The sequence below is a fragment of the Meles meles genome, chromosome 16, assembly GCF_922984935.1.
Source record: "Meles meles chromosome 16, mMelMel3.1 paternal haplotype, whole genome shotgun sequence".
Classification (NCBI taxonomy): domain Eukaryota; kingdom Metazoa; phylum Chordata; class Mammalia; order Carnivora; family Mustelidae; genus Meles; species Meles meles.
The window spans coordinates 30,655,983-30,728,071 of NC_060081.1; the positions used below are offsets into that span (position 1 = coordinate 30,655,983).

Here is a 72,089-nt window from a genome sequence, read left to right on the forward strand (position 1 = left end):
TGGATGCGGTGAGCATCTGGGCCATCAGGGTAGAAGGGCAAGGCTGGCTTTTCTACTGCTCTCAGCTGCCCTGTACCTCCCTTTCCCTGGTGTGGACTCCTAGGATATGGGGCCAGATCTCAGCTGCATCCCTTACCAACCATGGAAACCCAACAGGGTTTTTAAAACTGATCTTTCACTGTCCAGCTGCAGACTGTGGAGACAGACACTGGGAAGGACTGAGGCAGAGGTAACATGTAGATGCAATGAGTCAGAACCGAGAGACCATAAATGGGAAAGCTCTGGGTGAGCAGGAGCACTTACTGGAAATGGTACCCTGCCCATTTGGGGCACCACCTATATCGTGATGGAAGCAGTGAGCATATGACTGGACATGTCCCCAAGCTCAGCCCTTCTTCAAAGGGAGCCTTTTATTGCACTCTGCTCCAGTCCTGTTTGAAGGGTTTCTTAATCTGATGAGGGACATAGACTTCTTCCACAACAATGCGTGAGGATAGTGGTGTGGTGACACCCGTCTCCAAGGAACTTCTCACCCTCTATCGTGGTGAGTCACTCTCTGGAGTCAGTTGCCAAGAAGGTTCATATGAATCAAGGACACTGTGATCCTACTCCAAGAGGGAACAGTCTGTAATTGCCATGCTGAGCTGAATTCAGATAAGACAATTGTACCCTTGTTGTGTGTTCCCAGTTCATAGTCATGTAGTTCTGCATGTTCTTCTATGGGAGAGAGGGGAGGGCTGTGCCTGAAGGTGAGCTGGAGAGCTCCCGCACCTCCATGAGTGAGATGGAGACCCTGCCCCTAGTCATCCCACAAGTGAACAAAGGGTTGGACGTCATCCAGGTTCAAACCTCCAGCCACCAGTATTCATGCCACCTTTCTGGAAAACTTGTAGTGAGGCCCTTGTAAAGGATGGAGGGGGCACACCTGTAGTAACTCCTGTGGCAAGTACAGATGTTACCTGCTTGGGGTGAGTCACCTTGAAGAAAAAAAAAGTGTTTGCTACCCTGTCAAGAGTGCTCCGAATTGAATAGAAGGGAATGGGGACTGCAACTGGTGAAAGCATGCTTGAAAAACTCTTTAGGGCTAAAAAGGTAGAATGTCCTGAGAATTGCCTCCTCATGAATAGGCTGTCTCATTTCCTTGCCTGAGGGAAGACAAGAAATCATCCAGTATTTTCCACATTGAAAATCAAGAAAACACAGAGCCTTGGATTGTATTTTATTGTTGTTGTTGTTGCTGTTAAAGTCAGTGAGCCACCATACAGTACCTCATTAGCTTCCGAGGTAGTGCCCAATTATTCATCAGTTGCGTATCACCCCCAGTGCTCATCACATCGTATGCCCTCCTTTATGCTCCTGCCCAAATTGCCCTATAGCCGCACCCACCTCCCCTCCAGCAACCCTCTGCTTATTTCTCAGGTAAGAGCCTCTTATCCTTTTTCTCCCTCTTTGGTGGCTTCCCATTCAGTTTTCCCTCCCTTCCCCTGTGATTATCAAATTGCTTCATGAATAGGTGGAACTTAAGACCCAGGCAGGGGACCACAGTGGGCTTTCTTTCAGTGATGTTATTTTGTATCTTTCCATGTTTGACTGCATTTCCCTTTTCCAGAGAAATGACCCATTCCACTGATGTGTCCTTTGTGTCTGGAGGGACGGGGGTTCTTCACTCTTGCTCAGTGAGTTGGGATCCTGAAGTGGGTGTCAGGAGAACCTCCTCTGTGTTACTGTTCCATTGGTGCCATTGTGGGGCCTCTGTTTCCTTCTTTGTGTTATCCTACCCCCCCCCCTTTTTTCTTAAGAGTCTATTTTGTCTGGATAGAGGTATGCCTACCCTTGTTTTCTTTTGCATCCATTTGCATGACAGATGCTTCCCCTCTGCTCAGTTTACATCTGTGTTTTGTTCTACTGGGTCAGTTCAGACAAGTGATTGAAACATGCATGTGACACGTGGTGGATGTTGGGAGACCAGGGACGTCAGAACCACCTGGACCTAACAGTCCCCTTGGCCAGCAAGGAGAGTGTGGGAATCTTTGGTCAACATATGAACGTTTATCCTGGCAAAAGTGAACCAATCTCTGCTCCATCAGTCCTCAGCCAGGGAGCAGTGGCTACCATGGACCTGACCAAGAGGCTGGGGCATGGAAGGCACTGCTGCCTTATCAAGAACTGTGTAAGAAAATACAGTATGGCTGGACATCCTAGCTCCTAGGTCAGCATAGATGTGAACAGAGCCAGGCCCAGTGGTGGCCCCAAATGTACACCTCACGGTTTCTTATTTTCCCCAGCAGATCCAAAAAGAGCAGGGAAACAGAATCCAGAGATCATAGACAATGATCCCAGGAGGACTGCAATCTTCATAAAGCATGAACCTGGAGAGCTTAAAGGGAAACTGTGTCCAGAATGTTCTGCCTGCCCTTCTTCCATTGACAAAATATCTTCCTTGGGTTTTGTGTCTTTCGCAAGAGGGACTGGATCTCTTTACATGTTTTTCCCCACTTAGTGCTGATGTAATTCCAGAGACTGAAGTCGACAACTGTCAGTTCCAAATACTGGGTCCAAACCAAAACAAACACAAGTATAAACACCGTATCCCAAAGGAAAGAAGACATAGTCCTCCTTGCTTTAGAGTGGAGAAAAACAGCCCCTCTCCTTGGCACCACATATTTCTGGAGAGTGTAAGGCATGCTCATGGACTCTCCAGTTCTGTGTTTGTTGCCTTCCTGGGAAAGGACCTGCAACCTCTCTATCGCAGGGGCTTTAAGGCTGTCTCTGCTGTTGGCTCAGATACCTGACACTGAAATAAACCTGTCCTCTGAGGAAAGTGGATTTGGAGGTGCCACATGTAGCTAGTGAGGAGGGCTGGCACTTCGTCTACCTACCACTTTGAAAAGCTGATGACTCCTTAAGATTTTTGGATTCAGGAAGCAATAAAAGAGTCTCTACAAGTTGCACAGTACTGTAGGAAGTATAAGAACCAAGCACACTCATGGGCTAGAAGAGGAGAAAAATATAAACCTTTTAAATATATTAAATATTGCCGCCCCCACAATAAGTCATTAGTTGAGAGGAAGGGGCATTGTGCAGATGTGGCCCATGCAGCACAAGTACTCCAGCTGCTGAGGGGGAATCCTTGCTCAGTCACTGGCAATGGGGTAAGCTTGATGTTGGCTGTGGCCAGTTGTCCTGGCACTTGTGTTCTGCTGGCAGGACAGGACGTAGCTAGGGACAGAGAGACACCTGTAATCTGAACAGCAGCTTGCATTCAGGAGTCCCTGCCAGGGTTTTTCCACAGCTGGTGTCTGGCTTCTCAGCAAGGAGGCGTGAGGCTGCCCAGGGAGCCCTAGAAGAAGGATCCCAGGCGGGGCCAGCAGAAAGAGTCCACCCCAACCCTCACGCAGCTCCTGAATGGGCCTCACGTCTCATCCTCGCTGAGCCGCTCCACAGACCAGAACCAGGCCGTGAATGGATGCTGGGGCTCTAGGCAGTAATTCTCTGCCACTGCCTGGAGCAACATGATATCAGTGAGGACTCGGTATTCCTGAGCCTGGAGAGAGGCACAGGATTCACACCAAGCCTGGGTGGGGAAGCTACAGGATCAGGTGAAGGCTGAGCAGCAGGACAGGGGACTGGTCCTGGGTCTTGGCACACATGGCCACGCTCCTGCATGCAATTTCCTCTGGTTCCAAACTGTACTCAGAAGCAAATAGAATTAGCCCCTCCCTGGGATGTTCTACTTGACGCCTTTTCTAGATCCCTACTGACTCACTAGATGGGTCTTCCACCTCTTTCTTAGCATCTTATCCCAGGAAATGTGAGATGGATGGAAGGGGATGAAGCAATGGACTATTCTTCCCAAGGGTGTCTCTGATAGGGGCTGCCTCCCCCTCTCTACAGGAAGTGCCATGTATGCTCCCCTTATTCTTTTTGGAGTAGTTGATCTCATTCCCCTGTAAGGAAACAACCATTTCTCCTTAGAAATAGCAGCTGGTTAGGACTAGCACCTTACACACTCCCCTTCTTAGGCTATGTGTTGGCCAGGACACAGGAGGGGGCCGCTGAGACACTAAAAATGAGACTGGGGTCTATGGCAAGCCCTTGGGTCCAGAGAAAGGAAGATTTGTGATCCTTAAAAGGGCTCCAGGTCTGCACCCTGAAGCACAACATTCTGGGATGACATAAGGGAGCTTCAGAAGCCTCAGCAGGCAGGAGTTTACGGGTTTCTGACGTGTTTTTGATGTGCTGGGTCCTAACTTCACTCTCCACCATAGGCAAGCTCTGAGGGAGAGGCTGGGGCGCATTCACACAGAGCGCATGAAGCTTTGCTTTCTGGAAGCTCTGGTGCTTCACCAGTTTTGGGCACTCGTCTAGGTGCAGACTCCCTTCCCTCAGCACTGAGCTGTGCAAGAGACCCCTGTTCACATGGGCGGCTGTGAGGCTGTCGGGAGGAGAGGTTTCCTAAGTACACAGAGCTCAGTGCTCAGTACAATACTGTGCTCCCAGTTCACTCAGTACAATACTGTGCTCCCAGTTCACTGGACTATGGTTTTTCCTCCACGATCCTCAGGCTCACATACCTTCAGGTAGTCCTCCATTGCAGTTTCCAACATAAAGAGGTCAGTGAGGAAAGTGCCAAGGTATGGGACGACACCCTGTGTCATGAGAGGTAGGTTTGGGATGAGTCCCTGCTCTCTGGTGCCCACAGGGGCCCTCCCCTGAAAAGGCTTCAGTGTCCTGGTCCACACCAATTTCCCACATGGAAGGGCCTAGGAACCTTAGTTGCTTCCCCTCGATTCTCTTTCCTCTAACCCTCCCAGAATATCAGACTCCTCTTAATCTCCTCCAGGGCCTGCTTTTTGAAATTCAAAAATAGCAGGGTATGGAGTCCTGGGCCCCTCCCCAGCCACAAATGCATTCTCTACCCAGACTGCTAGACTACCTCATCCTGGTCACCTGGAAAGTGGAAAGAAGATATTGAGGAACTGTGGAGACAGGAGTTGGGAGCTGGAGTCGCACGCCCCACCTCTCCTGATTAGGAGGCTTCCAGCCATCAGGGAGGAGCCCCTCTCCCCTGACCTTGGAGGCCCTGTCCCTCATGCACACTCACCTTCTTCAGCAGTCCCTTCCACGCTCTCTGCAGCTGCCTCACCAGGGTGGCAAGTTTATTCGAGGGCTGCTCCTGGAGGGCCAAGGACAAGATCCTTGAGAGCAGAATAGCCTCAGTCCCCCGGCGCCCATTGTCTTTGACTTCAGACCCTAGACATCCAACATAAGTCGGCTGATACTGATGCTCCATTCTCCTAAAGTATCTCATGAGTCCTTCTAGAACAATCTCAGCTCCCCCATTCAGTCCATGTGGGACCTGGAGCTTGGAGCCTGACCTCCCTAAGATTGTTTTCTCATGGGCAGAAGGGAGAACACCAACTACTTCCTACGGTTTCCTGAGGACTCAGGATCCTATTACGATCATCATTTTTGTGGCCCCAAACCCATCCCCACTCCATCTGTGAGCAGAGGCCTGTCCTCTGGGCTGTCCACGTCCATAAGGGCACCCATGTAGACCATCTCAATGGAAACATTGAGACCTGAAGTCTAGACTAGAGAGTCTGGATGGGCAACACCAGCTTGATCCAGCCCCAGGGGGAATCCTCTACCCAGGCTGTCAGCACATTCATGCCAAAGGCTTCTGCTCCCCGAGGAATGCTTCAGGTCATTCGCTACTTCATCCACACATGATCATGCCTCCTCACACCCATCCTCTCCTTCTAGCCCTGCACTTTCCATGCTACCTTGATGAGTAGTTTCCTGCCCTGGGGTTGTCATCTCTACAGAGCTTTGTGAATGTGTGAGAGCTCTTCCTGAAGAGAGGGAAAGAAGTTAGGCTCAGGGGAGACATAACGTGGCAGGGTAGAGTGCGAGTCCTTTTTCTTGGAGAACCCCCACATGTCCAATGGGCTGGCTGAGGGTTTTCTCTGGGCTCCTCTGAGCACTGAGGTCTTTGTAGGACATGGGAGGGAGTTCTCCTGGGCGTCCTCCTGGGCGTCCCTTCCCCGCTTAATTGAACAGCTCGGTTTGGGTGGGGTTTTGGTTGAACCATGGGCAGAGAGGTCAGTGGCTGCCAAGTCACCGCATGGAAATATGGAATTCAGCTCAGCCCACAGTAGGGCATGGAGGAAATTGGATTTCTCCAGCAGGAGGCAGGGTGGCCTGTTCCCAGGAAGGCTGAGAGAAGCAGCCCCAGGCCCAGGTCCTTTGGTCAGGGTTTGCTGCCTCCCAGGAGGTCCAAGCTGACTGAGGGGGAAAAGGACAGGCCTGTGGGAGATCCCCCCTCCATCCTGGTCCCTCCCTGGAGAGAAGCCTACTCACCTGGAAACGTTGTCCCATGTCCTCTTCAGGTGGTGAATGGAGACACTCTGCAGAGCTGTGAGGATGGCATGCAGGGAGCAGAAGTTCCCCAGAATCTGGCAGGCCAGGGGGAGGGGAGAGGAGGAGCTGTCAGTGGGAGAGCAGGAGCCCTAGATGCTCGAGAGCCTCAGTGCCCCCCTCAGTTTATGGACACCCCCCCCCCCCGGATGAAGCTGATGACCATGGAGCTGCAGAAGGGCACAGGGCAGCCCCAAAGAGGAACACTGCTGGAGAGAGGGAGGATGTTCCTTCACTGCAAAGAAGGAGTCACGTAGGAACTGAGCGTCCCAATGTTGGGCCATGTGAGTGAAGGTCAGCATACCCCTGGGAAGAAGAGCCTAGGGACCACAGGTCTTAGAGCAGGGTCTTTAGCCCTGAGAAGGGAGAAAGACAGAAGAGTAGTTCCCGAGGCTCCGGAGAGTCTCAGGGAGTGGGGCCTCCCATACCATACCTTGGCCACCCGGATCCAGTGGTCCACCACCATGGCCCTGTCCTGGGCTGTCATGCTTGGGTTTCCAAGGCACGTGGTGATGATGCAGCTGGCCACAGCATTAAACTGGGCGATGGTGGCCCAGACTGTCGGTGCCAGGTGCTTGTTGTCAGGCCTGTTCCTCCGGGACCAGATGGAGCCCAGGCACTGATGGGGCACTACCTTCTTGAACAGCTCCTAGGGGACAGGCGGAGGTTTTTTGAGCCACACACATGTTCACACATGCAAGACTCATGTCCTCGGGAGGTGTCCCAGGTCAGAGCGGGAGATCAGGAGGCTGCGAATGTGGCCTGAGACTGCTTAGAGAGCCTGGATTTCATGCCACTCTTTTTCTCTGAGAGAAGTCATTGCCAGTTGCCTAAGGAACCAAGAGAGGCAAGGGAAGAGAGGAAGGCATGTGCATGCTGATAGTTCCATGTCCAGGGGGCCGCTCCAAGAGGAGATCCCAAGGGGGCATCTTCTCATCCACATGCTCATCCGTGCGGTCCCTGTCTCCTTTCAGATGCCCATTCTCACATGGTGAGAACAGGCTATCCCTGTTTAACCTGTCCTTAGGGACACATCAGATGCCTAATCCAGATTGAGGGTGCTCAGGCTCCCAGGCAGATGTTTGGGCGACCCATGGACATGACTGAACACAGGAGCTGCTCCCCTCCCCCTGAGGGACCAGAGCCTTCCCATTTATGGTCTCTCGCTTCTGACTCATTGCATGTATATGGTACCTCTGCCTCAGTCCTTCTCAGTGTCTGTCTCCACAGTCTGCAGCTGGACAGTGATTGCTCAGGTCTAAAAACCCTAATTGGTTTGTTGTTTAGGGCTGCAACTGAGACCTGGCCCCATATCCTGGGAGTCCACGTCAGGGAAAAGCAGGTATAGGGCAGCTGAGAGCAGAAGAAAAGCCGGCCCTTCCCTCCTACCCTGGGGGCCCCGCTGCTCACCGCATCCATGAAGGTGAGTTGCTCTGCCACCAGCTTGGGAGGAAAGTCCAGGAGGTCAGGTTCCTTCTCCTTGAGCTGGTTCTTGGGTTGGCAGGATGCCTCTGCGGCTGGAGTGGGCTCAGCGGCAACTGGGACAGCTGGAGTAAAAACTCCCAGGCAAGCCGATGGCCCAGCTGTCCGTGCCTCAGGACCTGGCAACCATTCATCACATAGGAGCCCCTGTTTCAGAACGTTCTGGAGCAGCCAGTGGAGGGGAGGCTGGCTCGGACCCTGAAGGTGATGGCTGATGCAGAGCCAAGGTTGCCTCTCTCTCCATGGGAGACTCTTTGGCTGACTCAGCTGCTGGAATGAGTCACATAGCCGACACGGGGGTAGCAGAAAGGGAAAGGTTCAGCCACATCACTGACATTCCATGGGCCTTTCCCTCAACGGGACAGATCCCATGGCCTTTCAAGGAGTACCCAGACCATGAGCCCCATCCCGGTTGGCCTTCCCAGCTTGCAATGCCCCTTACTCTCCGCCTCAGTCTCTGCGAACTGCAGAAGTTCCCACTGCCTCAGCAGAATGGAGGCATGGATGTTCATGTCCCAGTCATGCCAGGTGAGGTGCACATAGGCCCCCTTGACCTCCAAATGGGCACCGTGCGGGGATTGCCCTATATCCTGCCACGTCTGCTCAGGCCATGTTCCCAAGATGGGACACAGAGTGCTGGGGAAAGTCATATGTGGAGCAGAGACAGGGACCTGTACTTTCCTTCCCCATGCTACTCCCACAGCAACATTCTTTCTGTGTGGGCCCCACAGAATGGGCCCAGCCCACATCCAACCACTCTGGAGCTGTCTTTGTTGACTGCTGACCAGGTGGGATGAGGGACCTCCCATAGTCTGTCCTTTGGTCCCTCAGTCATACATCCTTCATGCAGACCAGTATCTGTGTTTTGGTTGGAGGCCAATGGGTGAGTGGTCTGGTCTCCACACCTTCTGTTCTTGGCCCCACTTATATTGGTCAGTGGAGGTGGATATGGATAGCAGCAGACAGCACAAGAACGGACCATCCATGGGACAGTTATTGTAGGCACCAACTAAGCCCACAATGGGCTCTGCTTCCCATAGAGCTTGGCATCCCATCCACAGCTCTCTTGGACTCATTGGCTTCTTTAGAGGATGCCACCCCATTAAGCTCTCCCATGGAAGTCAAGAGTTCTGGGAGATCCATCGTTCTGAACGTCCTTCACCAGTAACAACACCTGTCGCCTCCCACCCTGCTCTGTGGAGGCAGCCGGCCCTCCTTTGGCACCCAAAGACCTATCCTGTTCTTCCTTGATCGTAGAGTGCATCCTCATGGTCCCAGTAGAGGTGGATCCATTCATCCCTAGAGTAGGTCACAGAGATACCCCATTTTATGATTGCTAGACATGCATGCTTAGGATGTGGAGAGTGCCTATCTGACCCTAGGATGAGAATTGAGACCCAGACATTGTCTCTACTTTACCCATTCACTGCTCTTGGTGACTAGAGAGTGCCTGCATTCCTAGGTGCTTAAGAACCATGACTGAATGAAATCATCCCAAACAAGACTTTGCAAATCCTGAGTTGCCCTTGGGCTGCTATGTCTGCTCCCAGTGTATCCTTGCCCTGTGCACATAAAAGACCACAGTCAGGACCAGCTAGATGGCATCTCAGAGGTCCTTTGCCAATATGAAAGCTTCCAGCTTTCCATTTCCTTTCCATAGACCCAGAAGGACCAGAGGCCTGTGAGGGTTGAGCCTGAACGTGTCTTCCCTAGAGAGAGAAATGTTAAATGGGAAGATGGCTAGCATATCCAGCAGCCCTTTCTACAGATCTGGTCCCCAGAGAAGCACATGCCATGTTTCCTCCCATGACTTCTTCCAGTCACCCTATGAGGTTAATCTTCTTAGCACCCCCACTTTTCAGGAGAGGAAAGGGAAGGTCAGAGAGGTGCAGTGACATTCCCAAGACTTACAACTTGTAGACGGAAGGCTCCCCCTTGTGCTGGCTATGGGGTTGGCACTCATCTATTGAACTGCTGATCCAGGACCTGCTGGGCTGACCTGAACATCTGATAGATGGAGCACATTGTTGCGATGTTTGGGAAGCTTCTATCCAGGAAGAATAGGAACAGGGATTGTCCTCATTCTGCACTGCGCCTTCTCTGAGCACCAGTATCGTGCAGGCCTCAACAGGGTCGGGGATGATTCCTTTTCCAGCAGGCAGACAAGAGGGTGGAATGGGGGGGGGGGGCAAAGTAGTTAGCTTCAATGCCATCAACCACCAGAAGTAGCAGGGTCTGGATCTCAGACTGCATCCTCCCATCCCTTTGGGAACTTGTGCAAGAAGAGGGACTTGAATGCCCACCCAGAAAAAAGGGTCTAGGCTGAAAACATAAAACCAACTGTTTGTAGGCTTCCAAAGGACCATCTAGGCTTAAATGTACTGGTGACTTCAACACATGCTGTTAGCTGGACAATAATGGCTTGTCTGTCTCTTCACAGCCTGTATGAAGAGCTGTATGTATGCCTTGGAGTCATGAGGAAGGAAACCTACAGTCGAGAGGAGAAAAGAGAGGTTGAGAATCTCCAAGGTTGCTCAAGATCATCAGCGTTGGGCCTGAGAACTGTCCAAAGCATGGACTGCATGGCATTTCACCTATACTGATGAGGCTTGGCCTGTTGCTGTCAGGGGACGAAAGGTTCAGGGGGAAATCACGTTCCTTGGCAGGCCCCAGGGCAGCTAGTTGTGTCTAGTCTGGGTTCTGGCCTTGCGCTAATCATCTCTGGGTCCTGAGACTGGCCATGAACCTGGACCCGTTTTCACTCTAGTCCAGCACTGGATGTTGTTGGCGGCCTGAGTTCCCTGGTGTTTGTCAAGGGAGATGGGGTAGCTGAAGCCTTGCAGCAGCTCATGCCAGATGTCCTGGGTGGAGCTCTGAGAAGACAGAGCCAGCTACCTGGGCCAGGAGGCATCAGAGTCCTTCCACCCAATCTTTAGGTCTAACTTCTGGCAGATGGATCGACCCAAATCATCTGTGAGGACCCTTAAGGTGCCCGTTCCTTGCAGCATTGCTGGAATGGCAACCAAATTGAGTCACGTCAACTTCCAGCAGCCTTGAAAGACTGAGTCACTGTGGCAGACCACCTCCTTTTGGGGGGACTGTGAAGACCTAGAGGGAAACAGCTTGTGAGCTGGTGGACCTCCAAGGATTCTATATGTTCTGAGAGATGATACCTTCCAGAAAGACCTATAGAATGGCTTGATCCCACTGTCCCTTTCCTAGGTTTAATCACCCTATCTGGTATGAGGATTTAGAAGGGCATGGGCCAGTTCTCCAAAGACAGCAGAGCTGGGTTCTCCACAGGTTAGCTGGCATGAGTAGGGAAAAACATAAAACCAGTGCAAAAAGGCAAAGATACTCAGGGCTTCATGAAAAGCAACACAAGGCCAAAGGAAAGAAAACAACTGCCCTCCAAACCATGGAAAAAATTCACTCTCTTCTCTACCAGTCCCATGGAGGTGAAGAGGGTCTTTCTCCCTTACCCCATAGCTGGTGGCAGATATGCGGAGGTTTGGGTTACTTTGGGGTTGAGTCTGTGGGATACTCAAGTGGAAACACTATTGGAAGGACACAGGTTTGTCCCTATATTTGAGTGTGGGCCCTGGTTGTGGAAAACCCTCTTCCCATTCTCACCTCAGAGCAGCACTAATCCTGCTTGGCCTGGGACAACTGACCCTTGTCCAGCAAGTTGGCGTCGTTGAAGTCCCCAGTCAGCTCATTCACAATCTCTGGGGTTCAGCTCTGAAAATGCAGTGCCACACAGATACAAGGCCAAGAGCCATTAGCAGCCTCCTGGGACATTGCCACAAGGGGACACCCCCATTAGACGCCGTGTTCTCTAGTTCAGGCTAAGAGGGATGGCTGAAAAGACATATAGGAAGGATGTAGCCAGAGGACACTCTAAGGCTCATGACTACCATGAGCCTTATCATTGTGTCAGCCCTCACCTTCTCATCCTGCCTGCTATGACCTGGGGTATGAACATGACAGATGGGTCCAACCTCCAACACCAGGCAGCTTGCTTCTGCCCATGAAGGTCATGTCCCTCATCCCCTGTCCCCACTTCTACAAACACACACACAGATGCCCACACAGTAAGGGACAAGTGCAGTGGGCCCTCTAAGGTGGGACCACAATTGTTGCCAGCTCTCCAATGGGCTTCCTAGAGCTGCCTTGTGTTACCTGTTGGTGTCTCCTGCCCCATGAATAGAAGCTTCAGAAAAGAGGGCTGAAATACTGTCTGCAACTGCAACTGTCTCTGGTTCTGGGCTCCCCTGGGCCCAGCACCCCTGGAAGTAGGAAGAAAACAACTGAACATCGTGTTCTGTCAAAGGTCTCCACTCACATGTGCTGGAGAGCAGGTTGCCCTTTGAAATGGGTGCCTGGTTACCAGAGTTCTAAGATCAGTTGGGGCATATCATTAAGGATGTGAGGTCACCCTTTCAGGATTCTAATACCTGGGGCCCTTCGTTCAGTCACACCTCTCCGTAGCCCCTTCAGTTGACTCTTGACCTCTCTTCCCCGGGACTGTACACAATGAGCCCCAAATGCCAGAGGCACCATTCTCTGGAAATGGCCCTCAGGTCCTCCCTTTCAGGAGAAAGAGCTGAAGTCAAACCTTTGTTCTCTTTCCTTTCCCACTTCTGTGTCCTCAATCATTCTGTCTCGCCTAGTGCCCACATTCCCAACCTGCATAGTGGGGACCAGGGAGAATCTACTTCTTTGGGACATCTTGGGGGTGTGTGGAGATCGTATTTGTGGTATGTGTGCAATGGTATCACAGGAATCAGAGGTACACATTGAAGGCCAGAAGAATTGCAAGAAGGGATGGGACTTGGCCTGGATGAATGCTCCCAGGAGTCCTGGGTCCCGGCTTTGTGTCATTTTGGAACCATCCCTTTCCTTCTTGGCGTCATTATACTGGGGCACCATGATGGGGTGGAAATGCTTAGCGAGTGGCTTCTGAGCCTCGGGATATACTCAATGTGATGAAATAGCATGCCTCGTGCGTCTCCAGATGTCATGTAAAGAGTTTCGCACTTCCTAGTTACTTTTCTCATGTTCCACTTCTCCCTTGTTCCTCTTTTCTTCTCTCACCCTGAAGCAAAAATACAGCCCAGGTGGTTGGGGCTGGCATCAATCGAGGCTCACAGTGCCAGGAACGGAGTCAGTGGCAAGGACAACATGCGCCCAGATACTCAGATTCTGAGTCGAATGGCTCCCTGAATGATGGGTGCTAACTTGGGGGAAAATCTTTTGCTAGTCCAGCCTCAGTCACAACCACGGGCTCAGAAGAACTGTGGTCCCTAGGCTCTTCATCCCAGGGGCATGTTGACCTTCACTCGCATGGCCCAACACTGGGACAATCAGTTCCTACGTGACTCCTTCTTTGCAGTGAAGGAACATCCTCCCTCTCACCAGCAGTGTTCCTCTTTAGGGCTGACCTGTGCCCTTCTGCAGCTCCCTGGTCATCAGCTTCATCCAGCGGGGGGGGGGGGTGCTGTAAACTGAGGGGTCACTGAAGCTCCCGAGCATCTAGGGCTCCTGCTCTCCCACTGACAGCTCCTCCTCCTCCCTCCCCCAGGCCTGCCAGATTCTGGCGAACTTCTGCTCCCTGCATGCCATCCTCACAGCTCTGCAGAGTGTCTCCATTCACCGCCTGAAGAGGACATGGGACAACGTTTCCAGGTGAGTAGGCTTCTCTCCAGGAAGGGATCAGGATGGAGGCAGGATCTCCCACAGGCCTGTCCTTTTCCCCCTTGGTCAGCTGGGACTTCCTGGGAGGCAGCAAACCCTGATCAAAGGACTTGGGCCTGGGGCTGCTTCTCTCAGCCTTCCTGGGAACAGGCCACCATGCCTCCTGCTGGAGAAATCCAATTTCCTCCATGCCCTACCGTGGGCTGAGCTGAATTCCATATTTCCACGTGGTGACTTGGCAGCCACTGAACTCTCTGCCCATGGTTCAACTAAAACTGCACCCAATCCAAGCTGTTCAATTAAGCGGGGAAGGGACGCCCAGGAGGACGCCCAGGAGAACTCCCTCCCATGTCCTCCTCAGAGGAGCCCAGAGAAAACCCTCAGCCAGCCCGTTGGACATGTGGGGGTTCTCCAAGAAAAAGGACTCGCACTCTACCCTGCCACGTTATGTCTCCCCTGAGCCTAACTTCTTTCCCTCTCTTCAGGAAGAGCTGTCACACACTCTCAAAGCTCTGCAGAGAAGACAACCCCAGGACAGGAAACTACTCATCAAGGCAGCACAGAAGGTGCAGGGCTAGAAGGAGAGGACGGGTGTGAGGAGGCATGATCATGTGTGGATAAAGTAGGGAATGGCCTGAAGCATTCCTCGGGGAGCAGAAGCCTTTGGCATGAACGTGTTGACAGCCTGGTCTGAAGATTCACCCTGGGGCTGGGGCTGTCTGGCTCTATTCACATCTATGCTGAGTTAGGAACTAGGATGTTCAGCCATCCTGCATTTCCTTACGCAGTTCTTGGCAAGGCAGTGGTGCCCTTCAGGACCCACCCTCTTGGTCAGGTCCATGGTAGCCACTGCTCTCTGTCTGGGGTCCGATGGAACAGAGACTGGTTCTCCCATGCCAGGATAAAGTTTCATACACTTGACCAGAGAATCCTCACACTCTCCTTGCTGGCCAAGGGGACTGTCAGGTCTGGGGGTTCTGAAGTTCCTGGTCTCCAACATCTACCAGGTGACACACCCATGTTCCACTCACTTGTCTGAAATGGGGAACTCACCTGACCCAGTAGACCAAGACACAGATGGAATGGGAGCAGGGGAGAAGCATCTATCATGCAAATGGATGCGAAATGAAGCATGGTAGGAATACTTCTATCCAGACACAACAGATAAAAAAGGGGGAGGTAGGAAGACCCAAAGAAGGACACTACTTCATCATAATGGAGACCATGGAATAAGAGCGAACATCATGAAATATTTAGACACCCAACATAGGGGCACCCAAAGGCATCCAACAGTTCATAACAAACATAAAGGAACCTTGACAGCAATACCATACAGTGGGGGACTCTAACACCCCACATCTATTAATGGAGACGTGATCCAAACTGAGAATCAACAAGGAATCAATGGTTTTGAGGGATGCACTCATTTGAACACATAGATGCAGAACCTTCCACCCTGAAACAGCAGAATCCGTAGTGCTTACAAGTGCACATGGAACATTCTCCAGAATAGATCACACGTTAGGGCACAACCCAAGTCTCAACAAACTCCAAAAGATGGATATCATACCATGCATCATTTCTGAGCATGACACTATGGAACTCCAAATGAACCCCAAGAGCAAATCTGGAGAGACCATGAATCCATGGAGTTTAAATTACATGCACCCAACAAGGACTGGGTCAACCGAGAATCCAAAGAGGAAATCCAAAATTCAATGGAAGCAAAAGGACAAGCCAAGGGTCCCCAAACTTGCAGATACAGTGCAAGGGAATCGAAGAAGACAGGATCCAGCACCACAAGAAAAATCCCCAATACTGTAAGCTGACACAAAAGGACCTAGCAAAAGTACAACACAGAGCTCCTGAGCAGTCGCTCAGTCTGGGCAAGTTGGAGCTCCTGCTGTTGGGTGCATGCTTAGCTTCCATCTCAACTCTAAGTCCCAGAATGGGGGGGGTATTTCCTTACTTCCAGAACCATCCCCACCAGGGCCACTGGGGAATCAACCTTTCAGGGGATTCTTGGCAGAGAGAAATTGCCAAAAAGGCCCAGGAAACAACCACCCCTTCCCTGCTGGTGGATCAAGGTGGCCAATTAGCTTTCCCTCTGTGGAACATTCCACAGTGCTTTTGGGGGGATGATCCTCTCAGGTTCTGATGCCCAGGGTATCATGGCAAAGTGCAGATTCCAATTGAGAAATCCTGGGAGGGACCTGACCCTTTGCATTTCCAGCATGCTCAGAGCTGATGCTTGGGCCACCAGTCCCTGGAGCACATGGAGAAACAACTTGTCAGCGGACCAGTGGACAAAATGTTCTCTCTTTCACCACAAAGAAGAGATTGATCAGCAACAGTCTGGCAGCCACAAAGAGGTGTTTGATTGTCAGGAAGATCAACAGCCAGGCAGGGCTTTGTCCACCCCCACAGGCCTCTCCTTCTGTTCTCCAGGGTATAGGGAGGCAGGATGGGAGGAAAGACAGTTTGTTCAGTGGAAGCTAAATCCTGAGCTTGAGTTCCTTTTGACCTAGTAGACTGGGTACTCCTAGGAGGCTTCCTCTCTGGCCTCTATGGAAGGCCATTCTAAACACCAGTGCTTGCTTCCCAAGTGCTGGGATCCTGGGCAGAAAGCGACGGAACACAAGAGAGTCACAGGGAAGTGACACAGTTTGATCATGAAAGCTTGGAGTTGTGAAAGACCATCTCTTGCCCTATGTTCCCTTGGTCAGAAACCTCTCAGCAACCACTCAGAGGATAGACAGGCAGGTACATAGCAGGGACGGGGATCCCTGGGAGCCACTGTCAACCGAACCTGGTGGTCTCTTCATCACAATTCACACAGACCAAGATACTGAGGTAAGACTTAACATCCGTGAGTGTTACGTTAACATAGGTTTTTGATTCATGGGTGACTTTTCAGAAACAGAAAAGAAGAATAAAGGGAATAAGGAAAGAGAGGCAATTAAAAAAAAACAGACTCAAATATAGAGAACATACTGGTGGGAACCAGGTGGGGGGATGGGTGGAAGAGGGTGGGGGATTAAGAGTACACTTATTGTGCTGAGCACTGAGTCATATACAGAAATCCTGAATCCCTACTGTTCACCTGAAACGATGAAATCCCTGAAGGTCAATTAGACTGTATTTTCAAAAATTTCTTTGAAAGATGGTATTAGGAGATCAAAGATGAGATTATGCTCTGAGAGTTTCATAATCAGGTCTCCTCAGGCTGAACATAAATGTACATTAAAGATCAATGAAAAAGTCCAAAGACAAATGTGAAGTCTGTTGATATGGAAAGGAAAGGGCCCACCTCTTTGTTCACAGAAATGATACCTTCTTATGCTATTGGCTGTTGTAAAAACATTTCACTCATGTCCCCTTGGATCTATGCTCCTCTGGTGTTTCCATTCTACTTGGTTGTGTGTCTTCATGAAGTAGTTGAAGGAATGATCCTATCCCTTGTTTCATGGACTAATCCATAGTTGGCTCTTTCTAGCCCCTGGAAGATTGGAGCTGGAGGGCCTTCTGGAAAACATAGCACAACTGGATCTCTCATCGTTTTCCAGAGAAGGAAAGGGAGGCCCCACAAGGGCACCAACAGAACAGTAACACAGAGGAGGTTCTCCCAACACCCGCTTCAGGATCCCAACTCACTGAGCAGGAGTGAAGAACCCCCGTCCCTCCAGACACAATGGACACATCACTGGAATGGGTCATTTCTTTGGAAAAGTGAAATGTGGACAAACATGAAAAGATACAAAATAACATCACTGAAAGAAAGCCCACTGTGATCCCCTGCCCTGGGTTTTAAGTCCCACCTGTGTGTGAAGCCATTTGATAATCACAGGGGAAGGGAGGGAAAACTGAATGGGAAGTCACCAGAGAGGGAGAAAAACGATGAGAGGCTCTTACCTAAGAAACAAGCAGAGGGTTGCTGGAGGGGAGGTGGGTGCGGCTATGGGGTAATTTGGACAGGAGCATAAAGGAGGGCATGCGATGTGATGAGCACTGGGGGTGATACACAACTGATGAATGATTGAGCACTACCTCGGAAGCTAATGAGGTACTGTATGGTGCCTAACTGACTTTCAACAACAACAACAACAACAACAACAACAACAACAAAATACAATCCAAAGTTCTGTGTTTTCTTGATTTTCAATGTGGAAAATACTGGATGATTTCTTGTCTTCCCTCCGGCAAGGGAATGAGACAGCCTATTCATGAGGAAGCAATTCTCAGGACACTCTACCTTTTTCAGCCCTAAAGAGGTTTTCAATCATGCTTTCACCAGTTGCAGTCCTTATGCCGTTCTAGTCTATTTGGAGCACTCTTGACAGGGGGGCAAGCACTTTTTTTTCTTCAAGGTGACTCACCCCAAGCAGTTAATATCCCTAGTTGCCACAGGAGTTACTACAGGTGTGCCCCCTCCATCCTTTACAAGGGCCTTAGTGCAAGTTTTCCAGAAAAGTGGTATGAACACTTGTGGCTGCAAGTTGGATCCTGGATGACGTCCATCCCTTTGTTCACCTGTGGGACTGGTAGGGGCAGTGTCTCCATCTCAGTCCGGGAGGTGCAAGAGCTCTCCAGCTCACCTTCAGACACGGCCCTCCCCTTTCTCCCATAGAAGAACCTGCAGAACTAAGTGATCATGAACTGGGAACACACAACAAGGGTACAAAGGTCTTACCTAAATTCAGCTCAGCATGGCAATGACAGGCTGGTCCCTCTTGGAGGTTGCTCCCAGTGTCCTTGAGTCATTTGAAACTTCTTGGTGACTGACTCCAGACAGTGGCTCACCATAATAGAGGGATGAGAAGTTCCTCGGAGACAGGTGTTACCACACCACTATCATCACCCTCTGTCGTGGAAGAAGTCTATGTCCCTCATCGGATTAAGAAACCTTTCAAACAGGACTGGAGCAGAGTGCAATAAAAGGCTCCCTTTGAAGAAGGCCTGAGATTGGGGACATGTCCAGTCATACATCTCACTGTTCCCATCACCACACAGGTGGTGTCCAAAATGGGCAGGGTACTATTTCCAGTACACAGCTCCTGCTCATCCACCGTGCCTATTCCTATCATCACGCCATCGCATCTGGTCAGGACCCCAGCTTCTGGCCTGTGCTTCTCCAGTTCATGCTGCTGCCTGCCTCCACCAATGATCCTGTTTCATCTCTGCATTTGGAGCTCCACAGCATTCATCTTCATCAGCTTCACAAAACAGAATGATTTCATGGATATGACATGCAAGGCACAGAATGGAAAAGAAAAAGAAACTCACACACTGGACATTCAGAATACTTAAAATCTTTGTAACTTGAACGACATTATCAACCAAGGGAAAGCATAGTCCAAAAGTCGGAAGAGCATGTTTGCAAACCATGTATCTGACAGGTTCTCAATAGCCACACTATCTAGAGATCCCAGAAACTCAACGACAATGACAACAACAGCAACAACAGAGAAACAAATCAAATGTGATGTGTGGGTGTACAAATGGGGAAGAGACATCACCTCAAAGCTAAGACGCATGGAAGGAAATTGGAAAGGATAGTTCCCATCACTAATTTTTTGGGAAATCCTATTTATAACAAGCAATGAGATACCATTATGCATCCATGAGGTTGACTACCCACAGAAGAATTAAAACGAAACCAAGCAAAACAAAACAAAAACAAAGTCTCAGGAGAAAGGGAAAGGTAAGTGTTGGCAAAGACATAGAGAAGTAGGAACCTTGGTGACTGGGTGTGGTAGAAATGTTTAATGGCATGGTTGTGAAATCAGTATGGCTGTTCTTCACAAAAATCAACTTCAGCAGGACACCTGGGTGGCTCAGTCTGTTGAGTGTCTGCCTTTGGATCAGGTCATGGTCCCAGGATCCTGGGATGGAGTCCCGCATTGGGCTTCTTGCTCAGCCAGGAGTCTGCTTCTTTCCTGCCTGCTCTGCCTGCCACTTCTCCTGCTTCTGCATGCTGCTTTCTCACACTGACAAATGAATAAATAAAATGCTTTTTAAAAATCAACTTTAGAACTACCATGTGTTTCAGTACTTGCCTTTCTGTGGTAGATACCCAAATTAATGAAGAGTATGGTCTTGATGACTTATCTGAGCACACCTTTTCATGACAACATTGTTCCTAAAAGCTAATCCATGAATGCAATCCATGTATCTGTCCAGGGAGGAACAGATGTTGTATATGCAGATATTGGGATAGTATTCATTCTGGAAAGAGGACGAAACATTGACATGCTCCACCCCATGGGTGAACCTTGAAGATAATATGCTAAGTGAGAGGAGTATGAATGAAGATACCAACTTTGACTCCACTCTTAGGACCTACCTAAAGTAGGTCCTTTCTGTTCCGAAGGACAGAAATTAGAATGGTGTTTGCCAAGGGCTGGAAGGGGGTGCTCATGGGAAGTCTGACTCATGCTAAAGAGGTTTGGATTGACAAGATGCAATGAGATGGGAAGGTAGGTTCCAGGGAGGTTGGACAAAGACATTAATGCTTTTAAGACATTTAGAATGTACTCCTTGAACTTCATGGACTTCATGACCTAACAATAAATTACACTGGAAAGTGTAATTTGCTAAGATGGAGAAATGAACACAGGACCATTTCATCTGGCCATTTATAACCTTCCAGGTAGGTCCTATCTCAGCCATTTGATTTCAGCCATTTTCCTTGAGACAACTTGGAGCAAACAAAATGTTGTCCTTCTGTGCCTACTTCAAGGTTTAAAATCAGAATTGCCTAAAACAGGACAACTTTATGCGAGAAGGTAATTTTCAGAGTTAATGTCTTGAGACATTTTATTCCTTGGTCATGTTTTGAAACAAAACCCAAATTGAACATTCTACTTCATTACTGGAATTTCATTCACTGATTTTTCAACTCAGAACCCAGTGTTGATGCACGTGGCATGGATGTTACTATGCCTATCATAATCTACCGACTTTAGGTTCTGCTGTTTTCAGTTTGGTTTACTTGTCATTCCTTTGCCACGTCAACTTTCCTGAGGCTCATTATGAATGGTAAAATATCTTTGGACCCAGTTTTATTGAAAGAATTGACTGAGCACTCTGCACGTCTCAGCTACACAATGTAATGATTTCATTTTCCTAGGCTCTAAAATGATGACCAGAATAAGTTGAGTTGACCACCATCATCTCTTAGAGATACAAAGAGAAAGGAAAGAGCAAAGAAAGGAAAGGTTCTTCTTTGGGTCATGAGAACTCTCAAAATTGGCTCTCTTAACACCTCTCAAATACGCCATAGAGCAGTATGAACTATAGTTATAAGTTTGTACATGACATCCTTCTTATATCTTTCTCTTACAACTGGAAGTTTGTAGCTCTCCATGATTCCCTCAATCCCTGCCCCACCCCCCGCACTATGCTTATGGTTCCTTCAATCTGAAGGCTTTTGCTGAGTTCATTTTTCTCCTTTTCTCTTCTTGGTTTCAGATTCCATGTAGAAGGGAAAAATACATCTTGTAGTATCTTTCTATATCTCTATCCCTGCATACCTTAGTATTGGCCTTCCTCTCTCTCATTTATTTCATGTGGCTTAAAAGTCCAGGTGTCATCACATTTGCCATGATTTCCTTTCCTTATGAATGAATAATATCCTAATATAGATTTAAACTCTTCTTTACCCAGTCATCACTAATGGGCATGGTTGTTTACAGTGTCTTGTCTGTTGTAATTAATGCTTGAAGAAGAAGAAGAAGAAGAAGAAGAAGAAGAAGAAGAAGAAGAAGAAGAAGAAGAAGAAGAAGAAGAAGAAATAATAGTCTTTGAGCGTGGAGGTGGGTGCACAGATTTCTTGAACATATTGATTGATTTTTTTTCATTATTGTGTTATGACAGTCACCATTAAATGTAACATTAGTTTTTGATGCAGTGTTTCAAGATTGTTTATGTACAACAACAAGTGCTCCATGCAATATGTGCCCTCCTTAATAATCCCCACAAGGCACACACAACTCCACTCCAAAATCCTCAGCTTGTTTCTGAGAGTCCACAGTCTCTCTTGGTTCATCTCCCATTCAGATTTACCCCAATTCACTGTTCCTTTCCTTCTTCCAATGTCCTCCGTGTTAATCCTTAGGTTCCACGAGTGAAACCATATGCTAATTTCTTTCTCTGCTTGACTTCTTTCACTCAGCACCATTTCCTCCAGTCCCATCCATGTTGATGCAAAAGTTGTATATTCATCCTTTCTGATGGCTGAGTAATATTCCATTGTATATATGGACCAAAGCTTCTTTATCCATCCTCTGTTGAAGAGTGTCTTGACTGTTCCCACAGTTTGGCTATTGTGGATATTGCTACCATGAACCTCAGGGTACATATGGCCCTTCTTTTCACAACATCTGTATTCCTTGGTTTTCTGTATGCCAAAGCTACTTGTTCATGGACCACATGGAGAAACGTGTCAGCAGTCCAATCCAAAAATGTTCACTGCTTTCAGCACAAGTGAATCAGCACAAGTGATTTCAGCACAGTGATTTATCAGCACCAGTTTGACATAAACAAAGAGGCATTTTGAATGCCAGGAAAATGAACAGCCAGGACAGGGCTTTGTCCACCCCTGCAGGGATCTCCTTGTGTTCTCTTCCTCAGTAGGTTGAGTCAGGATGGAAGGCATCAATAGTGAATGGGTTTCATTATGCTGGTGTCTTCCCTTTCTTGTGCCCTCGTGGATCTCTGTGATGTGTGTAGAACACAAACTCCTTTTAAGAGGGGTGGCTAAAGCTGAAAATGGGTAAGGTGGGAGCCTGAGTTCCTGAGTCAGCCCTGACATGTGGGCAGAGGCAGGCGCTGGCGGCCACCCTGTGTGTGGTGCACAGGGTTACTTGGAAATCCACATGAATGGGCTGGGGGAGCTTGTGAGGGGAATGGCATGAGGCACTGCTACAAACTACACTGATTTCCCAAAGGATTTTACAAGTGCTCACACAAGTTTTAACCTGAATCCTCTGGGTCCTTTATGAACAGGGAGATTATAGTCAGGCATCAGTACAGCCTAAGGATGTAGCAGAAAGACAGGGTCTGATACTTGTCCCCTGAGGACTCTGGAGGGGTGAGGCTGGCTGGGTATAGATTTGGGATAAAGGCACCAAGGAACAAAGGGGCTCAGGAGGAAAAAGAGCTGTGACCTGGCAATACAATGGAAGGAGGAATACCATTGCACTGAAAACTGAGACTGGTTCCTGAGAGTGTCCTTAAAAACTCCAAATTAGAGAAAATGGTCTCAATCAAGCCCTCAGAAAGAAAACACACACCAAAAAAATAATGGACATTTATGAAGGGCTTAGGAAGCCAGATGTTCCAGTGAACTGAGCACCAATCCACAGGTGGAATCTGGGAGGGAAAAACCATTGGGTGGCCATGACCTGAGAAGTGACCTTAGACCAGTCACATTGCCTTTCATTTTCCACGTCTGCTGGGTACAGAGGATGACTTCCAGTTCCAAAGTTAGCAGGCCTACAACAGAATGCACTTCAAAATGTATACCTCATTCCGTTTTTTTTACAAAAGATAATTTGGGGGCACCTGGGTGGCCCAGTCAGTTGAGCCTCTGCCTTCAGCTCAGATCATGATACCAGAAACCTGGGATCAAGTCCCATGTCAGGCTCCCTGCTCAACAAAGAGTCTGCTTCTCCTTCTTCCTCTGTCTCTCCTCCCTGCTCATGCTCTCTTTAAAGTATATCTACCTATAGGGGTGCCTGGGAGGCTCAGTTGGTTAAGCGACTGCCTTCGGTTCCGGTCATGATCCCAGAGTCCTGGGATCGAGTCCCACATCAGACTCCCAGCTACATGGGGAGTCTGTTTCTCCCTCTGACCTCCCCTCTCTTGCTCTCTCACTCTGTCTCTCTCTCTCAAATAAATAAATAAAATCTAAAATAAAATCTGTATATATATATATGTGTGTGTGTATAGGTATATATATATATATACCTATATATAGGTATATATACCTATATCTCTATCTATAGATAGATAGATAGATAGATAGATAGATTTTTAAACAGAATTTGGAAGCCTTGATGAATTACCTCTCTGTGAATGCCAAGTAGGGGATTAGAATTTTCCAGAATAAGAGTACCAAATGTGCCAAATACCACACCCCCTTATCATCTTTAGGAGAAAGTTTTTTTAAACAAACACCACTTGATGAGTTTTGACACACAAACATCATCCTCAAAAGTTCCCTGATGCCCTTATAATCCTTCCTTCCCTCAACCATCCTGTCACCAGGTAATCACTTGTTGCTTGATTACTTGCTTGATTTGTTTATTTATTTTTGTGCAAGTGTGCTCTTTATTTTTTATTTAAATTCCATTCATTAGCATGCAAAGTATTATTAGTTTCAGAGTTAGGGGCCACGGATTCCTCAGTCTCATATAATACCCAGTGCTCATTACATCATGTGCCCTCCTTAATGTCGATCACCCAGTTACCCTATACTCCCACCTACTTCCCCTCAAGCAACCCTCAGTTTGTTTCCTATGATTAAGAGTCTCTTATGGTTTGTCTCCCTCTCTTTCATCTTCTTTCCTTCTTCCTCTCTTCCCCTATGATCCTGTTTTGTTTTATAAATTCCTAAGCTGAGTGAGATCATATGATAATTGTTTTTCTCTGATTAACTTATTTTGCTTAGCATAATACCTTCCAGTTCCATGCACATAATTGCAAATGGAAAGATTTCATATTTCTTGATGGCTAAGTAGTATTCCCTTATATATACCACATTTATACCATTCCATGTATATACCACATCTTCTTTATGCATTCATCTGTCAATGGACACCTGGACTCTTTCCATAGTTTGGCTATTGTGGACATTGTTGCTAGAAACAGTGGGGTGCATGGGTCCCTTTGGATCACTACATTTGTGTCTTTGGGGTAAATACCTAGTAGTGCAATTGCTGGGTCATAGGGTAGTTCTATTTTTAACTTTTTGAGGAACCTCTGAATTGTTCTCCAGAGTGCTCTACTAGTTTGCATTCTCACCAAAGGGCCAGAGGGTTCCCCTTTCTTCTCACCCTCACCAACATCTGTCATTTCCTGACTTGTTAATTCTAGCCATTCTGACCACTGTGAGGTGGTATCTCATTATGGTTTTGATTGGTATTTCCCTGATGCCAAGTGATATTGAGCATTCTTTCATGTGTCTGTTGGCCATTTGCTTGTATTCTTTGGAGAAATGTCTATTCCTATGTTCTGCCCACTTCTTGATTGGATTATTTCTTTTTTGGGGTGTTGAGTTTGGTAAGTTCTTTATAGATTTGATGTACTAGCCCTTTATCTGATAAGACATTTGCAAATATCTTCTCCCATTCTGTCAGTTGTCTTTTGGTTTGGTTGATAGTTTCCTTTGCTGTGCAAAAGCTTTTTATCATCATGAAGTCCCAATAGTTCATTTTTGCCTTTGTTTCCACTGCTTCCTGTCACTTTAACTTTGCATCCCCTGAATTTTATGCACATGGAAACAGGATGTATACTATGTACAGTATGGCTTTTTTACTCACCATAATAATTTTCAGATTCAACTTTATTGTGTGCATCAATAGTTTGTTGCTTTTTGTTGCTGAGTAATATTCCACCATATGGATACACTAAAATTTGTTCATCCATTCACCTTTTGATGAACACTTCAGTTTTGTCAAGTTTGCTTTTCTAGATTAAGCTGCTGTGAATTGTCATGTCCACATCTTTGTATGGACATGTATCTTCATTTCTCTGAAAATAGGAAACCTACACAGAATGGGAAACATACCTTTTTAAGAAACTGCCAAATTATTTTCCCAAGTGGTTGTACCATTTTACATGTCTATCAGCAGACTGGGACAATTGCAGTTGCTTCACGTCCTTGCCAAAACTTGGTATGGTCAGACATTTTAATGTTAATTGTACTTGTAGATTTTGTAGTCGTGTCTCAATCTGATTTTCGTTTGCCTTTCCTTAATGACTAATGATGTGGCACATCTTTTCATGCATATATTTGACATTGTAAATCCTTCTTTGGGGGAAGATCTGTTCAGGTCTTTTACCCTTAAGAAAAAAGGATTGTCTTAATATAGAGTTCTAAGAATTGTTTATATATTCTAGATACAAGTCTTCTTCAGATATATGTTTTGTAAACATCTTCTCCCACTTTATGTCTCATGGACGATTTTTGAGAATGAAGAAGTTATAGCTTGGAAGGTAGATGGTACTTCCACTCTGGTGTAATTCGTTCTAGAGTTTCTGGTCCTTTAGTAGCTCCTTCTGCTGCCAGACCTCCCTCCAATTCTCTCTCATCACAGTGACATGGAAACATCAGGTCATCTCCATTTAAATACTGCAGGTCAGTTATGGCCTCAACTGCCCACACTCCACCTCATTTGAAGCAATGGTGCCACATTTCCACAATTTTCTTCCTTGCTTGGTAACACATAGGAACTATTTTTTCCTCATATATCAGATTATTACACTATATTTTTAATACAAGCAATGTTGTCAGTTATAGCTCAGTTGAAAAAACAACAACAACACCAACAACAACAAAAAACAAGCATCCTGTAGCAGTTACGATAGCTGCATAACAAATGACCCCAAATCTTACAGTCCAAATAAACACCCTTTGTTATTGCTCAGAAGTCTACAGTTCCACAGTTAGGAGGTAAGCTCCACTGATCTCAGGTGGGCTCTCTTACATGCCTGCAGTCATATGGAGTCTCAGTCTCTCTATTTGCAAGGGGTTCACCTGAATTCAGCCACCATATTACCGTTAACCTGCTGTTTCTGTCCCTATGCTTTCAGTTCACTGCATTATCATACTAACATGGCTTCCAGCAGGCTGTGGGATCCCTCTTATGAACTGCTGGGCTCAGAGGGTTTGTAGACCTCTAGGACTGTCTTGTTTGGATTCTCAAGAAAATGTTTCTGAGAAAAACATTTGAGTCTAAGTAGCTTATTCCAGGAAGTAGAGAAGTGGAGATGGAAAAGAAGGTAGAGGGGCAGCCAATACAGTGTCTGTGTTAATGAAGAGGCAACCACTGTGGGAAACTGGGGCACTGTGCCACTGGGGATGTGCTTCCGTATTGTCCCATCCAAGGGACGACGAATGGAACCTTTTCTGGGCTAAGAATCATCTGGTGAGAGGTACATGAGCTTCTTTCCTCCTTAATCAGGGCTTTGACTCTGAGGGTTCTCCCTCAAAGCTTTGCTGCAAAGGAGTTGCTGGCCCTGGAGGCTGGGTCTAGTCTGGCCAGCTAGGTTCCCATTGACCTATTTTAAGTCCACAACAAGTAAGCAACATCTGCCATGTTCAAGGACCTGATGGGTAATCACAAATTGCAAAGCACTGAAACAATACCAGTAATAAGTCGACCTGTTCTCCTACAGAGCAGAATCATCTAAAGCCACTTTGGGGAGGTACCAAAGGGGCTTAATTTCTGCATGTAAGGGTACTGTGCCAGTAGTGCATTGGCTGTACCTTTCATGGATTTGCTGTGGACCACTAGGATGGAATGCCCATCAGAAGCCAGTACTCCATCTCCAGCATGCATCACCAAACAGAAAGATGCTTTTCATGAAGCAGCAGATATTTTTAGTGATTTATCAGGAAACTCTTTGTTACATGGGATGATGGATGACTGCAGAACATTAGAGAAATCCCTGCAGCCTCATAATTTGAGAGTCTCTGAAGGAATTGAAGTTGAATGCAAGCAAACTTAACAGTAAAAGAGTCTACAATGCCCTAATTTCTCAGAAGATATTGTGTCAAAACTTGCACAATGTGGCTTCTAACCTACTGTGTTCACAAAGTGAACAAGGGCTGTGACAAATCCCTGCTTCCAATTCACAGAGTCTCTCCCAGACTCTGACTCAATGTTTCCAGACCTGCATATTATTCTGCCTTTCAGATTTTCACCATCTCACAAGGCTGTGTTGGACCACCGTTTGGGCTTTTGTCCCCTCTCCTGCCTATCACCAGCCACACTTTCAATCTATTGTATAGATGGATACCAGCCTGAATAGCTTCTTAGGTTTCAGCAGCCTCAGCACTATCGACATTCACACACAGGTTAATTGATAAACACATTCATTTATTTCAGGAAATAGTCTTGAAAGTATCTGTGTGACCAATATTAGGGGGCTCAGCAAACACAAAGCCCCAATATTACTTACACTCAATGTCAAACATTCCATTTCAAAGGCAGGGGAAATAGTAACGTTCTAGTAGAAAGGCCACAGGGCAGGAGTAATTCTAAGTCAGGACAAGGACAGTTTTTTGTTCTATTCTGGCCTTCAGTTGATTGGATGTGACCCACCCACACTGGAGAGGACAATCTGCTTCACTGTTCACCAGCTTAAATGATAATCTCATTCAGAAATACCCTCCACAGACACATAACAGACAAGAACACTGTTTGACCAAAATATCAGGGCACCCCAGAACCCACTCAATTTGACACATAAAATTAACACATAAAATTAACCATCCTAATATTCTTCATTTCTTCCAGAAGCCCCAAGTATGGAGGTGCCTTAGTTCATTAAATCAGTCTCTGTTCATGGATATCTGATGATTTTTCATCTTTTGTTATTGTAAGTAGCTCCATGATGAATAGCCCTATGCATACATATTCCATTTGCTTGCCACTGTATGGGTGGATCAGCTTCCCACTCGTGGAATTTCTGGATCAATGGGTAAATGCATACGTAATTGACCTCCCTGGGGACTGTACCATTTTGCATTCTAACAACAGTGCCTGAAAGCACTTGTTCCTAAGGAAACAAGGATCCATGTTTGGTCAAGAACACCACCACTCTTGGCTATGGAGATTGGTTTAGGACCCAGCTGGCCAATGGGAGGGACTGATGAGAGTTTTTGTGGAAGCATGAGGACAGAGAAGCTGTCTCACCCTAGCAATGGCTCAGCTAGCTGTTGTAAACCTCCCGGGTCTAGGGGCAGCCACGTACAGAAAGCCTGGTCAAGAATGATACCAACAGGGAGGAGTCAAGATGGCGGAGAAGTAGCAGCCTGAGACTACATCAGGTAGCAGGAGATCAGCTCGATAGCTTATCTAAACATTGCAAACACCTACAAATCCAACGGGAGAGCGAAGAGAAGAAGAACAGTAACTCTAGAAACAGAAAATCAACCACTTTCTGAAAGGCAGGACTGGCAGAGAAGTGAATCTAAAACGACGGGAAGATAGACCGCGGGGGGAGGGGCCGGCTCCCGGCAAGCGGCGGAGCAACTGAGCACAAAATCAGGACTTTTAAAAGTCTGTTCCACTGAGGGACATTGCTCCAGAGGCTAAACCAGGGTGAAGCCCACGCGGGGTCAGCGTGGCCCCAGGCCCCGCAGGGTCACAGAAGGATCGGGGGTGTCGGAGTGTCGGAGAGCTCGCAGGTATTAGAACGGAGAAGCCGGCTGCAGAGACAGAGCCGAGGACTGAACTCTCAGCTCGAGGTTACCTTGAACTGGTCGCGGGCTGGGTGAGCTCGGAGCGCGGCTGGAGGCTGGGGATACGGGAGTGATTGGGTGCTGTCCTCTGGGGGCGCACTGAGGAGTGGGGCCCCAGGCTCTCGGCTCCTCCGGGCCGGAGACTAGGAGGCTGCCATTTTCATTCCCATCCTCCGGAACTCTACGGAAAGCGTTCAGGGAACAGAAGCTCCCAAAAGCGAATCCGAGCCGATTACTTAGTCCGGCCGCCGGTAAGGGCGGTGCAATCCCGCCTTGGGCAAAGACACTTGAGAGTCACTACAACAGGCCCCTCCCCCAGAAGATCAACAAAATATCCAGCCAGGACGAAGTTCATCTATCAAGGAGAAAGCAGGTTCATTCCTAAGACAGAAGACCAATTCCAGAGGAGGAGAAAGCAAAGCACGGAACTCATGGCTTTCTCCCCATGATTCTTTAGTCTTGCGGCTACTTCAATTTTTTTTTTCTTTTTTCAATTTTTTTTCTTTTTTCTTTTTTCTTCTTCTGCTAAATTTTTTTAAAAAACTTTTACCCTTTTCTTTTTTAACGTTTTTTGACTAGTTCATCTAAATATATATATTTTTTCTTTCTTTTTTATATTTTTTTATTTGTTTTATATTTTAAATTTTTTTCTTTTTTTTTCTTTTTTTTTTTCAGAACCTGTTTTTATCCCCTTTCTCCCCCCCACAATTAGGGGTCTCTTCTGATTTGGTTACAGCGCATTTTTCAGGGGTCTTTGCCACCCTTTTAATTTATTTGCTCCTTCATATCCTCTTATCTGGACAAATGACAAGGCGGAAAAAATCACCACAAACAAAAGAACAAGAGACAGTACCGAAGGCTAGGGACCTAATCAACACAGACATTGTTAATATGTCAGATCAAGAGTTCAGAATGATGATTCTGAACATTCTAGCCGGGCTCGAAAAAGGCATGTAAGATATTAGAGAAACCCTCTCTGGAGATATTAAAGCCCTTTCTGGAGAAATTAAAGAACTAAAATCTAACCAAGTTGAAATCAAAAAAGCTATTAATGAGGTGCAATCAAAAATGGAGGCTCTCACTGCTAGGATCAATGAGGCAGAAGAAAGAATTAGTGATATAGAAGACCAAATGACAGAGAATAAAGAAGCCAAGCAAAAGAGGGACAAACAGCTACTGGACCATGAGGGGAGAATTCGAGAGATAAGTGACACCATAAGACGAAACAACATTAGAATAATTGGGATTCCAGAAGAAGAAGAAACAGAGAGGGGAGCAGAAGGTCTATTGGAGAGAATCATTGGAGAGAATTTCCCTAATATGGCAAAGGGAACAAGCATCAAAATCCAGGAGATGCAGAGAATCCCCCTCAAAGTCAACAAGAATAGGTCCACACCCCGTCACCTAATAGTAAAATTTACAATTCTTAGTGACAAAGAGAAAATCCTGAAAGCAGCCCGAGAAAAGAAGTCTGTAACATACAATGGTAAAAATATTAGATTGGCAGCAGACTTATCCACAGAGACCTGGCAGGCCAGAAAGAGCTGGCATGATACATTCAGAGCACTAAAGGAGAAAAAAATGCAGCCAAGAATACTCTATCCAGCTAGGCTATCATTGAAAATAGAAGGAGAGATCAAAAGCTTCCAGGACAAACAAAAACTGAAAGAATTTGCAAACACCAAACCAGCTCTACAGGAAATATTGAAAGGGGTCCTCTAAGCAAAGAGAGAGCCTAAAAGTAGTAGATCAGAAAGGTACAGAGACAATATACAGTAACAGTCACCTTACAGGCTAATAATGGCACTAAATTCATATCTCTCAATAGTTACCCTGAATGTTAATGGGCTAAATGCCCCAATCAAAAGACACAGGGTTTCAGAACGGATAAAAAAACAAAACCCATCAGTATGTTGCCTACAAGAAACTCATTTTAGACGCGAAGACACCTCCAGATTGAAAGTGAGGGGGTGGAAAACAATTTACCATGCTAATGGGCATCAGAAGAAAGCTGGGGTGGCAATCCTTATATCAGATCAATTAGATTTTAAGCCAAAGACTATAATAAGAGATGAGGAAGGACACTATATCCTACTCAAAGGGTCTGTCCAACAAGAAGATCTAACCATTTTAAATATCTATGCCCCTAACGTGGGAGCAGCCAACTATATCAACCAATTAATAACAAAATCAAAGAAACACATCAATAATAATACAATAATAGTAGGGGACTTTAACACTCCCCTCACTGAAATGGACAGATCATCCAAGCCAAAGATCAACAAGGAAATAAAGGCTTTAAATGACACACTGGACCAGATGGACATCACAGATCTATTCAGAACATTTCATCCCAAAGCAACAGAATACACATTCTTCTCTAGTGCACATGGAACCTTCTCCAGAATAGATCACATCCTGGGTCACAAATCAGGTCTCAACCGGTATCAAAAGATTAGGATTATTCCCTGCATATTTCCAGACCACAATGCTCTGAAGCTAGAACTCAATCACAAGAGGAAAGCTGGAAAGAACCCAAATACATGGAGACTAAACAGCATCCCTCTAACGAATGAATGGGTTAACCAGGAAATTAAAGAAGAATTGAAAAAATTCATGGAAACAAATGATAATGAAAACACAACAGTTCAAAATCTGTGGGACACAGCAAAGGCAGTCCTGAGAGGAAAATATATAGCGGTACAAGCCTTTCTCAAGAAACAAGAAAGGTCTCAAGTACACAACCTAACCCTACACGTAAAGGAGCTGGAGAAAGAACAAGAAAGAAACCCTAAACCCAGCAGGAGAAGAGAAATCATAAAGATCAGAGCAGAAATCAATGAAATAGAAACCAAAAAAACAATAGAAAAAATCAATGAAACTAAGAGCTGGTTCTTTGAAAGAATCAGTAAGATTGATAAACCCCTGGCCAGACTCATCAAAAAGAAAAGAGAAAGGACCCAAATCAATAAAATCATGAATGAAAGAGGAGAGATCACAACTAACACCAAAGAAATACAGACAATTATAAGAACATATTATGAGCAACTCTACGCCAACAAATTGGACAATCTGGAAGAAATGGATGCATTCCTAGAGACATATAAACTACCACAACTGAACCAGGAAGAAATAGAAAACCTGAACAGGCCCATAACCAGTAAGGAGATTGAAACAGTCATCAAAAATCTCCAAACAAACAAAAGCCCAGGGCCAGACGGCTTCCCAGGGGAATTCTACCAAACATTTAAAGAAGAACTCATTCCTATTCTCCTGAAACTGTTCCAAAAAATAGAAACGGAAGGAAAACTTCCGAACTCATTTTATGAGGCCAGCATCACCTTGATCCCAAAACCAGACAAGGATCCCACCAAAAAAGAGAACTACAGACCAATATCCTTGATGAACACAGACGCAAAAATTCTCGCCAAAATACTAGCCAATAGGATTCAACAGTACATTAAAAGGATTATTCACCACGATCAAGTGGGATTTATTCCAGGGCTGCAGGGTTGGTTCAACATCCGCAAATCAATCAATGTGATAGAACACATTAATAAAAGAAAGAACAAGAACCATATGATACTCTCAATAGATGCTGAAAAAGCATTTGACAAAGTACAGCATCCCTTCCTGATCCAAACTCTTCAAAGTGTAAGGATAGAGGGCACATACCTCAATATTATCAAAGCCATCTATGAAAAACCCACCGCAAATATCATTCTCAATGGAGAAAAACTGAAAGCTTTTCCGTTAAGGTCAGGAACACGGCAGGGATGTTCATTATCACCACTGCTATTCAACATAGTACTAGAAGTCTTAGCCTCAGCAATCAGACAACAAAAAGAAATTAAAGGCATCCAAATTGCTAAAGAAGAAGTCAAACGATCACTCTTCGCAGATGATATGATACTATATGTGGAAAACCCAAAAGACTCCACTCCAAAACTGCTAGAACTTCTACAGGAATTCAGTAAAGTGTCAGGATATAAAATCAATGCACAGAAATCAGTTGCATTTCTGTACACCAACAACAAGACTGAAGAAAGAGAAATTAAGGAGTCAATCCCATTTACAATTGTACCCAAAACTATAAGATACCTAGGAATAAACCTAACCAAAGAGACTAAGAATCTATACACAGAAAATTATAAAGTACTCATGAAAGAAATTGAGGAAGACACAAAAAAAATGGAAAAATGTTCCATGCTCCTGGATTGGAAGAATAAATATTGTGAAAATGTCTATGCTACCTAAAGCAATCTACCCATTTAATGCAATCCCTATCAAAATACCATCCATTTTTTTCAAAGAAATGGAACAAATAATCCTCACATTTATATGGAACCAGAAAAGACCTCGAATAGCCAAAGGAATATTGAAGAACAAAGCCAAAGTTGGTGGCATCACAATTCCGGACTTCAAGCTCTATTACAAAGCTGTCATCATCAAGACAGCATGGTACTGGCACAAATACAGACACATAGATCAGTGGAACAGAATAGAGAGCCCAGAAATCGACCCTCAACTCTATGGTCAACTAATCTTCGACAAAGCAGGAAAGAATGTCCAATGGAAAAAAGACAGCCTCTTCAATAAATGGTGCTGGGAAAATTGGACAGCCACATGCAGAAAAATGAAATTGGACCACTTCCTTACACCACACACGAAAATAGACTCCAAGTGGATGAAGGACCTCAATGTGAGAAAGGAATCCATCAAAATCCTTGAGGAGAACGCAGGCAGCAACCTCTTCGACCTCAGCCGTAGCAACATCTTCCTAGGAACAACGGCAAAGGCAAGAGAAGCAAGGGCAAAAATGAACTATTGGGATTTCATCAAGATCAAAAGCTTTTGCACAGCAAAGGAAACAGTTCACAAAACCAAAAGACAACTGACAGAATGGGAGAAGATATTTGCAAACGACATATCAGATAAAGGGCTAGCATCCAAAATCTATAAGGAACTTAGCAAACTCAACATCCAAAGAACAAACAATCCAATCAAGAAATGGGCAGAGGACATGAACAGACATTTCTGCAAAGAAGACATCCAGATGGCCAACAGACACATGAAAAAGTGCTCCACGTCACTCGGCATCAGGGAAATACAAATCAAAACCACAATGAGATATCACCTCACACCAGTCAGAATGGCTAAAATGAACAAGTCAGGAAATGACAGATGCTGGAGAGGATGTGGAGAAAGGGGAACCCTCCTCCACTGTTGGTGGGAATGCAAGCTGATGCAACCACTCTGGAAAACAGCATGGAAGTTCCTCAAAAGGTTGAAAATAGAACTACCCTATGACCCAGCAATTGCACTACTGGGTATTTACCCTAAAGATACAAACATAGTGATCCGAAGGGGCACGTGTACCCGAATGTTTATAGCAGCAATGTCTACAATAGCCAGACTATGGAAAGAACCTAGATGTCCATCAACAGATGAATGGATAAAGAAGTTGTGGTATATATACACAATGGAATACTATGCAGCCATCAAAAGAAATGAAATCTTGCCATTTGCGACGACGTGGATGGAACTAGAGCGTATCATGCTTAGTGAAATAAGTCAATCGGAGAAAGACAACTATCATATGATCTCCCTGATATGAGGACATGGAGAAGCAACATGGGGGGGTAGGGGGATAGGAGAAGAATAAATGAAACAAGATGGGATTGGAGGGAGATAAACCATAAATGACTCTTAATCTCACAAAACAAACTGGGGGTTGCTGGGGGGAGGTGGGATTGGGAGAGGGGGAGCGGGTTATGGACATTGGGGAGGGGAGGCGAACCATAAGAGACTATGGACTCTGAAAAACAACCTGAGGGTTTTGAAGGGTCAGGGGTGGGAGGTTGGGGCAACCTGAGGGTTTTGAAGGGTCAAGGGTGGGAGGTTGGGGGAACAGGTGGTGGGTAATGGGGAGGGCACGTTTTGCATGGAGCACTGGGTGTTGTGCAAAAAGAATGAATACTGTTACGCTGAAAAAATAAATAAAATGGAAAAAAAAAGAAATGAAATCATGCCATTTGCGACGACATGGATGGAACTAGAGGATATCATGCTTAGTGAAATAAGTCAGTCGGAGAAAGACAACTATCATATGATCTCCCTGATATGAGGACATGGAGAAGCAACATGGGGGGTTAGGGGGATAGGAGAAGAATAAATGAAACAAGATGGGATTGGGAGGGAGACAAACCATAAATGACTCTTAATCTCACAAAACAAATTGGGGGTTGCTGGGGGAGGTGGGATTGGGAGAGGGGGAGGGGGCTATGGACATTGGGGAGGGTAAGTGCTATCGTGAGTGCTGTGAAGTGTGTAAACCTGGCGATTCACAGACCTGTACCCCTGGGGATAAAAATACATTATATGTTTATTAAAAAAAAATTTTTGGAAGGGGAGGCGAACCATAAGAGACTATGGACTCTGAAAAACAACCTGAGGGTTTTGAAGGGTCAGGGTTGGGAGGTTGGGGGAACAGGTGGTGGGTAATGGGGAGGGCACGTTTTGCATGGAGCACTGGGTGTTGTGCAAAAAGAATGAATACTGTTACGCTGAAAAAATAAATAAAATGGGAAAAAAAAAAGAATGATACCAACAAAGATGTAGTGGCCAGAGAGACAGAAAGGATTGAATCTTGATGGACTAATAGAGTGCCTGGACCCAGCTGGACCTGAATCACAGGTTGTTCCTACACTTTTTCAGTTATGAGGCCAAAAATTCTGTTTTTACACATCGAATACCATTTCACTTTTATGTAGAATCTAAAAAATAAAACAAGCAAAAATTACAGGGAAAAAATACCCATGAATTGAAACTAGGGGCTGCCAGATGGGAGGGTGTTTGGGGACAGGCAAAATGAGTGAAGGTAAGTGGAAGGTATATGCTTCCAGTGATGGGATGAATAAGTCACAGGGATTAAAAGTACAGCATAGGGAATAGTCAGTGTTATTGTGAGAGCATTGTATGGTGACAGATGATAGCTACACTTGTAAGCATCATGTATAGAATTGCCCTCTCACTATGTTATACACCTGAAACTAATGTAAAGTGTGTATCAACTCTACTTCCATTTTTGAAAAGTTAAAATGAATCCATTTTCCTACAACCAAGAGAGTCCTACCAGATGCAGCATGCTGCACAAAACATGATCTCTGCCTTTGTGTATATTTAGAATTGAAATGAAGACATGAAAAACAATGAGAACAATGTGAGACAGAGTAGTATCAGGTGCTGTACTTTGTAATAGACTGAGTGCCATGAGTCCTTCAGAAGTCAGAGGAAGGGCAGGCAGTGAACCGTGATAGGATTTGGGTGGGTGGAACTTTGAAGAGATCCATAATCCTGTGCCTGCAATTGGAAATCTGATATTGTCCAAGAACCAAAAGTTTTTTTATCATGTTGGGGAAAACTTGTATTCAAGGTAAAAGTACAGAAACTCTAAACTGCTGTCTTAGGGGATATGGCCTCAGACCCTTCCAAGGGTGACAGATATGTCATATTTGATGGATGTATGGTTTTACACTTCCAACATCTGAACTATTTAAATTCTGAAACACATTTGGCCCTACAGAGTGCCTAAAAGACTGTGTCTCTGTGCTTCGTGTGTCGGGGAAGTGAGGAGACATGTTTTCTGAGGCCTAGATATTGGGGTGGATGTCAAGGAACCCAACAGGCATGACTTGAAAGGCACCCATCCCATGAGCAGCAGGGAAAAGATAGGATGCCTTAAGCACTTTAGATGTACAAACAATCCAGTGTCTCCAGTTGATAAGTCTCTACTATCACCCCAGTGATACCCAGTGGGACTGCTGGGTAAAACTAGTCAGACTGACCTTCCCAAGGTTGCTTCATCAATGGAGGTGGGGAAACATCCAAGTTGGGCCACTCTCATTGGTCACATGGACACCTTGGTGCTGGTCGCCCATTCAGCGTGTGAGTGCCCATCTTCCAACTGACTCAAAAGTGCCAATAAAGTGCCATGTGCCATGTGCTGTTTCAGATCCTTAGCCTGAGGCAGGTCAACCCCTAAAGGCTGAGACTAAGGATAGGATTTGAGCCAGGTGGCTAACTCAGAGGTGGCCCAGGATTTGCTGGGGAAGTAAGGCAGGAACATCAATACAGGACTTGTCAAGGAGTGAGCTACTGCTGTGGGCAGCTGGGACTCACTCCTGTTAAGATCCTCTAGGAGACTATATGGAGCATGCCTCAGAATCGCCCCACTGAGCAGGGAGGAAGCCAGGGAACCTATCCATCCACTGGCTGAATGCTGCACGAGGCTCCCCCCAGGAGAAGAAAAAGGGAGAGGCAAACAGGTACTGGAGGTAGGTAGGAAGCTGTAAGGGTGCACATAAACTGCCCACAAGCTGCAGGTGAGCACAAGGTGAGCTGAGGAGATGTGGCACACAATGTCTTCTTCAGGGATCCCACTAAGATTTCCCACTCAACATTTGCTCATCTTGATTGGCCACACTGTTCAGCTGCCTCTCTTCTCTGGCCCCATAGAAGCCCCCTAGAGTCAGGAACTGTTTCCAATAATAGCTGTATCCTCCATGCCTTGCATGGATGGTGGGTCAGATCAATGTCCAGTTAGGATTTACCAAATGATCAGATACCACCATATTTGTTTCAGTTTCTCCCTGGGTTCTTTATTCCAATTGTTCTCCACAGAGTGCACTGCAGGTAAGATGAAAGTTTCCTCTGTTGCCACTGACCAAAGGCAGGGTTGGGAAAGAATCCATTCCATGTCCCCCACATTAACCACATTTGGCCCTCCCTCTGGATGCTAAGGCAGGAGGCCTCTGTGGCTGGACCGAGTCATTGCCCAACTTCCTGCCCACCCCTGGCAGGAAGCAAACCTTTACTCTAGGTGCCTTCTCAGGATCAGGCAATGTTCTCACTTATATTCCACACAATAGCTCTTACACTTGCCATCATAAATGTCTCAGAGCTGGTTGGCTCTCTTTGGGTTTCCCAAGATAAACAGACTCACTGCTGCCCAGATGTCTGGCTAGTGACTGTTTCTTGGGTACCTTCACTCACCAGTTATGCAGTGATGTAAAAGGAAGATTCTTCTGTCAGTTTAGGATAAACTTAATCCTCTCAGCAGCGACTGATTCAAAACTTCCATACAGGCAGGGCCTAGGGGCAGCCCTCTGGTTGGAAGGGGGATCAGAGGATTTATAGAGAGCTACCTTAATATGGCAAGCACCTCAATATCACTCAGGTGGTATGATAATTTGCAATGGCTTAATGGAGAAGTTGTTGGAGTACAGGAAGCTAAAGGATGCCATCACTTGGGCTCCTATTACTTATGAACGAGATGCCCTATGATAGAATTGGTCATGAATGGGATGGGTCAGAGGCAGAGCAAAGCCAGAGAAGACCTCAGCGTTTAGCCACCAAAAATTCACGTGACCTCTGCTGGTTTTGTTTTTAATAACATGAGTGTTTTTGCAGGCAAATCAGGTTAGGTATCTGTAGAAAGAAGAATCATCAGTCCTGAGCTTGGTTGAGTATCTTTTGTTTATAGTGGTGCAATTTTCAATAATTCCCCTAGCGCAGGTGCTGCCATCCAGATCCTTCATCCCCTCAGCTGCTGGCACTAGAGAAGCGCCTCCATCTGCCTAGCTGAGAAACTGTTTACCACATCATTGACTGATCTGTGGAGATTTTGGAATTTGTAAATCCCTGTATATCCCTGATTGAAAACAGACATTGTGCCAGAAACTCACTCTCAGAGAGAAACGCCTAATATTGGTAAATATTTTTTTATCTTATTTAGCAAATAAAGAGAGGCCAGAGTGCCCATCTCAAACCAAGACTCTTCCTTACAGGATGCATGAGACTGGGTGAAGTAATGAACAAAATTCTTTCCTTCATCTACACGTGCATTTGGAAGTGGAATTGTGTCCTTTCACAAGACACCTAGGTATTGAAACACAAAAGATAATATGCCTTTATGGAGCTGAAAGCATGTAAGTCTTACTATGGTGAGGATATGAGTCAGTGGCAGATAGGGTATGTCCTGTGGGTTGATTTATTTTTTGCTCCCCTCTGTACTGCCAACATGGAGGTGCCTTTTTTCACATATCTTGGTCCCTGAAAGTCCCTGAAAGAGAGTTTTGTGACCTGTAACCTGGCCATTTCAAACTATCCCTTGCAACAGTGCCAGTCTTTGGAATTTGGAATTTGATGACTAGGAACTGTGACTACATCACACCACTTGTGTCCCTTTATGAGAGAAAATTATTGTAGTTCAAACATAAACCCTATGATTTCAAATATCTGGAGTGTGGATACCCAAGGCAAGAAGCCATGGCCATGTACAGAATATTTCCAACTTCAAATACTCCATCCCTTTGTCTCCATAAACCACTGAAACATCTCAGAAATCCCAATATTCCAAATCCAGAGTCAACCTTCAAAGAAGTCTGCAAGCATTAGAATAACTGTATTCAAAAGTCACATCAGCTCAACAATGGATTTAAGACTTATTGTCAACCATGTGTGCGTTAGCCCATACCCTTTATTTATGACTGCTGCATTTACCTGGTGCATTTGGACTTCGTGTTTTGAATTACAAACCTCACAAACCTCTCACTGATCTAAATGCCTATTCAACTGTGGCTACAAATGGCACAGAAACTGCTGCTGATGTGCAAAGGATGACAAAATTTCCAAGTCTGTTTGTACATAGTTTAAATTGAAGAGTGTTTCAATATGATTCCATTATAATTTGTTATAATTTGTTCTACTAGTGTCAAAATGAGTGCAAAGAACAGAAGAGAAATTGTTTTAAGGTTGCTTTATGGAAGCAATTCACTCATTTCTCAAACCACTACTTTAACAATGGCTCACAAAAACAATCACTGGGGCTGGAAAGCTTTTAGAAATTTTTCAAAATATCAGGTAGCTGTTACTCTCCCAGAGACTTACACCTGCCTATTTGGAAATCACATTTTAGGGTTTGTTTAAATAGTTGTTACTTCTAGACTTGGATTGCAAGCTCTGGCAACCCCAACACTGGGTATAGCACCTGGAACATATTCTGTCGGAATAAAAAATAGCTGCTAAATGAACAACAGGACCATGGAGCCAGCTGCCTCGATTCAAACTCTGCCTCTGTCACTTACCAGCTATGTCACCCTGGACAAGATTCTTAACCTCTCTGGATCTCATCCGTAAAATGAGGAGAATATTACCTAATCCATTTGGAGGATTATCTGAGTTAATTCACATAAAAGTATTTCTGGCAGTGTTGGGCACATGGAAAGTGCTGATTAAATGCTAATTATTATGATTACAAATAAAGAAGTCTGTTACCAAAACGAATCAAGATGAACAAGAAGCTCTTCAAGTTCTCAGTGTACTTATCATCTAGGAGGAGAGATCTAGCAGATACAAAGCCAAAGGCCATAAATGCCAAATGCAAAGTTCAAAATGCCATGGGAATTCTGAGGAAATATCATCTCAGGGCAGGGGGATTAAGAAAGTTTATGTGGAAAATGTAGTGTCCTCGTGCTGTCTCCTGAAAGGGTTTTCGATGGTAGGATGGACAACACCTCTGGGGAAAGGGACGGTGTGTCAGTTTGGGCTCCTTGAGAAGGAGACACCAAGACAGCATTACATGTGTAGGAGATTTATTGGGGGAACTGGCTGTGAAGGGGAAAGTGGAGAGACCTGAGAAGGCAGGCAGAGGCTGAACCCCAATGCAGGTCTGACCCCCTGTGAAGGGGACATGGAAGGAAGAAGGATTGGAAGGAAGGATCTCAGACTCCCAACTCAGTCCTAAGAGTGTCCTGACCAACCCATGGGGAGTCCTCAAGCCAGAGTCACCCTTCAGGGGCATCTGGATCTTGCATGAGTGGACCACAGTAGTATCCCCACTTGCTCAGTAACTGCAAGTAGCCCAAGAGAAGCTCAGCTTTGGCTAAGAAGTGGTGGAGAATCCAGAGGGCAGCAGCTGGAGCCATCAGTCAGTCATGATCCCCACAGCAGAGGCCTGAGTGACACATGCTCATGGTCCCACAGTGGGGCACAGGCAGTGTCACTAGTACCTATGTGTCCTTGAAACCCTGGTTGACGTTCAGTGAATATGTGCCATCACTTAAAATCAAATGCAAGACAATATCATAGGGCTCCTTATTTTTTGGCTAAAGCACAGTTGCAATAGTGAAATGAAATATTTACTGTTACAAATTACAACTACTTTTAAAATACCTTTCAGATGTGGGTTCAGTTTCTAAAGCAATACAAAAGACATAAAAATGGTTATGAAATATCTCTTTTATAAAAATCACAGTTAAAAACTTGAAATGAACATTCAGAACTAAGTCAGAAACAAAGTTTGACTAAGAATCTAAAAGGTAAGTCCTTTCTGAACTGGGAGCTTCAGGCAGCATATTGATCCAATAAGAATATAAGAAAACAGACTGCAAAAGAGCAAGGTGCCACACGAATATGTATAATCCCAAGACATCTAATGTGAGGTGAAGTGGCATTCAAGGCAAAAATGAAGAAGATCAAAATTACCCCAAGGCACCTGAGTGGCTCAGTGGTTTAAGCTGCTGCCTTCGGCTCAGGTCATGATCTCAGGGTCCTGGGATCGAGTCCCGCATCGGGCTCTCTGCTTGGCAGGGAGCCTGCTTCCCTCTCACTCTCTCTTCCTGCCTCTCTGCCTACTTGTGATCTCTCTCTGTCAAATAAATAAATAAAATCTTTAAAAAAAATAAAAAAAATAAAATACCTTTCAGATGTGGGTTTAGTTTCTAAAGCAATACAAAAGACATAAAAATGGTTATGAAATATCTCTTTTATAAAAATCACAGTTAAAAACTTGAAATGAACATTCAGAACTAAGTCAGAAACAAAGTTTGACTAAGAATCTAAAAGGTAAGTCCTTTCTGAACTGGGAGCTTCAGGCAGCATATTGATCCAATAAGAATATAAGAAAACAGACTGCAAAAGAGCAAGGTGCCACACGAATATGTATAATCCCAAGACATCTTATGTGAGGTGAAGTGGCATTCAAGGCAAAAATGAAGAAGATCAAAATTACCCCAAGGCACCTGAGTGGCTCAGTGGGTTAAGCCCCTGCCTTCGGCTCAGGTCATGATCTCAGGGTCCCGGGATCAAATCCCACATTGGGCTCTCTGCTTGGCAGGGAGCCTGCTTCCTCCAATCTCTCTGCTTGCCTCTCTGCATACTTGTGATCTCTATCTGTCAAATAAATAAATAAAGTCTTTAAAAAGAAATTACCCCTAACCACTAGAGCCATGCCCAGCAGGACAGATGGTCCCACAGATGAGAGGCATGAAGGAAAGAAGACCATTGAGAACACAGCACTTCCCTGGGCCCACCCACTGTCACTCTGGGACACACAGTCACCAACTGGAAGGCCAGACAATATGTGCACTCCTTAGCTGTTCTCGTTTTACATATATATACATTTCCTGGCTTCTGGCCAAGTATTGAATGCATAAGTTAAATGCATTTATGAGAGTGCTCCCCCAAAGAATAACAATAACAAGACTTACTGATTACAGTATTTCCTTTGCTTTAAGGCACAGGACAGGTAACAAGACACCCTCAGTTCCTATCACTACACGAGCAAGAAAACTGGGTCAGTGGCTGGGTCTACCTCTTACCTTCACAGAGAAAACACAAGCCAGGGCAAGAGAGCTCCCTCTACATCTAGGACTCCATTCTTAGTTCCTCCAAGTGGCCTTAGAGGAAGTGATGTCCCTCTTGTCAAGCCTGATCTCCTGTCCCACACCCTTCATCGCACTGAAGGCCCCACCCTTCTCCATTTGTATTCCCCTTCTCTGCAATGCTTCTTCAATTTTGGTCTTTCATTAGTTACTTCTTCTACACATATATAAACTCAAATTGGCTCAGCTCTTGAAAAGTGGAAAAAGCATGACCACACATACCCACACACCCACCCCCGCCCATCCTTGACCTGGGATTTCCTCCCTCTCCTTCTGGCATATTTATCTGTATTCTTTCCATTTCAAGACCCAGAACTATGACTCAAGCTAGCTGAAGCAAAAACAAGGTGTTACTGGCACCTGCAACCAAGAAACTCAGACATGGAGATGGCACAGACACAGCTGGGCCTCTCAGCTCACAAAGGGTCCACTGCACTCCTCTCACCCTCCATCCCTCTGCCCCACTTCCCTCTCATTATGGATTCCATCTGAGGTAGGTTCCCTCCACACTGGGGAACAATGAATACTGGCAGCCCACACTATACCTTTGGGGTTTGCAATCCAGAAGATGGAGAGCTCACACTCCCCTGGCACTCATGTTTCAAATCTCAGAGAGTCTGAGACTCTTCGGTCAATCATCAAGGGGGCAAAACCAGATATGGCCCCTGCCCTCTACTTAGGTCTTCCTGGTTCCCAACAACTACCACACCACAGGATAAAAGCCACTGGACACTTAACTCCATGGTGGCCATACCATTAACTTCACACAATTTCCTCTCTCTGCAATCCCCTCATCCCCAACCTGTTCCTTAGGGAAACCCCATATTCTTCACTCCAAATCCACCTCAGACTGCATCTCCCTCAGGAAGCACTGGCAACCTCTCCAAGAGGCATAGGTCCTGGGATCTGCCCCATTAATATCTGAATACCCAGCCCTCCTGAGCAGACAGACAGACAGATATAGACACACACACACACACACACACACACACACAACACACACACACACACTCATACACTCTTGAAAAAATGTGTATGGAACTGAATTTTTTAAAAATCTGAAGAGAGCAGAGTTGTCTACTACTTTTATATATTATTAATTTTACAGTACAATAACATATTCCTCCTTTTAAAAAAGTTAAAATTTAAATGGAATCATTTGCTATTTTGAAAGTCAATTTTTAAAATATAAACAATTCTCTACATTTTTATCTGTAGAAAGGTCAGTATTCTAAACAGCTACTAAAATGATTCATGCCCAATTACAAGTAAAACACAAACAAAATCAAAATACAAGTTATAAAAGTTTACATCAAAATATTCTGGACCTATCAACTAACTCTCTTCTCAGAATAAAAGGAGGAAGTCAGTCTTTTCAGTTGTCCCAAACAAAACATCTGAGCTCCATCGGACTTTTATTCTAGGTTCACATTTCTCTCATCAGAAGTCCAGACATCCCGAGCCCTTAGAGGCAGGGAGTAGTGTATTTCTGATACACACATCTGTGTCCAAAGTTCATCTCACATTCCTGAGGTTACAAATAAAAAATGTTGGTAACTGATGAAAAATTAGGAAAGTGAGCATTATGGCAAGGTGACTTTGCTTCAAACAAGGTTAAATGAGAGAGACCAAAGAAAGACAGCCTGAAAAGCCTGAAATTACAACCAGGCTTTGCTCTGGTTGTAGAATGTCCTTTGGAACTAACATCCATGCAAATATTTTACCACCTGCTCAGCCTGCCCAAGGCCCAGAGAGGCCAATGAACAGGAAAACACAAAGGGAGTCTTTTTACCTTTTGCCATCCTGAAATCAAATATAGCCTCAAGTCTCCCTATAAGAATCTAGTAAAACGGACCAGAAAGAGAGCAGCACAAGTCAAAGCAATATTTTTGGGAGACACCGAAAAACCCTAGGGCTTTTGTTTCTATGTCAACATTCACTGTGGTGGGTAAATATATTTTCTGATATATAAGTAGGATTTTGGGTCAGATAACTAGCAGAGGTACAACACGGCCTGTAGAATCAGGAATCCCAGCTCTGCTGCTTACTGACTGGGTGCGGACAGACAAGCAGTTAAGCTCTCTGAGCCTCAGTTTCTGCACCCTCTCAGTGGAGGGTAGAACACTGCCTGCATCAGAGGTTGTGGGAAGATGTGATGGAACCAGGATGAAAATAAACAACCATACCATAGCTTTCTACCCTACTATTACCTTCCAGACCCCCCATCCAACACCCTCCTAGACATTTCCACTTGGATCTTGCCCTTCTCTCAAAACCAATGCCCCAACACCAATTCATCTTCCCCTATCATTAGCCAGGATCTCCTCCTAACTCCTCTGGCCCTCCTCCCAACACTCCCATTCTCCAAGACGCCTACCTCCAAAGATCAAATTACACCAATGTGCTTATTGCTAGTCAGACTACAGTGCACATGGTAGTCTCAATCCTTGCTGCTAGCAATCTCACTGGGAGCAACATTTAGGAAATGAGAGCAGTCAACTGAGTCATAAACATGTTCAAATCCAGCAATTTGACTTCAGTGGAATCTGTCCTAAGGAAATGACACAAATTGGAGACAAAGCTGCTTCCCAAGATGCTTAGAGCAGGATTATTTAGATCAGAGAAAAAAAGAAAGAGAAAGGAAGGAAACAATTCAGCCATCCAGGAAATGATAAGTTAACTTACAGCACATAGTTTCAACAAATGTTTGTAGTTAATTAAAATGAGAGGGAAAAAAATGAGAGCAAAACGCAAATAATAAAATAAGTTTAAATGGCAACATATAAAATTATAAGTGAGGGGCTCCTGTGTGGCTCAGTGGGTTAAAGCCTCTGCCTTCGGTTCAGGTCATGATCCCAGGGTCCTGAGATTGAGCCCATTATTGGGCACTCTGCTCAGCAGGGAGCCTGCCTCTCTGCCTACTTGTGATCTCTGTCTGTCAAATAAATAAATAAAGTCTTTTTAAAAAGTTGTAGGTGAACTTTTCCCTACCTAAAGTAACAAATGCTTAAAAGGAAATAGACTAAAACGGTCCATTTTACTCCATCAATATATAGAGAGCATTTGGGAGAGACTCCTCTCCACTCTGCTTCCAAATAAAGGGACCAAGCCCCAATGTCACTCGATTTGCCTTGACTGAGACCTCTTCTCCCAGATCTCTTCTGCTTCAGGCTGATCACTCCTCACCTGGCTTCAACAAACTTGTTTCATTACTTCACTGAGACAATCACTAGTTCCCACTGCCTTGGCCCTTTGAAATCCCACCCCTCTTCTCCATTCACCGAGTATCTTATTTCAGACCCTTGTCATTTGTCTCTTCTTTCTCTACAAACAGTGTCACCCCTCCCATCACCACCCACCCCCAATCCATTTTCCTGGCCCTGCAGAAAGGCAGGCAGCTCTCAAATTCTTATCATTTGACCTACTAAGAGTTCTTCAAGAGGGCTTCTCACCTGCAATAGGTAAGATAGGAGCTTCCAACTCAGACAAACAAGACCTTTTGTGATCTGACCCCCAAACTGCCTCAGCTTCTGCCTGTCAGGCCACCACTCCTCTCCCCCTACCAAGATCCCCCAGTCCAACTCATAGTCCTGTCCCTACCCTTGGCCTACATAGCACTCTAGTCACACATCTGACACTGTGAACACTCTCAGGGCAAGAATTCTACCACTCTTTCTCATGACCAGTGTTACCCTGGGACTCCCTTACTGGATAGGAGGAAGGAGCAGGCTGGTGTACCTCACCTTTCTACATCATTGCCATGTGTATTTCCACTACCAGCTTCCATCTCCCCTTGCTTGAAACTGCCTTCCTGCTGTGCTTCCCAAATGCTAACCTTGCTCTGTGCCCTATACAGCCACTAGCCCCATACAGCTACTGAGCTCTTAAAATGCAGCTAAGGTAAAATGAGACGTGCTAGACGTATCTAACACACACTGGATTTTGAAGAACTGATATGAAAAACAGAGCGCAAAAAATAGTAATTATTTTTTGTTTATTTTCAGCGTAACAGTGTTCATTGTTTTTGCACCACACCAAGTGCTCCATGCAGTACATGCCCTCCCTATTACCCACCACCTGGTTCCTCAACCTCCCACCCCCCACCTCCGCCCCTTCAAAACCCTCTGGTTGTTTTTCAGAGTCCATAGTCTCTCATGGTTCATCTCCCCTTCCAGTTTCCCTCAACTCCCTCTTCTCTCCATCTCCACATGTTCACCGTGTTCTTCGTTATGCTCCACAAATAAGTGAGACCATATGATACTTGACTCTCTCTGCTTGACTTATTTCGCTCAGCATAATCTCTTCCAGTCCCGTCCATGTTGCTACAAAAGTTGGGTATTCATCCTTTCTGATGGAGGCATAATACTCCATTGTGTACATGGACCACATCTTCCTTATCCATTCATCCGTTGAAGGGCATCTTGGTTCTTTCCATAGTTTGGCGACCGTGCCCATTGCTGCAATAAACATTGGGGTACAGGTGGCTCTTCTTTTCACTACATCTGTATCTTTGGGGTAAATACCCAGCAGTGCAAGTGCAGGGTCATAGGGAAGCTCTATTCTTAATTTCTTGAGGAATCTCCACACTGTTCTCCAAAGTGGCTGTACCAACTTGCATTCCCACCAACAGTGTAAGAGGGTTCCACTTTCTCCACAACCTCTCCAACACACGTTGTTTCCCGTCTTGCTAATTTTGGCCATTCTAACTGGTGTCAGGTGGTATCTCAATATAGTTTTAATTTGAATCTCCCTGATGGCTAGTGATGATGAACATTTTTTCATGTGTCTGATAGCCATTTGTATGTCTTCATTGGAGAAGTATCTGTTCATATCTTCTGCCCATTTTTTGATATGATTATCTGTTTTGTGTGTGTTGAGTTTGAGTTGTTCTTTATAGATCCTGGATATCAACCTTTTGTCTGTACTGTCATTTGCAAATATCTTCTCCCATTCTGTGGGTTGCCTCTTTGTTTTGTTGACTGTTTCCTTTGCTGTGCAGAAGCTTTTGATCTTGATGAAGTCCCAAAAGTTCATTTTCGCTTTTGTTTCCTTGGCCTTTGGAGACATATCTTGAAAGAAGTTGCTGTGGCTGATATCGAAGAGGTTACTGCCTATGTTCTCCTCTAGGATTCTGATGGATTCCTGTCTCATGTTGAGGTGTTTTAACCATTTTGAGTTTATCTTTGTGTACGGTAAGAGAATGGTCGAGTTTCATTCTTCTACATATCGCTGTCCCGTTTTCCCAGCACCATTTATTGAAGAGACTGTCTTTTTTCCATTGTATATTTTTTCCTGTTTTGTCAAAGATTATTTGACCATAGAGTTGTATGGAATCAGAAGAGACCCCGAATTGCTAAGGAAATGTTGAAAAACAAAAACAAAACTGGCGGCATCACGTTACCCGTTTTCAAGCTTTACTACAAAGCTGTGATCACCAAGACAGCGTGGTACTGGCATAAAAACAGACACATTGACCAGTAGAACAGAGTGGAGAGCCGATATATGGACCCTCAACTCTATGGTCAAATAATCTTTGACAAAACAGGAAAAAATATACAATGGAAAAAATAGTAATATTTTATATTGGTTACTTGTTGATGTAATACAGACTAGAGCTGTGGGATTCAATAAAATGCATTATTAAAATTAATGTCACCTCTTTCTTCTTACTTTCTTAAATGTAGCTACTAAAAAAATTGAAGTTAAACATGAGGCTCTGTAGTCTAGCCACCCTTCAGGGACCAGCATGAGGAAAAACTTCCTCAAAAGGCCCTTCTGTTTGTGCCACTCTTCATGATCTTTTCTGATCATCTGGAATCCTAAAATGGAGTCCAACATAGAAGCCACTATCTAATTACATACCATAGTATATGCTTCTTGGTATATCATTCTTCTTGCTACATCAATACCATTTATAGATGGGGATTTGTAGTAGGGACTCAACCTTAATTAATCATGGCAATTTTCCTGGAATAAGATAGCAATACACAGAATTTTTTTGGTTTCTGTTTTGCTTTGTTGACTCATTTACTCTCCCATTGATGATTTCAACAATGAAGGGAGAACTGGAAGTCAGGGGACCTAATGGCTCTTTGGTCTACCTGTAATTAACACAATGCATATAGGGCATGTGCATATAGGTCCATGGCTTGGCTCCTTGTAAGGTCTATCTGGTCCTCAGTCTCCACCCTTGTAAAATAAGGTTAGTGATATCAGGCCTATCTACAATACACAGTCAGATTAAAGTAGCTAAGCAAGTTCTAACTGGAATGAAAACTACTCTACTTTACACAGTTCGTTGGGTATCTCGCAGTTGTGTTGTCTTTGACACAGACTAATTTTTAGAAAGAGAGAACAAATTTACAGCAATTATCCAAATACCAAGGGTGGTGTGGGAAAGTACCTAACAAAGTACTTTTTCTAGCCTGTTCATGATGGAGGGCCAGTAATAGGAGAGGGAACTATTACATGACTGCTGCAAGCTGAAGTCATTTATACCTTATACTCACAACAAATTTTACAAAGTAGACACGACCATACCCATCTGACAGTGTAAAGATACTGAGGTTCAAAGACAGGCTAAGTAACCAGCCAAAGTGATGCTGTCAATGACTGGAAATCCAGGTCAGTAGTATCATCTTTGTAAAAAAGAACATCTTTATTATTGCTTGAGGACAAAATATGTGAAAATCAAGAGTATTACAAGAAATATGCAAATAAAAATATAGCAATGAGGTCCATTCATTTCCTTCAAATAGTTTTCTTGCTCTTGGCTAATTCTTGTCTTTCAGGTCAAGAGGCCATTTTTTTTTCTAAGTACACTTTTTCTTTAAGTAGCAAACAAATAGGGCATATGATGTGCTAGGACTAGTCCATGAATGTACTGTATTTCTTTAACATATTTAAACCACAGTTGTTGGCCAGAGTTTATGTGAGACATTATCACTAGAAGTCTTCAGACACATTTGCAAAAATGTAGTCCCTATGGGTAAGACTGCAGCCAGAAAGGACACTGGGTCATTCTGCAAACAAATGCATCCACAAAAAAACAGCCTCATATCAAAAGACCTGCCTGTGTTACAAAACTGAGGTCATCATGAGCTCAATGAAATGAAAAAAGAAAGTTCCTCAAAATAAGATACTTCACCTTAAAGTGAAACCACAAGTACACAGTCTTGAAAATGAACTACTTTCTCAGAATGGTAACAATGTACTGTGCATCTCTAAGAAACCAAACTCATCTAGGTTTAATCGATTCCACCTTTACAAAATGGAGCCAACATAATCCTGCAGACTTGGACAGAACAAAAGTTCAAATGCTCTACCACAGAAATAGTCCCAGAGTATCAAATCTGTTCCTTTATCAAGTGTCCCTGCAGTAGTATTTATCACTCACTAGAAGAACTCTGCACAACGCAACCTGTGTGAGCATGAGATTTTACTACAGGGAGGAGACAAGTCAGTTTACCAAGGACACCACACTTCACTTTCACAACTCTAGAAAACCAATCTCTCGTAACAGTAAGTAATTAATTTACATTCATTCCAAACTGGACGAGATAGTGTAAACCTCAAGGAATCTGAGATTGTAAATAACATTACTTGGGAACAGGTGTGTGTGTGTGTGTGTGTGTGTGTGTGTGTGTGTGTGTGTTTCCTCAGAGGTACTTCACGGGATATAAATAGAAATAATTAGCAACTTTTAATCTCATGAACAAGATCTTTATTTAAAATTCTCACATATAAAATGAATTCTTTTATGTCGTATTTCCTCAAGTGTGTTTTTTACCTCATTTTATGAATAAAAAAGACATCCAGAGGAAACAAAGTGTCCTTTTCTCAGCCTCCAGAAACACTAGGGACAGCACAGGTAGCACAAGTGTTTGGTCCTAAACAAAAGTTAAGACTAAGTAGGGAAGAAAATGGAAAACAGAACATAGCCTAGCAAAGCAGCTAGAGATCACATGCAGCAGGGGACAGGAAGTCTTGGGGACACTTCACAGCCACTAGGATAAGCTTCATCCCAGGTCCCTGCAGGCCCGCTGGGCTCCACAGAACCGCCACCCAGCAGCCCATAAAAACGAAAGGCAGCAAAGAACTCTCACTGTCATCCTGGCAAGAAAGCAGCAGCAGCCTCCTTGAACCCAGGAAAGCCACCCCTCCCTCCACAAACAGGAGGAGCCCCCTTCACACCAACCACACAAGGAAGCCCAAGCGGCCAGACCCAAAATAAAAATAAAAGAGGAGCGCGGGAAGATAGATGACAGCTCAATTAAATTTATCCTGGGAGGGCTGGGAGGCTCCGTCTCTCTGAAGACTCCGACTCAAAAGTAAAAATAAAATTCAAGGTGAGGGAGCTCACAGGAGAGAGGACAGTTCAGTTAAGTCTGGGCTGGGAACACTTGGAGACTCAGTCTACTTCGGATGTCAGAATCAGAAATAAAATTTAAAAAACGAGAGAGGGAAGTGTCAGTTTATATTGTGTGCGTGCGCGTGTGTCTGCGCATGTGCGCGCGCGTGTGTCTGTGCAGCACCTGCAGTGCAGGATTTGCCAGGGAGGGGAAAGTGGCGGCTCCGCCAGCCTTGAGGTGACCGGGCTCAAATCTGGGGTGAGGTTAAGCTCTGGGCAAAAGGGCAGAGTCCGAGGTCCAGACTGCCCGCTGTCGGGAACAATGCTGGGCCCGGGAAATGAAGGTCTCACAGCCCCCCCCCCCCCCCCGCCCCAATGCCATGGGCAACCCAGCCCCCACTCTCCCCCGGCCCACGTCAGGGCAGGAACCCTCAAACCCGGGGTCCCAGGGCGGGCCTCACCCAGCAGCGCCCACAGGTACTTCAGGCGCGTCAGCCCGTCCTTCTCGGGGTCCACCACCTTCTGTGTGGACTTCTTCGCAACCCCGTAGCTCCTTCCAGAGAACACCCCGCCGCTGCGCGAAACCGCCCACTGGCGGGGCAGGGGCGCCTGCGCCCTGAGAATAACCGCATAGTATCCGGGTTCCCTGTCACGCGGACCCCCCGCCAACCGCCAGCAGCAGCCATGGCCACCGCGCCGCCGCAGCAGCCGCAGCTTTAGGGAGGAGGGGCCGGGCGGGTACTAAGAAAGCTGGCGCAAAAAGGCGGTGTCCACGCGGAATCGCCCCGGCACTGCGGAAGATGCCAGTCAGCCCTTCCAACACCAAGCGAGCGCAGTCCACTTGGACCTGCCAACGGAGGGCGCTAGTTCGCGGGCTGGCTCTGAGCTCCTTCTTGCTCCTCCCCTCGGCTGTTGGCGGCAAGGCCTCTCGGGAAATGCAGTTCTTCGGGGGCGAGGTGCGGGGACTTACCTTTCCAGAGTCCCCAAGCTGCTGGACAGCACCCGCCTGCCCCCTCCAGGAAGAGGCCCAGAGCTCCCAACCCTTCACTCCTTGCTCTGGGCCACCAGCCCATTTTCCTCTGGTGCAACGTCAACCACAAGAACATCTCAGTAAGAAAAAGTCAAGGCTTTAAAATGCAAACTATTTTTCCTTTTGACTTCTAGATTCACACAAAGGAGGGAGTCCGAATCCCTTTGACCAAACTAAAATCAGAGCTCCAGCTTCACATGAACATCAATGGCTTTGGCAGCAGGAAGAGCATCCCTAGACTCTGCGTGAGGAGTCCAGCGGGTACACTTGGTTCCTGGGATCCAGCTTCACTGGGGTATGAGGTAGCCTTGCTCAGAGGGCTCCTCAGGCTCTTGTCTCTTGCTTTGTAGGAAGTGCACCCACCTTCCCTGTGTTGTGCAAGGTCCCACAGCAATCCAGTAGCAGAACCAAAAATAGAACCTGAGGGACCTCTCGGGCTGGTATGCTTTTTCAGATTAGGTGCCTGAGACCTGGAGCAAAACTTTGAAATGGAAAATGGCCTGGAGATTTCTTACAAGAGATCTGTAGGATTATTTACTGGCCTCTCAATCCTTTGATGCTCCAAATGTGGACATTTGAGCGAGTACTTAAGCTGGCTCTTTAAAATCATGGGCTTTCCATCCACTTGGAGCACCATTTTTCTCTTTCAAGAGAACATGTAACTTGGGAAGAAACCCAAGAGATGTGACATGGCTTTGTATTCTCAAAATTAGCATAATATTTGACCTCCAGAAGAACTCGCTAAAAGTTTATTGCAGAAAATGGAAGAAGAGCTAGTTCTACTTTGACAACTCAAAAAATAGAAAGGCACTAACAACTAGAATAAATGTGTTTGCACGCCTGGATGATAGAAATGTCCATATCCGAATCCAAGGAACATGGGATTGTGACCATTCCTTAGAAAAAGGATATTTATAGATGTAATTAAGGATCTCAAGGTTAAATCATCTTTGATGATTTAGGTGGTCCCTAAATCTAATGACTGTCTTCTATTTATAAGAGACAGAAGAGGAGAACACACAGAGAAGGCCATATAAAAATAGAGGCAGAGATTGGAGTCATGTAGCCATAAGCCAAGTGATCCCTGGAGCCACCAGAAGCTAGAAGAAACAAGGAAGGATTCTGTCAGGTGGTTGTCCAGAGGGAGCACCAACACCTTGATTTTAGACTTCTGAACTTAAGAAATCAGAAAATAAATGTCTATTATTTTAAGCCCCCTCATTTGTGGTACTTTTTGTAGCAGCCCTGGAAAATGAATACCACCAGATGCTAGAGACAAACCAGTGTGACTGTCCAGCAAGATTAGAATGACTGATATTGATTATAAGACTTTGAATAAATAAACATTCAGGAATCCATAATGATAGTCAAAAGAATGCTTTGTGATGTCCTAGGTGGGTGTTTCCAGTAGAAAACATAGCATGTACCTTTGATGATTTGGGGCAGAGTGGGTTTTTGTTTGTTTGCTTTTGTTTTTGTTTTTAGCTTATTTATTTGAAAGAGAGAGTGAGAGCAGCAGGAGGGGATGGGTAGAGGAAGAGGGGTAGGGGCAGAAGAAGGAGAAGCAGTCTCCCTCATGAGCAGGGAGCCCCATCTTGTCTCTAGACCGATTATCATCCAAGGACCCTGAGATCAGGCCTTGAGCTGAAGGCATGTTCATAACAGACTGAGTCACCCAGGGACCCCTGGGTGGGCATTTTTTTTTCAAAAGAAGAGAATGTGAGAGCCCCAGGTGGCTAAGACCCCTTCTCAGTAACAAATGGGGAACCTGATCTGAACTGGGTATGTGTTTCAAAATTCTAACCAGGGAAGAGTGCAGGGCTTTAGAGGTTTATAATTCCCTCCATAGGTCACATACCAGAAAGGATCAGGTTTTCCTGATGACAGAAAATTGAATTCACGTGTTCAGGAAGACAGAGCCCAAGAAATCAGGACTAAGTGAGGGAACTGAGAGACGAAATGTCCCAAAGAATGAGAGAAACACTTATCAATTCTTGATGTTGTCTGCAGGAGAATTTCAGATTTTTGTTTTGTTTTCTTTTTGTATCCAATTTACACAAATTCAAACCAACACACATTTACTGAACAAGTCATACCATTAAACTGTGATGACCATAGTGTTAGGGTCCGTGATCAAAGGAACGAGACTGACACAAAGCGAAAATCAAGCAAAGTTTTATTTCGCGCCATGCCTCAGAAACCAAACTGCATCAGAAACCAAACTGCATCAGAAACCAAACTGCATTAGAAACCAACCTGCATTAGAAACCAAACTGCATCAGAAACCAAACTGCATTAGAAACCAAACTGACCGATAGGTGCCCAAGTCTTGCTGGGGACCACCGCCTCCCAGTCGCTGGGGTCCCCCCTGGAGGCTCCCTGCCTCACCCTCACTGTACCACAGACCCACTCCCGGCGTGGCTGCACCGTTGGCTCCTGAGAGGCTGCTCCTGATGGCGGCACTGCCCGAGGGGCGGCGTGGCTGCTTGCAGCGGCGCTGCTGCTGTTGCTGCTGCTGATACTCTGGCTCAGGGTGGTGTCGCTTGCGGCATTGCTGCTGCCACTGCTGCTCGCAGTGGCGCCGCTGCCGCTGCTGCTCTGGGCGGTGCACGGGGCGATGCCGCTTGAGTTGGCGCCACTGCCGCAGCTGCTCTGGGTGGTGCGGTGCACAGGGCGATGCCGCTTGAGGTGGCACCGCTGCCACGGCTGCTCTGGGCAGTGCACAAGGTGGCGTCGCTCGTGTTACAGCTCAAGGCGGCGCTGCTGCCGCGGCTGCTCTGGTGCACCGGGTGGTGCCGCTCCCGGTGGCGCCAGTGCCGCTGCTGCTCTGGGCAGTGCACAGGGCGATGCCGCTCGCGGTGGCGCCGCTGCTGCTGCTCTGGACGGTGCTGCTCGCGGTGGTGCACGGGGCGATGCTGCTCGCTGTGGCACCGCTGCTGCTGCTGCTGCTCGCGGTGGTGCACAGGGCAGTGCTGCTTGTGTTACAGCTCAAGGCGGTGCCGCTGCTGCTGCTGCTCTGGTGCACGGGGCGGTGCCACTCGCTGTGGTGCCGCTGCGGCTGCTGCTCTGGGCGGTGCACGGGGCGATGCCGCTCGCTGTGGTGCCGCTGCTGCTGCTGCTCTGGGTGGTGCACGGGGCGATGCCACTCGAGGTGGCGCCGCTGCTGCTCTGGGCGGTGCACGGGGCGATGCCGCTTGAGGTGGCGCAGCTACCGTGGCTGCTCTGGGCAGTGCACGAGGTGGCGTCGCTCGTGTTACAGCTCAAGGTGGCGCCGCTGCCGCGGCTGCTCTGGAGCACCGGGCAGTGCCGCTCTCGGTGGCGCCGCTGCCGCTGCTGCTCTGGGCAGTGCACGGGGCGATGCCGCTCACGGTAGCGCCGCTGCTGCTGCTCTGGGCGGTGCTGCTCATGGTGGTGCATGGGGTGATGCCGCTTGCTGTGGCGCCGCTGCTGCTGCTGCTCGCGGTGGTGCACAGGGCAGTGCTGCTCGTGTTACAGCTCAAGGCGGCGCTGCTGCCGCTCCTGCTCTGGGCAGTGCTGCTCGCGGTGGTGCCACTGCCGCTGCTGCTCTGGGCGGTGCAAAGGGCGATGCCGCTTGAGGTGGCGCCGCTGCCGCTGCTGCTCTGCTGCCCGGGGCGGTGCCGCTCGCTGTGGCGCCGTTGCCGCTGCTGCTCTGGGTGGTGCACGGGGTGATGCCGCTCGCGGTGGCGCCGCTGCTGATGCCACTCGCTGTGGTGCTGCTGCTGCTGCTGCTCGCCGTGATGCACGGGGTGGCACCACTCATGTTACAGCTCAAGGCGGCGCCGCTGCTGCTGCTGCTCTGGTGCACGAGGCTGTGCCGCTCGCTGTGGCGCGGCTGCCCACTGCTGCTGCTGCTCTGGGTGGTGCATGGCTCTTGCTAAAAAAAAAAAAAAACTCCCCACTCCAGCCTCACAGACCATCTTTTATAGTGGTGGTGGAGCCCGGCCCACACACAGGTGGCCAATCGGATTTTAACCTACCACAGTTAATATATGCACACCCCTCTGACTAAATATGGCTATCTGGCCTGGCCCGCCCCTATATCCGGGGTTTTTAAGTAACTTCTTTTTGCTAACCAGGCCCCTACAATAGTTTTCTACTTCCCATTCTTTTCTATTTTGCAGAAAAGTTTTGTTTCAAGGGCCATGTGAAAACTGCAACTCCTGCTGTTATTGATGTTAAATACTAATCAAACGATTCTACCATTCTTCATTGTTGGGCTTATTCCCAGCACAGGGTCAGGGTCAGCAGTCAATCACTATTTGTGGAATAAACAAAATCATTCATTTGTTCATTAATATCTCCATGAGCATTATTAAGGAATGTTGTTTAGTACAACGTTTTCAATTTAACTAATGTGTTATGAATCCAAATGTTAAAATTCTACACTTCTTCCCTCAGAAATCTTTCTAAAATAAAAAGTGACCTCCCTGTCTTCTTACAGAGCTTATTCACTGTTTATGAAACCATAATATGTCTTGCCCATCCACTGTGATTCCCTTCAACTCCTCTTACATGGGTGTTGCTACCAGACACAAAGGAGAAATGCCTGATAGATCTTCCCCATCTAATTTTAACCATTTCTTGCCTCAAATTCAGTCTCTGCTATCAGAGATCATTTGTTTACCTTTTTAACATCCGTATTGGAATGTTTCTATATGTTTAGAACTGCCAGTTCTTAGTTTTCAGATAATCTAAAGGTTAAGGTATTTTACTTTCTAATTGTCACACATCGGAGTTTTTCAGTTTGGAAGGGTATGGGGTTTCTTCAGGTCGACTAAATTATCTTGTGCCTGCACATCAGTCCTAGTTGTCCTGATTATTCTATTAATTTTAATATGTGCAAAAATTCAACTTTTTGATGCAAATTTTCCTATCAGATAAGCTCATTGTGCCTGTCCTCAGAATTAAGATCTTTTTGTATGCTAGACACACTGTGGATCTTCATTTGGATATTGCCAAAGAGAGCCAGCCCCAGTGAACTTCTGTGATATAGTCTATTTTTATTGATCTTTGCATTCTTATTTTCTTGAAAAAGAAAGCTATGATCTAATAAAGTTTTATATCAACTCTTACCCTAAAATTTTGAATTCATTCAAAGTGTATGCTGTGCCACTGAGAATCTGCATCTATCTAAAATTCCTAAGAAAAAAAGGATGCCCCTCCCTAAGAATGAAATGCCAAACTCAACACCTAAGAAACCCAATGTCCTCATTTTCCAAATGCTATATTACTGTAGACACCAAAAACATATTTTTCTCCTCCAGAAAGATTTCCTAATAATCTTTTCTTTCCAAATATCTGTTAAATGAGGAGATTTAATACTTTAAACTTGATTATAAATTATTTTATATGAGAATTTCACTTGAGGACAGACTTGAAAAAGTTTTCAAAAATATACTAGCCATTTTGATATGTCTGATGGACTCTTGATAACAAAAAAAAATGCTTTAAGGGGAAAAAACCTAATCATTTTTCTAATTTACTCAAGCAGATATCTTTGCAGCTGTGCATTTCAATCACAATGCCATCTGCTTTGAATATATTTTCTCTCTCTCTCTCTCTCTTTTTTTTTCCATCAGAACAGTATTAACATTTCAGTGGTGAATTCTGGTAATCCATCAACATTAGAAAAATGTAAGGCCATAAGTAAGTATCATAGGTCTTTTTATAAATTCCAAAAAAATCTTTGAATGATAACATTGGAGAAATCAAGAATCGTGGAAACTCTCTAGATAGTAAATACAACTTGCATAGAAGGATGGTGTACAAAGGCTGGAGAGAAAAGAAGTTTCATAGGTGAGAAGCCTGTGAAAATGTGCCCATGACCTCACCTCTTCTCCCATTACACAAAATGCCACCATTAGGTTTAATATTAGGTAAGAGGTACTCCTTAACTTAGAACCAAGTGCGAGATTTTCTGAAAATGAATGTAGGAGGAGGAGTCAAGATGGCGGAGGAATAGCAGGCTGAGATGACATTAGGTAGCAGGAGATGAGCTAGTTTATCAAACCATTCCAAACACCTACAAATCCAACAAGAGATCAAAGAGAAGAAGAGCAGCAACTCTAGAAGCAGAAAATCAACCACTTTCTGAAAGACAGGACCTGTGGAGAAGTGAACCCAAAGCCACGGGAAGATAGACTGTGGGAGGAGGGACCAGCTCCTAGCAAGCAGCTGAGCAATGGAACACAAAATCAGAACTTTTTAACGTCTGCTCCACTGAGGGACATCACTCCAGAGACTAAGTCGGGGTGAAGCACACACTGGGACAGTATGTCCTCAGGTCCTGCGGGATCACAGAAGGATCGGGGGTGTCTGAGTGTCACAGAGCTTGCAGGTGTTAGAGCATTGAAGCCAATTACAGAGACAGAGCAGAGGAATGAGCTCTTAACTCGGGACCTAATCAATACAGACATTGGCAATATGTCAGATCTAGAGTTCAGAATGATGATTCTCAAGGTTGTAGATAATAGAGAAATCCTGTCTGGAGAAATCAAAGCCTTTTCTGGAGAGATAAAAGAAATAAAATCTAACCAAGCTGAAACTGAGAAAGCTATTAATGAGGTGCAATAAAAAATGGAGGCTCTTACTGCCAGGATAAATGATGCAGAAGAGAGAATTAGTGATATAAAAAACCAAATGACTGAGAATAAACAAGCTGAGCAAAAGAGAGAGAAATAACTACTGGACCACGAGGGGAGAATTTGAGAGATAAGTGATACCATAAGATGAAACAATATTAGAATAATTGGGATTCCAGAAGAAGAAGAAAGAGAGAGAGGAGCAGAAGGTATATGGGAGAGAATTATTGTAGAGAATTTCCCGAATATGGCAAAAGGAACAAGCATCAAAATCAAAATCCAAGAGGCACAGAGAACCCCTCTCAAAATAACAATAGGTCCACACCCCGTCATCTGATAGTAAAATTTACAAGTCTTAGTGACAAAGAGAAAATCCTGAAGGCCCGGGACAAGAAGTCTGTAACTTACAATGGTAAAAATATTAGATAGGCAGTGGACTTATCCACAGAGACCTGGAAGGCCAGAAAGAACTGGCATGATATATTCAGAGCACTAAATGAGAAAAATATGCAGCCAAGAATACTATATCCAGCTAGGCTATCATTGAAAATAGGAGGAGAGAAAAAAAGCTTCCAGGACAAACAAAAACAAAGAATTTGTAAACACCAAACCAGTTCTACTTATCAGAAACAAAAGAGAAAGAACCCAAATAAATTAAATCATGAATGAAAGAGGAGAGATCACAACCAACACCAAAGAAATACAAACAATTATAAAAATATATTATGAGCAAATATACGCCAGCAAATTTGAAATATTGAAAGGGGTCCTCTAAGCAAAGAGAGACCCTAAAATTAGTAGATCAGAAAGGAACAGAGACAATATACAGTAATAGTCACCTTACAGGCAATACAATGGCACTAAATTCATATCTCTCAATAGTTACCCTGAATGTAAATGTGCTAAATGCCCCCAATCAAAAGACACAGGGCATCAGAATGGATAAAAAAATAAAACCCATCAATATGCTGTGTACAAGAAAGTCATTTTAGAACCAAAGTCTCCTCCAGATTTAAAGTGAGGGGGTTGAAAACAATTTACCATGCTAATGGACATCGAGGAAAGCTGGGGTGGCAATCCTTATATCAGATCCATTAGATTTTAAGCCAAAGAGTATAATAAGAGATGAGGAAGGACACTATATCATACTCAAAGGGTCTGTCCAACAGGAAGAGCTAACAATTTTAGAAATTTTTTTTTATTTCCTTGACAGAGAAATCACAAGTAGGCAGAGAGGCAGACAGAGAGAGAGGGGAAAGCAGGCTCATTGCTGAGGAGAGAACCTGGTGTGGGGCTAGATCCCAGGGCTGTGAGGCTATGACCTGAGCCAAAAGCAGAGGCTTAACCCACTGAGTCACCCAGGCACCCTGAATATCTAACAATTTTAAAAATCTATGCTCCTAACATGGGAGCAGCCAACTATATAAACCAATTAATAATGAAATCAAAGAAACACATCCACAATAATATAATAATAGTAGAGGATTTTAACACTCCCCTACTGAAATGGATAAATCATCCAAGCAAAAGATCAACAAGGAAATAAAGGCCTTAAATGACAAACTGGAACAGATGGACATCACATATATGTTCAGAACATTCCATCCCAAAGCAACAGAATACACATTCTTCTCTAGTGCACATGGAACCTTCTCCAGAATAGATCACATCCTGGGTCCTAAATCAGGTCTCAACCGGTATCAAAAGATTGGAATCATTCCCTGCATATTTTCAGAACACAATGCTCTGAAGCTAGAACTCAATCACAAGAGGAAATTTGGAAAGAACCCAAATGCATGGAGGCAAAAGAGCATCCTTCTAAAGAATGAATGGGTCAACCATAAAATTAAAGAATTGAAAAGATCCATGGAAACAAATGATAATGAAAACACAACACTTCAAAATCTGTGGGACTCAGCAAAGGCAGTCCTGAGAGGAAAATATATAGCAATACAAGCCTTTTTCAAGAAACAAGAAAGGTCTCAAATACACAACCTAACCCTACATCTAAAGAAGATGGAGAAAGAACAACAAAGAAAGCCTAACCCCAACAGAAGAAGAGAAATAATAAATATCAGAGCATAAGTCAATGAAATAGAAACAAACAAACAACAAAACAATAGAATAAAACAATGAAACTAGGAGTTGGTTCCTTGAAAGAATTAATAAAGTTGGGACACTGGGTGGCTCAGTGGGTTAAAGCCTCTCCCTTCAGTTCAGGTCATGATCCCAGGGTCCTGGGATCGAGACCCGCACCAGGCTTTCTGCTCAGCAGGGAGCCTGCTTCCCTTCCTCTCTCTCTGCCTGCCTCTCTGGCTATTTGTGATCTCTGTCTGTCAAGTAAATAAATAAAAGCTTTTAAAAAAGAATTAATAAGATTGATAAACCTCTGGCCAGACTTATCAGAAACAAAAGAGAAAGAACCCAAATAAATTAAATCATGAATGAAAGAGGAGAGATCACAACCAACACCAAAGAAATACAAACAATTATAAGAATATATTATGAGCAAATATACACCAACAAATTTGATAATCTGGAAGAAATCGATGCATTCCTAGAGACATATCAACTACCACAACTGAACCAGGAAGAAATAGAAAACCTGAATTGACCCATAACCAGTAAGGAGATTGAAGCAGTCATCAAAAATCTCCCAACAAACAAGAGCCCAAGGCTAGACGGCTTCCCAGCGTAATTCTACCAAACATTTAAAGAAGAATTAATTCCTATTCTCCTAAAACTGTTCCAAAAAATAGAAATGGAATGAAAACTTCCAAACTCATTTTATGAGGCCAGCATTACCTTGATCCCCAAACCAGACAAAGATCCCATCAAAAAAGAGAATTACAGGGACACCTGGGTGGCTCAGTGGGTTAAAGCTTCTGCCTTCGGCTCAGATCATGATCTCGGGGTCCTGGGATCGAGCCCCACATCAGGCTCTCTGCTCAGCAGGGAGCCTGTTTCCCCCTCTCTCTCTGCCTGCCTCTCTGCCTACTTGTGATTTTTGTCAAATAAACAAATAAAATATTTTAAAAAAGAGAATTACAAACCAATATCCTTGATGAACACAGATGCAAAAATTCTCACCAAAATACTGGCCAATAGGATCCAACAGTATATTAAAAGGATTATTCACCATGACCTAGTGGGATTTATTCCTGGGCTGCAAGGTTGGTTTGACATCTGCAAATCAATAAATGTGATACAGTACATTACTAAAAGAAAGAACAAGAACCATATGTTACTCTCAGTAGATGCTGAAAAAAACATTTGACAAAGTACAGCATCATTTACTGATCAAAATTCTTCAGAGTGTAGGGATAGAGGGCACGTACTTCAATATCATCAAAGCCATCTATGAAAAATATACCGTGAATATCATTCTCAATGGAGAAAACCTGAGAGCTTTTCTGCTAAGGTCAGGAACATTTCAGGGATGTCCATTATCACCACTGCTATTCAGCATAGTACTAGAAGTCCTAGCCTTAGCAATCAGGCAATAAAAAGAAATTGAAGGCATCCAAATTGCAAAGAAGCAGTTGACTATCACACTTCACAGATGATATGATACTATATGTGGAAAACCCAAAAGGCTCCACTCCAAATCTGCTAGACCTTGTGCAAGAATTCAGTTACGTGTCAGGATATAAAATCAATGCGCAGAAATCAGTTGCATGCCTTTACACCAACAACAGGGCAGTAGAAAGTGAAATTTAGGAGTCAATCATGTTTACAGTTGCACCCAAAACCATAAGATACCTAGGAATAAACCTAACAAAAGAGGCAAAGAATCTATACTCAGAAAACTATAAAGTACTCATGAAAGAAACTGAGACAAAGAAATGGAAAAAGGTCCCATGCTCATGGATTGGAAAAACAAATATTGTGAAAATGTCTATGTTACGTAAAGCAATCTACACATTTAATGCAACCCCTATCAAAATCCCAATCATTTTGTTCAAAGAAATGGAACAAATAATCCTAAAATTTATATGGAACCAGAAAAGACCTCGAATAGCCCGAGGAATATGGGGGAAAAAAGGCAAATTTGGTGGCATCACAATTCCAGACTTCAAGCTCTATTATGAAGCTGTCATCACCAAGACAGTAAGGTACTGGCACAAAAACAGACACATAGATCAGTGGAACAGTATAGAGAGCCCAGAAATAGACCCTCAACTCTATGGTCAACTAATCTTCAACAAAGCAGGAAAGAACATCCAATGGATAAAAGACAGCCTCTTCAACAGCTGCTGTTGGGAAAATTGGACAGCCCCATGCAGAAAAATGAAATTGGACCATTTCCTTATACCACACACGAAAATAGACTCAAAATGGATGAAGGACCTCAATGTGAGAAAGGAATCCATCAAATTCTTTGAGGAGAATACAGGCAGCAACCTCTTCGACCTCAGGCACAGCAACTTCTTCCTAGGAACATTGCCAAAGGCAAGGGAAGCAAGGACAAAAAGGAACTATTACGACTTCATCAAGATCAAAAGCTTTTGCACAGCAAAGGAAACAGTTGACAAAACCAAAAGACAACTGACAGAATGGGAGAAAATATTTGTGAATGACATATCAGACGAAGGGCTAGTATCCAAAATCTATAAAGGGCAACGCAAACTCAACACCTGAAGAACAAATAATCAAATCAAGAAATGGGCAGAGGACATGAATAGACATTTCTGCAAAGAAGACATCCAGATGGGTAACAAACAAATGAAAAAGTGCTCCACATCACACGGCATCATGAGATACATCCTCAGACCATTCAGAATGGCTAAAATTAACAAGTCAGGAAATGACAGACGCTGATGAGGATGCGGAGAAAGGGAAACCCTCCTACACTGTTGGTAGTAATGCAAACTGGTGCAACCACTCTGGAAAACATCATGGAGTTTGCTCAAAAAGTTGAAAATAGAGCTACTCTGTGCCCCAGCAATGGCACTATTGGGTATTTATCCTAAATATACGAATGTAGTGATCCAAAAGGGCACATGCACCCAAAAGTTTATAGCAGCAATGTCCACAATAGCCAAACTATGGAAAGAACCTAGACGTCCATCAACAGATGAATGGATAAAGATGTGGTGTATACACACACACACACACATATATACACAATGGAATACTATGCAGCCATCAAAAATGCAATCTTGCCTTTTGTGACTACATGGATGGAACTAGAGAGTATTATGCTTAGTGAAATAAGTCAATCAGAGAAAGACAATTATGATATGATCCCCCGATATGAGGAAGTTTGGGGGGCAGGAAAAGAATAAATGAAAGAAGATGGGATCAGGAGGGAGACAAATCATAAGAGACCCTTAATCTATGACTGAGTCACCCAGGTGCCCCAAGAGACTCTTAATATCACAAAACAAACTGAGCGTTGCTCAGGGGTGGGGGGTTGGAGGGAAGGTTATGGACATTGGCGAAGGTATGTGATATGGTGAGTGCTGTGAAGTGTGTACACCTGGCGATTCACAGACCTGTACCCCTGCGGCTAAAAATACATTATACATTAATTAAAAATTAAAATTATAAAAAATGTAGATTATATGATGTCCACATAAGCTATTCATTTAAACGGAGAAGTCCATCACACAGTTTTACTTCTATATCTTGTAATTTTCTAGAAAAATGAATCTCAAAATAATTCTTAGTGAGCACTAATTCTTACTAATCATGACATGAGAATGCAAATTCTTTTACTAATCTACATGTAAATGGATGTCCTAAATGGAGACTGATTTTACCTGGTATTTCAGACAAAATTCTCAGTTTTAAGCAAAAGAAATTGACTGGCTATTTAGGTAAAGATGACTCATCCAGAGAATGCCAGGTTCCCAAAATCAATGGAAGGTTGGAGATGCAGTCCTGGAAAACAATGAGAAAATTAGATCTAAGGCATCACTGGGAGGCCTAGAAAATTCATAGAGCAGAACACATGGGTCAGCATACCAAGACTTCCATGACAATGAAAGAACTTACACCGTCCTACACATCAAGTTCAAAGTCTCAAGAATATCCAGTTGGCTAAGTCTTAGATGGCTGCCTAGCTCATGTGTCCACCTACATGTCTGCTCTGGGTCAGAAAATCTGAGGTGTTCTCTTTGTACATAGGACCTCCTCCACCAAGACACCTATACAGGATAAGAAATACCCCACCCCTAAAAAAATGGAGTGTATTATTGGAGGAAGGGAAGTTGAATGCTGAGTAGCTAAAATAACAATAAGGAGTAAATAATAACAAAGAAAATAACAAGGTGAATCATCATTTAGGAATCACTTGACATAAATTAACATATGCCCTGAATATGAAAATGAACCACCCATTGGGTTGATCTGTAATTAAGATCTTGCATTTTATTAAGATGATTTGAAGACATCATTTACTGCTTTCAGTTAATCTTTAAGGAAGACTTAGAGCTGATAGATTTTTTTTCCAGATGTTAACTGGGAAACTCCTGATACTACTTAAACATAGGATATGTGTCAATTAGGCAATTATTAAAATCATCTTAGTGAATAACTGGAAAGAATTGAATCCTATTTTTTCTGTTTAACCAAAATTGAATAATTCAAATACCACAGAGAACATTACTAGGTACTTCCCTTTATATTATCCTTCTTTCTATGTCTTCATGTTCCTTCTTTTCTCTAAACTGATGTCCCCTCCATGAGACACACTTTCATCACGTCTCAAAGTTCTTCTGAGTAATGGTTTTGATCCAATCAGTAGACTTCACTGAGTCCCTACTCTGTGCTAGTTTACGCCCAGAACTGAAGTTACAAATAGAACGAGGACACAGTCTTGATCCTCAGAAAAGTCACAGTCTAGCTGAGAAGTCAGACATAGGCCTGAGCTCAGAGAGCTCACAGTCTAATGCAGGAGATGGATACCTAAGTAGATAATAATAATTAACAATAGTGATACAGGCAGGACATTATGGGAAATACCAGGAAGGACTGGGCAGTATAGATGAGGGGAGGATCAGAGAAGGCTCACTGGAGGAGGTGGCATCTGAACTGGGGAAAAGATCTCAACACACCACAGGCAGGGCAAGGAAGAAAATGCAATGGACTGTGTAAAGGTCACCAGAAGCAGTCTGGTTTTGTGTGGTTTCCCCTCAGATTTGTGGTTGTGGTTGTACTTAGTGTAATGTAGAGATTGCAGAAATATGTATATGTTCTTGTAACCTTATACAAACAGAGGGCCAAGTGATAGTAAAATGTGATGATGCCAAAGCTGGAAGAGACTCTGGATGAGGGCAAAAGCAGAGGGTCTGAATCCCAGTCCTTCCCCCTTACTAGCTGTGTAATCTTAAGTGGGTGACTCAGTTCTCCAAGCCTCAGTTTTCTTCATCTATCAAATGGAGAGAAACTCACATTAGGCTATTCATTCTTTTTTTTTTCTTTTTCATTCTTCATTTTATTTATTTTCTCAGTGTAACAGTATTCATTCTTTTTGCACAACACCCAGTGCTCCATGCAAAACGTGCCGTCCCCATTACCCACCACCTGTTCCCCCAACCTCCCACCCCTGACCCTTCAAAACCCTCAGGTTGTTTTTCAGAGTCCATAGTCTCTTATGGTTCACCTCCCCTCCCCAATGTCCATAGCCCGCTCCCCCTCTCCCAATCCCACCTCCCCCCAGCAACCCCCAGTTTGTTTTGTGAGATTAAGAGTCATTTATGGTTTGTCTCCCTCCCAATCCCATCCTGTTTCATTTACTCTTCTCCTATCCCCCTACCCCCCCATGTTGCTTCTCCATGTCCTCATATCAGGGAGATCATACGATAGTTGTCTTTCTCCGATTGACTTATTTCACTAAGCATGATACGCTCTCGTTCCATCCACGTCGTCGCAAATGGCATGATTTCATTTCTTTTGATGGCTGCATAGTATTCCATTGTGTATATATACCACATCTTCTTTATCCATTCATCTGTTGATGGACATCTAGGTTCTTTCCATAGTCTGGCTATTGTAGACATTGCTGCTATAAACATTCGGGTACACGTGCCCCTTCGGATCACTATGTTTGTATCTTTAGGATAAATACCCAGTAGTGCAATTGCTGGGTCATAGGGTAGTTCTATTTTCAACCTTTTGAGGAACTTCCATGCTGTTTTCCAGAGTGGTTGCACCAGCTTGCATTCCCACCAACAGTGGAGGAGGGTTCCCCTTTCTCCACATCCTCTCCAGCATCTGTCATTTCCTGACTTGTTAATTTTAGCCATTTTGACTGGTGTGAGGTGATATCTCATTGTGGTTTTGATTTGTATTTCCCTGATGCCGAGTGACGTGGAGCACTTTTTCATGTGTCTGTTGGCCACCTGGATGTCTTCTTTGCAGAAATGTCTGTTCATGTCCTCTGCCCATTTCTTTTTTTTTTTTATTTGTTTATTTACAGCATAACAGTGTTCATTGTTTTGGCATCACACCCAGTGCTCCATGCAGTACGTGCCCTCCTCATTACCCACCACCTGGTCCCTCAACCTCCCAACCCCCCCACTCCCCCGCCGCCCCTTCATAACCCTCTAGTTGTTTTTCAGAGTCCATAGTCTCTCATGGTTCATCTCCCCTTCCAGTTTCCCTCAACTCCCTCTCCTCTCCATCTCCCCATGTCCTCCATGTTATTTGTTATGCTCCACAAATAAGTGAGACCTTATGATACTTGACTCTCTCTGCTTGACTTATTTCGCTCAGCATTTCTTCCAGTCCCGTCCATGTTGCTACAAAGTTGGGTATTCGTCCTTTCTGATGGAGGCATAATACTCCATTGTGTATATGGACCACATCTTCCTTATCCATTCATCCGTTGAAGGGCATCTTGGTTCTTTCCACAGTTTGGCGACCGTAGCCATTGCTGCAATAAACATTGGGGTACAGATGGCCCTTCTTTTCACTACATCTGTATCTTTGGGGTAAATACCCAGCAGTGCAATTGCAGGGTCATAGGGAAGCTCTATTTTTAATTTCTTCAGGAATCTCCACACTGTTCTCCAAAGTGGCTGCACTAACTTGCATTCCCACCAACAGTGTAAGAGGGTTCCTCTTTCTCCACATCCTTTCCAACACACGTTGTTTCCTGTCTTGCTAATTTTGGCCATTCTAACTGGTGTCAGGTGGTATCTCAATGTGGTTTTAATTTGAATCTCCCTGATGGCTCTGCCCATTTCTTGATTGGATTGTTTGTTCTTTGGGTGTTGAGTTTGCTAAGTTCCTTATAGATTTTGGATACTAGCCCTTTATCTGATATGTCGTTTGCAAATATCTTCTCCCATTCTGTCAGTTGTCTTTTGGTTTTGTGAACTGTTTCCTTTGCTGTGCAAAAGCTTTTGATCTTGATGAAATCCCAATAGTTCATTTTTGCCCTTGCTTCCCTTGCCTTTGCCGTTGTTCCTAGGAAGATGTTGCTGCAGCTGAGGTCGAAGAGGTTGCTGCCTGCATTCTCCTCAAGGATTTTGATGGATTCCTTTCTCACATTGAGGTCCTTCATCCATTTGGAGTCTATTTTTGTGTGTGGTGTAAGGAAGTGGTCCAATTTCATTTTTCTGCATGTGGCTGTCCAATTTTCCCAGCACCATTTATTGAAGAGGCTGTCTTTTTTCCATTGGACATTCTTTCCTGCTTTGTCGAAGATTAGTTGACCATAGAGTTGAGGGTCGATTTCTGGGCTCTCTATTCTGTTCCACTGATCTATGTGTCTGTTTTTGTGCCAGTACCATGCTGTCTTGATGATGACAGCTTTGTAATAGAGCTTGAAGTCCGGAATTGTGATGCCACCAACTTTGGCTTTGTTCTTCAATATTCCTTTGGCTATTCGAGGTCTTTTCTGGTTCCATATAAATTTTAGGATTATTTGTTCCATTTCTTTGAAAAAAATGGATGGTATTTTGATAGGGATTGCATTAAATGTGTAGATTGCTTTAGGTAGCATAGACATTTTCACAATATTTATTCTTCCAATCCAGGAGCATGGAACATTTTTCCATTTTTTTGTGTCTTCCTCAATTTCTTTCATGAGTACATTATAATTTTCTGTGTATAGATTCTTAGTCTCTTTGCTTAGGTTTATTCCTAGGTATCTTATAGTTTTGGGTACAATTGTAAATGGGAGAATAAAAAAGAAAAAAAAAAAGAAAGAAAAAATTTAAAAAATAAAACAAATAAAAAATATAAAAAAAGAAAGAAAAAATATATATATTTAGACGAACTAGTCAAAAAATGTTAAAAAAGAAAAGGGTAAAAGTTTAAAAAAAATTTAGCAGAAGAAGAAAAACAAAAAAAAAAAAATTGAAGTAGCCGCAAGACTAAAGAATCATGGGGAGAAAGCCATGAGTTCCGTGCTTTGCTTTCTCCTCCTCTGGAATTGCTCTGCTGTCTTAGGAATTGAATCTGCTTTCTCCTTGATAGATGAACTTCGTCCTGGCTGGATATTTTGTTGATCTTCTGGGGGAGGGGCCTGTTGTAGTGACTCTCGAGTGTCTTTGCCCGAGGCGGGATTGCACCACCCTTACCGGCGGCCGGACTAAGTAATCGGCTCGGGTTCGCTTTTGGGAGCTTCTGTTCCCTGAACGCTTTCCGTAGAGTTCCGGAGGACGGGAATGAAAATGGCGGCCTCCCAGTCTCCGGCCCGGAGGAGCCGAGAGCCTGGGGCCCCACTCCTCAGTGCGCCCCCAGAGGACAGCACCCAATCACTCCCGTATCCCCAGCCTCTAGCCGCGCTCTGAGCTCACCCAGCCCGCGACCAGTTCAAGGTAACCCCGAGCTGAGAGTTTAGTCCTCGGCTCTGTCTCTCCAGCCGGCTTCTCCGTTCTAATACCTGCGAGCTCTCCGACACTCCGACACCCCCGATCCTTCTGTGACCCTGCGGGGCCTGGGGCCACGCTGGCCCCGCGTGGGCTTCACCCCGGTTTAGCACCTGGAGCAATGTCCCTCAGTGGAACAGACTTTTAAAAGTCCTGATTTTGTGCTCCATTGCTCCACCGCTTGCCAGGAGCCGGCCCCTCCCCCCGCGGTCTATCTTCCCGTCGTTTTAGATTCACTTCTCCGCCAGTCCTACCTTTCAGAAAGTGGTTGATTTTCTGTTTCTAGAGTTGCTGTTCTTCTTCTCTTCGCTCTCCCGTTGGATTTGTAGGTGTTTGCAATGTTTAGATAAGCTATCGAGCTGATCTCCTGCTACCTGATGTAGTCTCAGGCTGCTACTTCTCCACCATCTTGACTCCTCCCTAGGCTATTCATTCTAAGGAGTAAATGAGTAGAGAAAGGATTGAACACAATGCTTGCTACAAAAATATTGTTCATTGACTACTATTTTGTTTTTCTCTACTCCTCCACTTCCAGAAAATACAAACATGGCAATTTCTTCTTGCTAAGATTGTAAACACTTGATTTCTCCATGTGTCACCTAGGAGGGATTGATACAGCTGAGTTTCTCATGGTTTTACCTAATTGAATCTGAACGCCATCAGAATAGGTCAAAGCAATATCCAAGAACCATTTATTTCACACATTGGTGACATGTACTCTTCAGTAACAGGGGGCATATTCACGGATGCTGCCATCACACCAGGTTAGATATTGCTCCTTTCTGAATTGTCAGTGATACTGGATTAGGAATGTTAGCTAAGGGAAAAGACATAACATGTGACTCAGCAGTTTGTTTTGGGCATATTTTGCTTCCTCTGATTTCTGTGAGACCAAACCCATGAAGAGTTGTTTATGGGTCCTTTTCAAAAGTTAAAGTCACAGTTCAGATTATTATAAATCAGGTTATAATAAATCAAATTAATAATTCTGCTATAACAATCATAAAACAACAAAGTAACACCCCACAGTGTAAAAGGTTTGGTTTAAATAACCTATCCAAAAGATGCCAATTGAGGTTTTTCTCCAGCACTTCCATGTTCATTTTTAAATCAAATAATAAGCCTTTTTACTGAGCCTCTTCACAATTCAAGGTTCTTCTCACTCATTCATTGATTCAAAAAGCATTAACTGAGTTTCTCTTGCTGGGCACTTATTCTAGTCACTGAATAGGTAGAAATTTAAAAAAAAAGACAAAATCCTTGTTCCTGATTTGCTGTCTGGTTGGGTAAACTATCTGAAGATGACACCTTACAAAATAATGTTGAAGCTGTTTTTATTTTTGACTTTCAGAAAGTATTAAGAAAAGCCCCTCCTTTCCTTTGCATTTGTATAATTCTGCCCCACTCCACCTCAGCCCTGGTTGTGAGATTGCCTACTGTAGGTGCAGGCTAAATAATTCCACTGGATTGTCAAAGGTTACCAGCAAGGAAATTCTGGAGTCTTAGAATGTCTTGAGAGTAAAATGGGACTGACAGAAGTATTCCCTCAGAATAAAATGGAAAAATAAGAATCAAAGTCAGTTAGTAAGTGGTTGTCAACAGCACTGGAGATGGAAAGACCAACCTGAATCTGACATGCTAGTGCTGGAGGCATTAGGGTGACTGGACAATGCCATCTCATCCCAGTACCGTTTTGCAAAGCAATTTTGTGCACCTTCTTCCATTTAGTCCTCACCACAGCCCATCAATCTGGGGTTCTTATCCCCATTTCACCTAGACTAAGAGAAGTTGTGTGGCTGCCCTAGGCTATCCAGCTCGTAAAAAGCAGGTCAAAAGGACAAATCAGAGGGACTTAGATCAGCAGAGCTCAGGAATTAAATAAATAACTTGGTTGGCCTCTTGGCAGCTGGAGATCAAGATAGACCAGCTCAAAAAAAGTGGGATAGACTCAAGAAGGAGAATGTAAAGACTTGCCTGGGAACTGAAACCTACCAAGACTTTAGACTCAAACCAGAGGCTACTTTAAAGTTCATCCAGACAAACTTTAGAATCTGGTCACTTCTCCAAATCTCTAAAGTTAATTAATAGATCAGCTAGGTAAGAAGTTCCAGTGTCTTGACTCCTAGGCCAATGCTCAACTTCACCACATTATTTGCTGGATAGAAAGGTCAGTGGAAGTTTAACTTTTAGTAAAAACTTGAAGGAGTCTGGAATTATCTTTGATGATGGTTGTTCCCAATGAACCATACTCCCAGTGTTCACATACCCCTGCATTTTTCCTTTCCTTTTGAATCTAAGCTGATTCTGTGATCTTCTTTAACCCATTAACCATAGAGGAAGTGACAGGGTACCAGTTTCCATACTAAGGCTTAGAAGGGCCTGGCAGCTTTCTTTTTTGCACACTGGAAGAAGACAGTCACTGTGGAAGAAGTTTGACTATTTGGAGACTGTCCCCCTGAGAGATACCTAATCTAGCCATATGGAGA

At 44.8% G+C, this 72,089-nt stretch overlaps 1 protein-coding gene and 1 long non-coding RNA gene across 3 annotated transcripts; both read right to left on the reverse strand.

Moving 5' to 3' along the window:
* Positions 1 to 2,762: 2,762 nt before the first annotated feature.
* On the reverse strand, positions 2,763 to 5,313 carry LOC123927167 (ral guanine nucleotide dissociation stimulator-like). 2 transcript variants are annotated; one of them, XM_045981675.1, is made up of 4 exons: positions 5,105 to 5,313; positions 4,575 to 4,649; positions 3,417 to 3,544; positions 2,763 to 3,219 (listed from the first exon to the last, which is right to left on the reverse strand). In XM_045981675.1, the coding sequence occupies exons 1-4, from the start codon at positions 5,309 to 5,311 to the stop codon at positions 3,135 to 3,137; spliced, it is 495 nt and encodes a 164-aa protein (XP_045837631.1). In that variant the 5' UTR covers positions 5,312 to 5,313; the 3' UTR covers positions 2,763 to 3,134. The 2 variants fall into 2 exon arrangements, with proteins under 2 accessions (XP_045837631.1, XP_045837632.1); XM_045981676.1 differs by lacking the exon at positions 4,575 to 4,649.
* Positions 5,314 to 7,866: 2,553 nt separating this feature from the next.
* Positions 7,867 to 51,819, reverse strand: LOC123927177. The gene is made up of 5 exons (XR_006815364.1): positions 51,607 to 51,819; positions 18,290 to 18,812; positions 11,536 to 11,643; positions 9,814 to 10,048; positions 7,867 to 9,201 (listed from the first exon to the last, which is right to left on the reverse strand). It is a non-coding gene; the product is annotated as an uncharacterized LOC123927177 (long non-coding RNA).
* Between the last annotated feature and the right edge of the window lie 20,270 nt (positions 51,820 to 72,089).

What these genes read in the sequence shown, in the direction of transcription:
- LOC123927167 (XM_045981675.1), bottom strand. Translation starts at nt 5,311, where the DNA reads ATGAGATACTTTAGGAGAATGGAGCATCAGTATCAGCCGACTTATGTT. An exon ending in GGAAGGGACTGCTGAAGAAG is followed by an intron (nt 4,650 to 5,104) that starts GTGAGTGTGCAT and finishes CTCATGACACAG; the next exon opens with GGTGTCGTCCCATACCTTGG. An exon ending in CAATGGAGGACTACCTGAAG is followed by an intron (nt 3,545 to 4,574) that starts GTATGTGAGCCT and finishes GCCTCTCTCCAG; the next exon opens with GCTCAGGAATACCGAGTCCT.